General features: G+C 43.7%; 2 protein-coding genes across 8 annotated transcripts; both read left to right on the plus strand.

Annotated features, from left to right (window-relative positions):
• Positions 1-36,561: 36,561 nt before the first annotated feature.
• Positions 36,562-41,141, plus strand: COMMD3 (COMM domain containing 3). Its single transcript, XM_053262571.1, has 8 exons — positions 36,562-36,870; positions 38,609-38,720; positions 38,837-38,900; positions 38,995-39,029; positions 39,291-39,351; positions 39,436-39,492; positions 39,589-39,648; positions 40,714-41,141. The coding sequence occupies exons 1-8, from the start codon at positions 36,741-36,743 to the stop codon at positions 40,771-40,773; spliced, it is 579 nt and encodes a 192-aa protein (XP_053118546.1). The 5' UTR covers positions 36,562-36,740; the 3' UTR covers positions 40,774-41,141.
• On the plus strand, positions 36,735-57,342 carry BMI1 (BMI1 proto-oncogene, polycomb ring finger). 7 transcript variants are annotated; one of them, XM_053262565.1, is made up of 10 exons: positions 36,735-36,870; positions 51,847-51,980; positions 52,329-52,425; positions 53,094-53,149; positions 53,253-53,303; positions 53,575-53,683; positions 53,770-53,815; positions 54,310-54,408; positions 55,007-55,087; positions 55,203-57,342. In XM_053262565.1, the coding sequence occupies exons 2-10, from the start codon at positions 51,869-51,871 to the stop codon at positions 55,539-55,541; spliced, it is 990 nt and encodes a 329-aa protein (XP_053118540.1). In that variant the 5' UTR covers positions 36,735-36,870; positions 51,847-51,868; the 3' UTR covers positions 55,542-57,342. The 7 variants fall into 7 exon arrangements, with proteins under 7 accessions (XP_053118540.1, XP_053118543.1, XP_053118544.1 ...); XM_053262568.1 differs by lacking the exon at positions 36,735-36,870 and adding an exon at positions 44,838-45,048; XM_053262569.1 differs by lacking the exon at positions 36,735-36,870 and adding an exon at positions 45,102-45,277.
• Positions 57,343-71,446: the final 14,104 nt, after the last annotated feature.

Below are 71,446 nucleotides of genomic sequence, written 5' to 3' on the forward strand. Positions count from 1 at the left end.
AAGTCTCACTATGTTCAAGGTAGCCTTCTCCCTAGTAAGTTTGTTCAGGATTGCAACTTTAAACACAAACAAAAAATATATATTTTACACAAGACTATCACAAAGTAACTAATTTATCAGAAACAAACAATTAAATTCTCATCTTGTAGTCCTTAGAATCATTAACTAGGGTTGCATTCAGACATCACATGAAACTGGAGTTTACGGGCAAACTTGTAACTCCAGTTTTGTGTGGTATCTGAATGCATGCAACCATGGTCTCACAACCAAAAGTGGAATTTTGGAGGTGGGGTTACTCCTCACTTTCACTGCTCTAAACCTCTGTTAGAAGGGGTTGTTGTGTTGTCTGCATGCATCTGCTGCTATAACTGTGGTTACAGGTTATGCGACCAGTGAGAGGCCAGCTCGGAGCAGCACAAACAACGGTTACTCTCTAGGGCGTACCCAGCACTCCATGGTGTGTTTCCTGACTGAATACCATGCCCCTCCCTGCACACTTCCTACTTCCTCTGCCTGCCAACAGACACACCAGGCCCTGCTGCTCTTATAATTAAAGGGCCAGCAGCACTACTTGAAGTCTGCGATCCTTGCAGCAACAGCGGTGGTAGGTCTGTGCTGGATGCACTGGACCTGTAGGTAAAAAAACCCTTGTGAGTGATTTCCTGGAGCTGTGAAGCCATGCCCACAGCCTGGCATGGCTGTACAAGTGGGCAGAACCAAGCTTGTAGCACCAGAAAGTGGGAGGGGAAACTCTAACCTGCCTCTGGAGTTTCCCAAACTGGGGATTATCTGCGACGTGATCCCCAGTTCAGAATGCGAACTGCAAACTACAGTTCTAAGCCAGTTCCTGCAATGTCTGATTTATTGTGATTTATTTTGGTGTGATTTATTTTGATTGAAAACAACATGGCAGATTAACAAGCCAAAAACAATATTAAAAAACAAAGCACACTATCAAAACCTATTCAATAGCAAAATTATTGCACATAATTTATTATTAATTTTACTATTTTATTTATTTATTTATATTATTATTATTATTATTATTATTATTATCATCATCATCATCATCATCATCATCATCATCATCTTTAAATCAACCCTATTAAGTTAGGCTAAGAGATGAGGACTTGACACGGGCCATATACTGAGCTGCATGACTGAGCAAGAATTTGAACTCAATAGTCCAAGAGCCCGTGTCAAAAAATTTGCATGATTATTTATTTTATTTTATTTTATTTTATTTTATTTTATTTTATTGTTTACATTTATATCCCGCTCTTCCTCCAAGGAGCCCAGAGTGGTGTACTACATACTTGAGTTTCTCCTCACAACAACCCTGTCAAGCAGTTAGACTGCACATTTTAAGATGCAGGAAGGTCATCTCTACCTAATGGTATCAGTTTCAGCTATGTACCTTATGTAATTCATGGCCCCCATTACTCCTTTTCAGAGCAGTCTGAAAGGGGTTAAGCCCCAACAAAGTCAGTCAGATTGGACCATTTGGAATTATGTACATTCTTGCCCAACAGATACTGTTTGTTTCATTCATGATATAAGTAATAACCCCGAGAAGGTTTGGGGGTGGGGCTTGCACCCCCTAAACTCCCCAACAGCCCCTCCCCAGCAGCCAAGGAGAGCTGGTCTTGTGGTAACAAGCATGACTTGTCCCCTTAGCTAAGCAGGGTACACCCTGGTTGTATTTGAATGGGAGGCCAGATGTGAGCACTGTAACATATTCCCCTCAGAGGATGGAGCTGCTCTGGGAAGGTTTCAGGTTCCTTCCCTGGTTTCTCCAAGATAGGGCTGAGAAAGATTCCTGCCTGCAACCTTGGAGAAGCCGCTGCCAGTCTGTGCAGACAATACTGAGCTAGATAGACCAATGGTCTGACTCGGGAGTAACGAGGCTGGAGTGGGCCCAGAGACAAAATTTTAAAATGGGCCCCTCGCTGATACACACACACTCACTTCACATATGACTTGCCTCTGGGGGGGGCCTCAAGGCGTGGGGGCCCCCAGGCAGCCACCTCCCCTTGCCTAATGGTAGTTACGCCCCTGGTCTGACTCAGTATATGGCAGCTTCCTATGTTCCTATAAGACTGTCACTTTTGGAAATGCCAGAACTAGTTTAACAACTCTATATGGTCAAACCTTTTGTACCTTATCATGCACATTTTTTGACACGGGTTCTTGGGCTACAAGTCTTCCTTCTCTGGCATTCAATCTGCTAGACCACGAGCCAACCTTTGGTACTACAGATATTGCTGAACTACAACTCTCATCATCTCCAGCTACAATTTATTGTGGCTAGGAATGATGAGAGTTGTTCAGAAACGTCTCTGGAGTACCACAGTTTGGGAACCCCTGCGCTAGGCCACAGGCAGTTATTACAGATAGCAATAGTTCTTCCACTCATTTTGACTAAAACCCCCAGATATTTTGCCACCCAAAGGAGCTTTCTGTTCGAACCTATTCATGAGTTTTCAAATATCCACATTCATCTGACTTCTATATGGAAACTGGTAGCTACAAAATTAATGCCACAGATTGAACAAGTCTGTCCAAGTTAATTTCGTATTGACATGGTTCAGAAACACACACAAAGTCCAAGACTCTCTCTCTCTGTGTATGTATGTATATATATATATATATATATATAATTTTTCAGATTGTGGACTATAAGATATCCATACAATTTCCTTAGGTACATATCATTGTATTTTTTGAAATACTGTCATATTGCAGAATACAAGCAGCTTTCTGTAGATCAGTCCTGTATCCTGACACTACCAATGTGCTTGTACCTTAGATGGCAGTTTCAACTTAGGTCTGCTTCTTTCGTAGAAGGGGTATTAAAAAACAAATTAACTGTCCATCAAAACACAGAGCAATCTGTTTCCACTAGTGCACAAAAGGCTGACACATATGATATTGTTTATTTAGTTAGCCTGTGCATATTTTTATATCAGCATGATAATGTCAGGAGCAACCTGAGTTCCATAAACAGATCCTGCTTTGGATAAAAAAAATACAGAGATATTTTATTTGAAATATGAAAAAATAACAGTGCCATTTTAGTGAGACTGAACTGTGCAATAACTCATGAAAATTAATACCATGAACAGATTACCTTCTCTCTCTCTCTCTCTCTCTCTCTCTCTCTCCCCACCACACACACACGCTCCAGTCATCTGTGGGGGGAAACCCACATGCAGTTCAAATGGAAAAAGGAATTAATGCCTAAAGAGTAATTACCATTTTTAAGCTATTCCTTTTGAGTTTGGTGTCAAATGATATGACAGTAGGTACTAAATAAATACAAAATGTCTTTCGTGTTGCCTCCCCCACCTTTTTTTTTTTTAAGTTGAAAAATGCATCAGCTTGGAATGTTTATTCAAACCAGCTGTAAGGTATTACTGCAGAAAGTCAGGAAGTTAATATAGTCTTTGGAAGTACACAGAGCAATCCTGCGGTCCCAGTTACATTGGTGGCCACTTACACGCCGATGCTCTCCCAGAACAAGGTGGGACGAGAAAGGAAGAGCATTATGAAAACCAAGCACAACCCCACCAGCCATGCTGGTTGTGCTGTTGATACCCCTGGGGGAGCCAGGCATGGAAAAAGACAATGAATTCATTCTTTGAGGAGTTGCCCCCATGATACCATGGGGTATGGGGGAGAAATCTTTCTCCCACTCTCATAACACTAGAGCCAAAGGTCATCCTATGAAACTGTTGTCCAGGAAATTTAGGACTAACTAAAATAATTGCTTTTTCACACAGCACATAACTAATCTATGGAATTCTCTGCCACAGGATGTGGGGATTGTTGGAAGTGAAGGACTTTGAGCTGTCTCATGTCTCAATGACAGAGGGGGACAGACTAGTGAGTAAGAGGGCTAGAGAGGTCAAGTCATTGGTCATCCCTTTTCTACTGCTCTGACACTATCCCTTTAGTATGTAGATTGCTACTCTTAGAGACTAACTTCCTGCCTGCCACTTCCTCTTCCTCCTTCCCTTGACTTTCTTCTCCCTTGCAAGTTGCAACATGCAAGCTCCTCTCTCCCTGCACCATGTGTGCAGAGATGCATCCATGTGCATCGAGCTAGATAGATAGATTAGAGATCCTATCTCTCCACTTTGCTATCTAGAATATACTCCTTATATTGATTTGAAACTATGAACTGGCTCCAAGTTATTTTGCTCTCAGCATACACGCATGCCTGGGCAGACTCCACTGTGTTGTACCTCTGTGCACTCTGCTATATTAGAAAGGTATCTCTTACCAGAGAGAATTCCCAACAGTGATGGCCACCAGCCTGAATGGCTTTAAGAGCGGCTTAGAGAAATTCATGGAGGAAAGGTCTTTCAATGGCTAGTAGTCTGAGGGATATACCCTCAGATACACCTCCAGTCTCAGAAGTCTCTGGATACTAGCTGCAGGGGGAACAACAGCAGGAGAGAGGGCATGTGTTCATATCTTGCCTGTGAGTTCTCAGTAGGGATGTGCACAAACCGGCACTCGGCCGGTGTGATGGCAGTGGGGGGTTACTTTTAAGGAGCAGAGAGGGTGCTCATCCCCCCGCCGGAAGTCCTTGCATGCACACCGGCCACTTCCGGTCCGATGCTGACTGGGGTGGCAAGGAGGTACACTGCTGCCCAGTGTCAGAGGTTTTGCAGACAGCACTGGTGGGGAAACATTTTGCGGGGTGGGATAAGCACCCTCCCTGCTCCATAAAGGTAACACACACACACCCCGCCATTGAACCGGCCCAAACTGGACCTCCGGACCAGTTCAACAATCCAGAAAGGCCCGCCAGACCGGTTCATGGACATCCCTATTTCCCAGAGGCATCTGGTGGGCCACTGTGGGAAACAGGAAGCTGGACTAGATGAGCTTAGGCCTGATCCAGCATGGCTGTTCTTATGTACCACCACACCATACTATGTGCATAAAACACACAACCCATTTGACACAAGGAAGCTACAGTGCCTTCTACGGCATGGGCTGCTGTGACAGGCAGCATGAGGCTGCCAACAGAAAGAACCCTCATCAGCCAGGATTTCCAGTCTCCCTATATCATTCTTGTACACACACCACACACATTGCTAAAAAGCCAACTTGTTGTGGGGTGCAGAATGCAAAGGCAAGGAATTTTGCTTCTTTGAGGAGAGTTGAGTTTGAAGAAAAAATACCACTGAAGCTGTGCATGGAAAGAGTTCAAGACAGTCCCCCCCCCCTTGAGAAGGGATGTGCACAAGCAGGTTTGGTGCCTCCTCTGGGACATGCCAAACTAGCTCGGATACGGGCACTCAAACCGGTTCGGTGGGGCAGTGAGTGGTTCCCTTAAAAAGCAGGCAAGCATCTCCTTACCTGCTCACCTGCCACTTTTCCACCGGCAATGCCCACTCTCAAAAAGGCCGCAGCGCTGTTCCCTGCAGCCTCCACATGGCATCGGCTTGCACAAGGTCGGCGCGCATTCCAACACCTCATGGAGGCTGCAGGAAACAGTGGCACAGTCATGCGTGGCCTTTTGGAGAACAGCTGCCACTGGGAAAGCAGCAGGGTGGGAGGCGAGCAGGTAAGGAGGAGATAAGTTCCCAAACTGGTTTTCATAGATATAAATAAACAAATAAAATGGCTCGCAGATCCCAAATGGCTCACAGTCTAAAGAAGACACATAAAATAGACACCAGTCACAGCCACAGCCACAGGAGGGATGCTGTGCTGGGGATGGATAGAGCCAGTTTCTCTTTCCCTGCTAAATAAACAGAATCACCACTGCCAACCTGAGGTTCTCCAGCGGTTCTGGCCATCATAATATCCAGTAGGAATTGATTGGAGCTGGAGAGCCTCAGGAGGGCCACTCCTGTCCTAAATCCCTTTGTGACAGAGCAGGCAGGATGCATGAAGAGGCAACGATAGAGGGGCAGGAATGTTTTGCTCTCCAGTGATTGCAAAAACTCTACAAAGGGAGTCTGGCACTCTTCCCTGAACTGAGCCTATAACTCTGCCTGGAAACTTCTGACCTTTGTGGCTCAGAGTATGTGTCTGGGACAGACCAAGGCTCCCAGCTGCTAGACCCCATCATTTTACCTCTTGTGCCACCAAGGCTGTATTTCTGATACAAGCCTTGTAGATTAAGAGCCAAACAGCATAAAAACATGCTTGGTCTTAATGTGTATAATTGTTCTTTACTTCAATAGAGGTTGCTGGGGGAGGGAATTCAGATCAAGACCATGGCATAGTGGGAGGAGTTTATAATATTTTGTTCCCACGGTGCTCCATCTTCCCATGATTGTCCTGGGAGAAATGCTCCCATTGATGCTGTAGCGGATTACAGCCTTTGTCTCAGAGCAAGCTCAGGTGAGGGAAAGAAATGCTGAATCATCTCTGCTTGAGCTGCCTGGCTAGGCTTCTTCTAAAACTATTCTATATTCCTGGTAGGTTTAAAATGCTGCCACCACAACCCCTTTTATCAACAGAGCTTGAACCTCCCTGGGCTTGGAGTGGAATCCCAGGGAAAACTTTATTTATTTTGCTCTCAGGCAAGTGCAAAAATCTTCCATGTGCAAGCCTGCACATGGTGGGAAAACTGATAGCTTCTGACCATTTGAGGACATGATTGCACCAAAGAAAAATCTCCCTTCACCCCTCCCCCCTTGTCCTGAGTTAAAAACCAAGTGGGAGAGACTTGTAAAAAGAAAAGAACTTTAAAAACCAGTTTTATTCAGTTACTACAGACTCCTTCCGTCTGAGGCTTCAAGCTTTTAAATACAGTTAACTTAGTAGATTACAAAAATAAGTTGTCTTGGGCACATTTAAATGTTTATCCAGTCTTTTGCAATGCCCTAGGTAGGATGGGCATAGGCTAGTGCTTCTTATTTTGGTTACGTTACAGGTAAACAATAATAGACCAGTATCAGGAATATACAAAAGCACACATACCAGAGAAATATAAGTTTCTAACGTGCAATCTGACTAACTAACTGTTCCCTATGCTGAATTCCCTTTTCCTTGAACTCACCCAATTCCTGAGGAGAATCAAGCTTCCTGCAATACTTTCTTTTAAGGATCTACAGAGTTATTCTATGAGAGAAAGCTCAATACTGGCTTCGACCATGAGGGGGCAAACTCCATTTGCCCCTCACTAAGCCTTTCTGCACTCTCTTCTCTCCAACAAAGACTGCCCTTCTTGTTCCCAGAATTCCCAGCAACCACTCCCTACCCACCTGGTGTACTGATTGGCTGCCCTGGAGTTCCCCAGCGTGTCAGTCAAGACAACGGTTCACTCTCTATTAACAATTTAATGGAGAGGGGAGTCTGATCACTACAGATGCTACAGGAGCTTTCCTCCTGGGACAATTAGCAACTACAGGGATGATCCACTCAGGGGCATATCTAGGGTGGGGCAGGCAGGGCACGTGCCCCGGGCGCCACTTGAAGGGGGCGCCATTTTGTTAAATTAAAAATTTTTTTAAAAATGGCTGCCAAAAACAAAATGGCCACCGTGAATGCTCAAATGACCTCTGTGAGGCCCTAGGTCATGTCAGGCCTTGCAGAGGCCATTTGAGCATGCGCGGTGGCCATTTTGTTTTCAGTGGCCTTTTAAAAAAAAAAATATTATTTTTAAAATTGGCCACTGCACATGTTCAAATGGTACCTGTGAGGCCCTAGAGGCCAGCAGGGTGAGGGGGAACCTTTGAAAAAAACCGCACAGACTTTAGGAAGCCCCCCAAAGGGGCTACAGGTTAAATTTTTTTAAAAAAATTAATATAATATAAGACACTGTACACATATTTAGATTGGCACTATGTACAGAGAATCGGGGCTTGTGAATACTGAGCTGACGCTTATGAGCTAGGATTGTATTCATTTGCTTTTACTTTGCTTCTTGTGATAAGTGAGTTAAATGTGATGTCTTGCTAATATGGCTATTAATGGTGAGTTTGTCTTTGAATCAGTGTGAAATCCTTAATATTAAGGCCCACTGAGAGTTTCTTGCTCTCTTTCTCTCCTTTTAACTGTCTTTCTGAAAAACTAGAATATATTCCAAGCAGTGACACAGTTTATTCTGCATCTCCTTTAATTATTTTCAGAGTATCTGGGAAAAGTCAAATTCTCCATTGATTTTTAAAACGTATGTAATAGTGATGCTACAATGCATAGTAGAGAATTAGACAGGCACTTCTAGTTTTCCAAGTACACCTCCACATAGTATTTGGGTATTTCATGAGCCCCAGCATACTGAAATTTGTAGTTTTCCAGCATTTTTTGATCTGGCTAAGTCCACTGCTAAATAGTTTTTGAAATATTAAAAGATTAACGAGCCTGACTTGTATTTTTGAGCTGATATTATGGTAAAGTTATCTGAAAGATGGGTGTCAGATGCTTGGACAGGGGGCACAATTTCAGTGCTTGCCCTAGGCGCTATTTTCCCTAGATACGCCTCTGGATCCACTTTCCTTTATTATTAAGAAGGTGGGGGTGGAGATCCAGATTAGAGCCCTGATAGGGGCAAAGAGTTAAAGCCCCCATCTCCCTACATTGCAATCCCAATCCAGTCTGGGATTCTTGCATGGCTTCTGTGTACAGGAAACATCTAAGCACGCCAGAGCACAGCAAGTTATTAACATGATGATGTGCCATTTGGCCCTGAATTACATTCTTCAAAAGGTGCCATATAGCCTGCAACTCAAGCTGACTTGGCACTGAATCAGCTGACTGCATAGACAATCTAGTTCCACAAAACTTCAGAGCATGATCTTCAGTTTGAGCAATTTGTATCAATGGAGAAGCTCCTACCCAGGACCGACTCTAGAAAAACTAGTCTAGGGGAGAAGAGGGATAGCACAGAACATTATTAGGAGAGTGATGCTTTTGCTATACATTGAGGCTATTCTCACCACCTCCCAAAAGCAGGCTAAGGGAGCCTAGCCCAGTTTTGGGAGGTCGTGTGCTGCAACAGGAGCCACACGGCTCCCGGCAGCAAACCTCCTTAAATGCCCACACCCTTAAAAGAGGTTAGTGGAGTGAGTGCTCTGCTACCCATTTTTTCAATTGTGAGTTGCCATGGCACAGCTCTGCACCGTGGTGACTCATGAGGAAACCCCCGACTGGGAGGCTCCATCAAGCTTTCTGGAGACAGGGGTTTCCCCAGCATGCCCCACACACTCGCTCGGGGCATTATGTTACAGTCCAGGCCTGATTTATATACTAAATATGCTCATTAGCTAGCATACAAAATTAGGTCTGTCTCATAGTGTCACCAAGTGACCAAGTTCTTTTATATAGTGACCATGTAGGATCTGGGCGCAAGGAAGAAAGGAGATCAAGCCAATCCTAAATGATTCAATAGGCTTTATTGAGTATAAAAGAATAACAACATCAATCTAGCTGAGCAGAAAGCAGAACATTCTATAACAGTATTTCAACCCTAGCCAGCAACAATATTCACCCAGTGTTCCTAACTAACATATGTGTGTGTGTTAAATCTTCCTAAAGCCTAATATAATTCAGATATAGACAGAAAAGGGGGGGTTAAGGAAGGTTGAGGACTAGCATGGTTTGGGGAGATCAGGAATTAGTAGAGGAAAAGGGGGGGAAGGAGAAGGAGGGGAAAAGATGGAGGGATCCAAGGCTTGTAGGGGCAGCATATTACCAGGATCAGAGACTTGAGAGCGGTGGATCTCTTCAGCTGAAGGAGCGAGGCTTTTGGCTGGAGACAGGAGCCTTTGGATCAAGCATGCAGTTTGCTCAGAGCACGGCTGAGAGTCAGAGCACCATGGCTGGGGGAGTCTTGACTTCTCACTGCGCAGTAGAAGTCACAGACAGCTCCTGTCCATGGACAGACTTCCTGCTTGTTGCCCCACGGCTTAGCAGCAAACTCTGGGATTGCTCGTGAGCAGATCTTGCATGTAGGCACAAGATTGCTAGCTCTCTGTCCAATAAGCCTGTTCTTTATAGCTATATTTTCCTTTGATCTCTCATAGAATCTATTCAAATCTCATCTTTTCCTGGGTCCCAAAAAGGGGTGACAATGCTGTTACCTTCTGGACAATGTCTTTTAATTATTCAGGATACTGGCCAGTCCAGAGAGATCTGAATCTCATCTTCTGTAAACTGTGCACTTAGAAGGGGGGGGCATTGCCCAAAGCAAATTTGCATCTCTGAGCTGTAAATGGGCATGTTCCCAGATTTGCCAGCCTGACCCCAAAAAGGTGTTAAAGTGTTAGTAAGGTAAGAATTAAAGTCTATAGGTGTTTTCTTTGTATGCATCTACCTATGTTGAATTTCTATAGAGAGCAATTGAGTCAATCATTGACAAGGATTAGCATGGACTTCTTGCAACAGGAGAGGGGAGATCAGCCTCTGGCCTCTTCCACTGACATTATTTGATAGTGAGTCACATTTAGCATTTGGATTGTTCAGGCCTGGCTTTTGTGCTTCCTTAAGTACCCATTTCACAATACAATGCTGGATATCCTCTTGCCTCGCAGACCAGTTGAGATCTGGGGTGTCAATTCACCCTGAGCCCAGGCATTAATTGAACTCTTAATATAAAATGAAATCAGACACAGGCCTGAATTCCATATCCTTCTGGGTTGGTACCTCTGAGTCTAATATGTTGTGGTGCCCATAACAATTATGGGACTTCTGGGGTCCAGGTGGCCCCCAATCACTGCAGCCCAAACCAGCACCCAGGGCAGGCTAGCCACTCATGTGTGGGGAGAACGGGATTCACCCACTCTCCCCACCAAATCCCCCCTGATTCTACACGCCGATCATGTGTAGAGCCTCATTAAATACTTACAGAGGTAGGGTAATTAATGTAATTAATAAGTCTCCTACTTACCTGTCTGCACTGACTTCTGGGGTAGAGGAGTCAGTGAATGAGGCTTGTTTAAACATCTGAGGCCTCTGAAAATGGAGAGGAGAGCTGGTCAGGGTAGCAAGAATGACTTGTCCCCATAGCTAAGCAGGGTCTGCCCTGGTTGCATATGAATGGGAGATTTGATGTGTGAGCACTGTAAAATATTCCCCTCAGGGAATGAAGCTGCTCTGGGAAGAGCAGAAGGTTTAAAGTTCCCTCCCTGGCTTCTCCAAGATAGGGCTGAGAGAGATTCCTGCCTGCAACCTTGGAGAAGCTGCTGCCAGTCTGTGGAGACAATACTGAGCTTGATAGACCAATGGTCTGACTCAGTATATGGCAGTTTCCTATGTTCCTAAAATAATTAATTCAAGCTGTAGGACCATATTATACTATGATTAGATTGTCTGACACTTTGTTGTAAAGTTCCAGTTTGGTGGATGGGGGGTTGGGAAGTATTTTTGGAAGAGTGGCCACTACCCTTTGGAGATATCTCTGGTCCTACCTGCTAAGTTCCTCTACTCTCCCAGGCCCTCTTGCTGCTGGCGGAACTCAACCTTCTGTCTGCTTTAGGCAACTTTACTTGTTTCTGGCCCTTCTTAAGTTTTGGTTGTTGTGTATGGAACTTGATCCTTGCTTGCCTTTGATTGTTCTACTCACTCTGACCCCATCAGACTGACAACTCGCCCTAGACCCACAAATCTGGCTGCTGGTCTTTGACACGATTGCTTCGTGGACTGGGGAGCACAATTCGTGTCTGAAACTTCAAGAATGTTAAAAAAAGGCATAATGGTTGTATGAGTGGTTTCCACATCTAGTTGCAATTACAGAGATTCTAATAAAGAACATCGTCACTGTGAAATCTGCTTATATTCTTGGCTCAGGCTTTAAAATGGTTGATGATGAAGTAGTTTAGAGGACCATAATCAATCTCTCCAGAGCTATTTAATAGCGATGCAGAAGCAAAGTATAACCTGTGGTAAAATATTCCCCAAAAGGAATACGTTGCATCATCTATCAAATATGAAGCCAGTGCAAATATGTGATCCTAATGCCCACAAATAACTTGATGTGTTATTATAATATCAGATTTGAAGTGGAAGCTTTAATGCCTTGGGTAGGTATGTAAACATGCAATGTAAACAATGAACCATTACAAACAGCTCAGCACAACAAGATGAATAACGCATGCTGAGAGAAGCTGTAAGGAAACTACATTCTGTGATGGGGTTCTTTCATGCTGGGAAAGCAGGCAATGCAGACCCACAGTGAATGCTATGATTTCTCTGGCTTGGCACCAAAGAAGAAGCTGGAAAGGAGAAATACAGTGTTATTTATTTATAAAATATAAATAAATATTTTATATTATTATTTAAAAACCTTTGATTTAAGATTAGAGTTAAGTTGCTTACTTTCCCCCGCCCTCTTACCAGAACTGCTCCAGAGGGCTGGATAAATGCTCTAACTGTGCTTTTTGGCTTAAAGTTGGGAAATTGAGTAGGCTGGGGGAACAGTTGGTTCCAGTATTAATTTAAGCAGGTTTTGTAGGAGGTAGGAGTACAGGAGGCAGGAGTACAGTTTAAAGATTTATTTGGGGGCAAGGGGTACAGGGACTGAAAAACTGGTTAGGCAAAGCAATAAAATCTTAACTAATAATCTTAACAGGAATCTTACGAAGAGGAATTTTAGCTTAAGGTCCAAACTGTAGATCAGTCAGCTTAAGGCTTGATGTAGAAAGGGGCTTGGATGCTGAAATGGAGAGGAAAGAGATGGGGGCAAGGAGATTTAGAGGGGCAGAATATTAGTATTACCTATCCTTATCCGGTGGTACATCTGGTGCACTTGTAGATGGGCACATGAGCAGATTTCCTCACGGGGGAAGGCAGCAGAAAAGCTGGAAGAAGAAAGGGCAAGTGGCGTAGAGCTATCACTCACAAGCTTGAGAACCAGTATAGCAAGAGTCCTGTTGGTACTTCCATGCAGATTTGAATTCTGAATCCTATTCTGATTCCGAAGCCATGTGGCTGGGCCAAGGTCAGAATCCTTGTAGTCAAAATAATGTCCTGAGGCAAAGCATAAGTCACATTCTCTTGCTAGAGGGGCTGAAACCCGCACTGAACAAATTTATGGTTGCATGAACTGGTCAATTTGGATGTACAACCAAGGAACAAAAGGGCTGGAATGGTTTGGAGAAATGTACAGGGAAGGTTGAATGGTGAACTTGAAGCTTACCTGGGAAAGGAGATGTTCCTCCAGGTGCAAAGATAAATTTCCTAAGTTTTAAGGAGTTCTCCTCCTTCTAGTCATTGCCAGCTCATTAGCTGTTGATGGTGGGGTGGGTTGTTGCTTCACTTATCTGAGTTACTGGGGAGAAAATTAGCCCATGCTATCTCTCTTGCAAAAAGGGAGTTTGTTACTCTCCTCTGAGTGAATGCTTTTGACCTGCGGTTTACTTTGCTAGCTTCCTTCTCTTTGACAGAGAGAGACAAAGAAAGGATCTTTTTTTATGGGGATGACTCCCTTTCATCTTTTTTGTTATGACCTCAGGGTAGCATTGTCCCATGTCTTGCTTATGCTAAGTGACCATTTGCAAGTCTTTCCACATATGAGCATTTGCAGAATTCAGGATCCCGTGAGCTCGGGTATCAAAAATGGAAGCTTTAGTCCCACAGTTCCAAGAATATGATGGGGTGCTGTGTGCTACCCCAAAATAAAGCTGTTTTGGCAAAATATGCCAGAAAGTATGGAAACTGCAAGTTAAGGTGACCTTAACTTAACTTTCATGCCATGTAAGCTGTAAAGACTTCTTACAGTCTTGAATATTCTGCTGGCTTTACAAATAAAGCTCCATGTACCCACACATTCCCTCATTATTTAAGCTTGACATCGTGCTGGGGAGGGATGTGTCTAGGCAGAAACAATAGCTGCAGCTTCTCCAATCACTTGCTACTGATGCATCTGATGAATTCCTGCTAGATGCATCTCTACAAGGCACAATGCTTCCCCAAAATGCCACCTCTTATTTATTTTATTTTATGTATTTATTTGATATCTATACCACCCTTCCAAAAATGGCTCAGGGTAGTTTACATTAAAATAAAAACAATTAAAATCAATTAACAGTTAAAATCAAAAACTATAAAAACAATATACAACTAATTAACAATCAAAGCATGTAAAACAGTTTTAAAACCCTGAAAAACAAGGCCAAATATTTACAGTTTAAAAACAGCAGCCCCAAACAGCAGCAGTGGTTGACAGCCTCAGGCTGCTGACAGGCTGAGGCCCGTCCCTTGCCCTTCGTTCTGTCTCTCTTCCCCCTCCCTTCTTTTTCTCTCTCTCTCCTCCACTCTTTCTTCCCTCTCCCTTCATGTTTTTTCTCTCCCTCCCTCCCTCCCTCCCTCCTTCCCTAACAGATTTTGTTCATCTTGTTTCCTCATTTAATTCACACAATGGCATCCTCCTTCTCCTGAAGGGGCTCTTTCCTCCCTCATGACCCCTCTTTTTGCAGACACCTGCCTGCTATCCTTTTATATATATAGATTCCTCTCCTCTACAATCAAGAACATGTTCCAACCAGTAACAGTTGCATTCCAACTGACCTTAACCATCACAGGCTCCTCCTCCTTATCTGCATAGGGAATCCCCACTGCCCAATCACCACAGTGCCACAGGCTTCTCCTCCCTATCTGCATAGGGAATCCCTACTGCCCAATCACCATGGTGTTTCTGCTCTCACAGGCTCCTTCTCCCTATCTGCATATGGAATCCCCACTGCCCAATCAGGTGCTTCTGCTTGCAAACTCTGTCAGCCAATCGCCTCCTTTCTACCACATCCCCACATGTGGCCCATCCTGGATAATTAATGATAGATAGATAGATAGATAGATAGATAGATAGATAGATAGATAGATAGATAGATACTGTAAACTTTAACTTTGTATGTCACTTTGGTTCTCAAACAGAATAATAATAATTATTTTAATTCAATGACAGTTCCTTCTAATTAAAAAAAGAAAGAAACTTCAGGATATAATTCACTGGCAAACATAGAGGCAAGCAGGATTTATAGAGCAGAGTCTCTCAGACTTGCCCTTGGGTCCCCAGATGTTGATGAACCACAGCTCTCATCATTCCCAGTCATAATCCAACAACATCTGGGGGCCTAAGTTTGAGAACCTTGGTCATAGAGGGTTGTTTTCATGTATTTATTTGTAAATTTTTACCCTAGGTTCTTAATTGATCAGCAACTAAAATTACAAGTCTGTCTAAATATTTCCCATCTACATCTGTTTGAAATAAAGGATTTGACCCACATTGCTCAACGGTGGTGCAAAAACTGCCCTTTCTTTAGTATCCCCTTATATCTGACAATGAATATTTATATGTTCGTATATATTTTTCTTATGTTCTGCATTCATGTCTTCAGACTCTCTGCTGAACCTCCTCTGAAAACAAACAGAATAATGACTCTCCGTAAAAATGCTAAGAGAGGGCTGGATGCATTCAGCAATACACAAAGCAATCCTATAAAATGCACTGTGATCAACAGAGCTTGCTCCCAGGTAAGTGTGCATAGAGTTGCAGTCATAGACTGTTAAAGGCTCTTCTCATTTGTTCTTTCTGAAACAGGAAAACTGTATATCTAGAAAGAGAGAAAAGGTTTTGTATGTGTGTGGGAAGACAAACAGTGGAAGCACAAAGAAGGAACAAAGAGATGGGCGATAAAGAACACCAGGATCTATCCAAAACAGCCCCTTCCCTGACTCTGCAATTAAGGATAAGCTCAGCCTCACTAGCTTGAATAAATCTATGTATGTCTAATAAATATTGCCTTTTTCTAATGCAAAATGTGCGTAGCAAGCTTTCTTTGACTAGTCTCTCCCTTACGGTGTTTGTGTCTCCTTGCTTGTCTATCACCTTTTCTCTTCCCCTCCATCTCCGGTATAGCCTGCTCCCATTTTTCCTGCTTCTTTGTCTCTGGCTTCTGCATTCCTCCTTTCTTTGTTCTTTGCTCTTGCTCACTCTTTCCCACCTGCCTGCCCACCTATTCCTTTTCTAGCCCAGCTGTCTCTTTCTCATTTATTCCTGCTTCTGTCATTGTGCACTGCTTCTCTGGGTGCTGCATTCACTGGTTATATTTGGAGGGAGGCTGAGCATTTGTCTCATGTTCTTTCCCCATCTCTAGGGAGCTTTAAGCTGCTACAGGCTTGTGCTGCTTCAAACCTTGCACTTGTTCTCTCATAATAGCATGGGACAATTAAATATGAACACATAAAACAGCCATTCTGAGAATAACTGCTGGGGCAGCATCAGTCGCAACTCTGTTGCTGGAGATTTGTGTTTATTCTGCACCCGGAGTTCTGATAGAATCCCTTCAGACAGTCCCCTTGCCAGCACATTTCTGTGGTCTAATGCTGCAGCAAATGTTTGTCAACTGCTAGCTTATTTTGAGCCTTTCTCAGCTACTGTTCCCATGTGTCTATTCCAACAAGGACTTGGACCACAAGCAAAAGGGGGAAATATCACTAATCTAAGTCTGCATGTATGTGTGAGCCCAAATGCAAGCTATGCACTCTTAGATTCTGCATGCAAAACCAATGCAGCTAGATTTTTGTAGGGAAAGTAGGGAATATAGTATAGGCCTTAGAATTCAGTCTTCTAAGAACCTCACTTTGAGAGAAAAAGCTAGCCCTTGTGAAGTTAGGCTTGAAAATCCATGCAAGGTTGGCCCCATCATTGGGTGGAGTGAGGTAGCCTACCTCGGACAGTAGGTTTTGCAGGACTGTAGAGCAGTTAATTGTCAGTTTTTTTCATTTCTGTGCTGGTTTTAACCTTTAAAGCCCTAAATGGCTTGAGACCAGATTACCTGTGAGATTGTCTTGCCCCATATATCCCTACCCGTACCTTAAGATCTTCTTCAGAGGCCCTTCTCTGGGTGCCCCTGCCAAACAAGGTGAGGCGGGTGGCTACCAGGGAGAGGGACTTTTCGGTGGTTGCACCGTTCATGGAATAGCCTCCCCAGTGAGGTTTGCCTAGCTTCGTCACTTTGTTCTTTTATACACCAGTTAAAGACCTTTTTGTTCACACAGGCCTTTTAAATTCGGCTTTTCAGATTTGTTCTGATTTTTAACTAATTTTAAAATGAGTTTTTAAGCTGCTTTGTATTCTATTTTGTATTTTCTTTTTTACCTTTTTTGTCTGTTACAATTTAATTTATGTGTTTTTATTGTATGTTTTAATCCTCTGTTGCCAGCTGCCCAGAGAACAATTTGTTATGGGACGGCTAGCAAATAAAGGGTATTATATTATTATAGGTTTATTATTCATTTATAATTCGTTACTATCACTAAAGCCACCATTTGGATTGCCTGCCTGCCTCAGGGAGCAAAATGTCTTGAACCCCTTCTGAGCAGCCAGCATGGCCAAGGTCTTATGAATTTCACAAGGCAGCAGGCTGACTGAAAAAGATATCATCTGATGGTGGGAGAGGCAGGCGGGTGAAGCCTCAGGATAAAGGTGGCCAACCTGAATCTCTCCAGCTTTTGTTGGACTACAGCTCCCATCATCCCAACTGCTGCAGCTAGAATGATGGGAGTTGCACTCCAACACTTGGAGAGCTTCAGGTTGGTGGCTGCTGCCGTCTCAAAAGCTTTCAGTTTTTGCCACCCCCAGCAACCCCCTTGACTAGCAAGACTATGCAAACATAAATACATCTGCTCAACCCTTCATGATTTATACAAGCTGCAGAATGATATGTTTTATGGGGCAGAATTTTGGTGTTATGTACACAGAGGATAACAGCCCTGTTTTCCTTATATAAGGTTGTTGTGCAAGATACATGTGCAATAAAAATTGTGACTAAGAGGTTGCTCAGATTGCAGTCATAGTCTATTTGTTCCAGTGTTTATTTCAGTCTGTTATGAGTAGTCTGGTTTGTTGTGGTTTTTTTGGTTTTTTTTAAAGTGTTCCAAATAGTGCTCTGGGTCATTTTCTGAAATTCAGCAACACTTATAGCTCATATACTAGGACAAACACATTCTTGTGCGGTGGGGGGGGTGGTCTATCCGTCTGCTAACTGCAATGAATATTGATTATTTACCTGTTAGCTCACACCAAGTCCATAATTATTGCTAGCAAAACGGTGACACTGTTGCAAAGAATTATCTTCTCATCGTTGGCTAACTGAGTTTCTGTTAGAAATATTAAGGAAGAAGAAATGCAGCATATATTTGGGACAGCATCAGTAAAAAAACAAATGTGGCCTGTAAGAAATGCCCTGTTAGAGATATCTGGTGGTCCAGCATTCTGCCTCTTGTACTGACCAATCAGATGCCTCTGGGAAGCTCATAAAGAAGGCATGAACTCAATAACCCTCCCACATGACTTGTCTCACATGAAGGTTTCTGAACTTATGAATATGGAGGTTTCATTTAAGCTATTATGGTGAAGGGCCATTGATAGACCTAACCTCCATGCATTTGTCTAATATTTTGTCAAGCTGCTAAGCTAGTGATCATCACTTTTTGTTGAAAAGCAGTATATAAATTTTCATTGTATTTGTATCAAGAGAAGCACTCCCAAAGAGACTTTCACCTCATGGTGGAGGTATATGCTGCAGGGGCATAGCAAGGTTGGAGTGGGCCCAGAGATGAGATTTTAAAATGCCCCCCCCCCGTCACTGCCTTCCTCTCCTAATACAAGAGGGGTGGGGAGGAAGGGGGGGGGGGAGAGAGAGAGAAAAATCATCCAAGATATGATGGAGGAAAAGAAGAAAGTCCGTGGGATGGAGTGGGGCCCCTGGAACTCTTTAGAGCAGAGTCATGATAATGTTCAGCACAGTCCAATGCAACGACCAGCCTACAGAGACCCTTTTTCATTTAAGCAACACAACAGCCACGTTCATCTTCATAATTACCACTTCATAATTACCACCCCGCCCACTTTTCTTACTTTAGTTTTCTTACTTTGGACACTCATCAAGCAGCACTTGGTGGAGGGGGCAGCAGCAGCACTTGGGGGGGGGGAGCTAACCCTGTCTCTAGGCTGAAGCCCACCAGGAGAGCTGGTCTTGTAGTCACAAACATTAATTGTCCTCTTTGCTAAGAAGTGCCTGGTATGTGTTTGGATGAGAGACCATGTGAGTACTGTAAGATATACCATTCAGGGGGTGAGCCTGCTCTGAGAAGAGCTGTTGTTCCCAGGTTTGTTTTGAGGAAAGCAACCCAGGAATGAAGGATTGAATAGGAAGAGGTAAAAAAAAGAACCAATTTAATTAATAATGAATGAAGCCCGGGCAGGCAGGTGGGGGAGTCATGTGACTTGTCTCTGGGGGAGGCCCTTGAGGCAGCAGGCCCCCAGACAACTGTCTCCCCTTGCCCTATTATAGTTACGCCCCTGATATGCTGCAGACAAAGGGTGGCTTCCTTTTGTAATTCATCAGATAGTAAACCACATTAGCTTAAACTTGCCACTTGCAGTTACAACACATGTTGTTTATGCTATTTAATTCCCATGCAACAAAATCAAGTTAGGGAATACTAACTGGAAGGTTAAGAGATGAATTAATGAACATTTCAGTAATATCTCAATTAAAAGAAAAGAAAATGCTACTCCTGAGATGGATTTCTTGGTGAGGAACAAAAATAGTTCTAGATTTCTATTTGGAGCATGTTTATGTGATGCATTTTGCAGTTAGAGAGAATAGATGAATTATTGATTTTAAAATAATACCATCTATAAAGCAATTTTGAGTGTTTGAAGCACTTCAGGTGTGTTATCTTTTGTAATCCTTACAGTAACCCTCCAGGTTACTGTTCGGATTACAATAACTTCCATGGCCCTCCGCGTGGCATCTCAGCGCTTGCTCATGGCCCTGCCACTAACCAAGGTTTGGTTGGCAGGGACTAGAGACAGGGCCTTTTCGGTTGTGGCCTCTTGGCTTTGGAACGCCATCCCTGAAGAGCTTCGTGATGCTCCCTCCCTCAGTGTTTTAAAAAAACCAATTAAAAACACATCTTTTAAAAAGAGGCTTTTAAATGTTTTGTCTGCTTCGTATATCTGGTAGAGTTTTTTTAGGTTTTTTGTTTTCAGTTTTTGGCTTTCTATTAACTTTTAATTCAAAACTTTTAAGATTTGTAATTCTAAATGTGGTTTTACCCTGGTCTTTTAACTTGTTTAACTTTATTAATGTTTTACTTTACATTGTATCTATTTTGTTGATGTTGTGAGCTGCCCCAAGCAGTAGTGTATTGGAGGGGTGGGATATAAATGTTTTAAATAAAATAAACTGGCTGGCCCAGGCGGAGAACATCTGCACCTCTAGTTCTCTCTCCTCGGCCCCCCTCCCTCATTCTCAGCCCCTCGTTCTCAGCCCCCCTCCGCCACCCCAATGTTTTTTCTTTCTGGCTGGCTGCCTGGCCAGCCACTTTTTCTGGCCACCCGCTGTTTCTTCTCCCCCGGCCACTGCCACTTTCTCTTTCCCCTTACTGCCACCACCACTGCTTTCTCTCCCCCCACTGCTACCACCGCCACTGATTTCTCTCCCCACCCATCCACCTGTTCACTGGCCTGTCCATTGACCTTATGTTCCCTGCCACCATTGCTTTCCTCTCCCCCTCCCCTCGCTCGCAAACTCTTGCGAGAGCTGCCACACATGGAATTAGTGATGGGTACGTCTAAGAGAATTATATTGATACATAGATAAACCCTGTAAGGAAGTGTTATCATCTTAATATTGCAGCTGAGAGGGAGAAGCTTGCCTAAGTCCAATAAATGCATTAATGAGAGAGGCAAGAGTTGAATCCATAAGGCTTGATTTGGAGCTCAGGCTCTTAGCTGCCATACCATATCAGCTTCCTAGACTTCCTGAGGAAACTGAACAGCTCCACCTTGTTGTAAATTAACTTCTGCCATTTAGGACCTGGTGGTTCCCCATAGAAACTGAAGAATAATAATGTATATTTAAGCTGTGCTTGAAACATGTTCATTATGTCACTCCAAGACCTGCCACTGATATCTTCTTCAGTTAATGCATGAGAGTGATATCATAAGGCTGCAAACCTAAACACAATATATGTGATGAGCCTTACTGCACAGTTAAAAGGCATACAACTGTATTGTAAGTAAGCTTTTCTCCTTTTGGAAAAAATGTGTAGCATAATTCAGTAGATGCATGTCTCCTCCCAAGAACCACACCACTGGTTCTGCGTGGTTAAGAGACTGTAGCAACTGATCCCAACAGCCCAGGAAAGCACCAAAGGAGGCACAGCTGCCTCTGGTTCCGGGAAGCGTGGGCTCCTCCTCTCTCTCTTCCTGCCCATGCTTCCTGCAGGCTGGCAATTTGTCAGGCAGAGCTGTATGGTTAACTGTGTAGCTCTCAAGCATGGCGGGGTGTGTGTGAGAGAGAGAGTGTGAGTAGCAATCCAAGCTTCCGGGAACCAGAGGCAGCTGTGCCTCTTTTGGTACCCCCCCCCCAGCTCATTAGGACCAGCTGCTACTGCCTCTTAGCCATGCAGGATCAGTGGTCTGGTTCTCAGAGAGACATACATCTACAGTATTATGCTACACATTCTTTCCAAAGGAGAAAAGATAAATGGCTTGTGATGGGGCATGAGGTCAAGACCTTTCATGAGACAAGGTGACGTGGTTGCCTCAGGCAGCAGATCATTGGGGCAACACAATCCTATGCATATTTAACTCAACCCAACTAGTCATAAACAAGGCTACAGTCCTATGCACACTTCCCCGGGAATAAACCCACTGAACTCAGTGGGATTTACTGCCAAGCATACATAAGATTGGATTTGTATGTTCTACTGCAACCAAGGAAATAAATGACTATGGTCCCATTGGTTTCAGTACCATTGTTTTACAGTACTAGGTTTAAATGGATCACAGGTCCCCCCACCCACCCAATGACTGATCTTTATTTATTACAAATGGCTTTTATATGTTCTGTTTAATATCATAATAAAATTTGTGGAGGATACTTTGATATGTGAATCCATTTTCAATTTATTTATTTATTTAACCTGTGGAACAGTCAGTATAGATCAAGGATTCTCAACATTGGGTCCCCAGATGTTATTAAACTTCAACTTCCATAATCCCCAGCCCCAGTGCCCTTTGGCTGGGGATGATGGGAGTTGAAGTCCAATAACATCTTTAGGATTTTTCTAACTCTCCTGATGTATTCACTTCCAATTTTTCTTTTAACTTCAGTGTGTGCAATGTTATCAGCCTGGAGAATGCCCAAGTATTTGTAATGTTCTTTCTCTTCCAGGTTCTTGATGTTGCTTCCATTGGGCAGTTCGATTCCTTCTGTTTTTCTTATTTTTCCTCTGTTCATTATTAATGCAGCACACTTGTCTAGTCCAAACTCCATTGCAATATCGCTACTGAATATACGGACAGTGTTTAGCAGTGATTCGATTTCTGACTGGGACTTTCCATACAACTTCAGATCACCCATGTTATATTATATTATAATTTATTTACACAGTCAGACAGGTGTTATCGACTGGTTTGTTTTATCCATACATTGAGTCCTTCCCAAGGAGCTGGGATGGCTGAATTTTATTGTCAATGTTGTTGCTGTTGTTATAGGTATCGTCGCAGAATATAGGCTGTTCCCAGTAAAGCTGCTTTTTGTAATTGGCTGATGGTGAGTTCTGTGGCCCCTATGGTATTGAGGTGCTCTTCAAGGTCTTTTGGAACTGCACTGCAATTACCACTGGGATTATTTTGGTCTTTTTCTGCCACAGCCTTTTAATTTCAGTTTGTAGATCTTTGTATTTGGTGATTTTTTCTATTTCTTTTTCTTCTATTCTGCTATCCCCTGGTATTGCTATGTCGATTATTTTGACTTGTTTTTCTTTCTTCTCGACTACAGTTATATCTGGTGTATTGTGTGGCAGATGTTTGTCTGTTTGTAGTCGGAAGTCCCATAATATTTTTGCATCTTCATTTTCTTCAACTTTTTCAGTTTTATGGTCCCACCAATTTTTGGCTACAGGTAGCTTGTATTTTTTGCAGATGTTCCAGTGTATCATCCCTGCTACTTTGTCATGCCTTTGTTTGTAGTCAGTCTGTGCGTTCTTTTTACAACAGCTGATTAGGTGGTCCACGGTTTCATCTGCTTCATTTATTATTTATTATTATTATTATTATTATTATTATATTTATTTATTTATTTATTGGTAAACAGACCAACATGGATACCTCTCTCTGTTTGTATCAGTGGTTCCCAACCAGGGTTCCTCCAGATGTTGCTGAACTACAACTCCCATCATCCCCAGCCACAATACATTGTAGCTGGGGAGAATAAGAGTTATAGTACAGCAACATCTGGAGGAACCCTGGTTGGAAATCACTGATCTCTCTCTCTCTCTCTCTCTCTCTCTCTCTCTCTCTCTCTCACACACACACACACACACACCACATTTGGTTTTTTGAACAATAGGCTGTCCATAGTGCTTGCAGCATTTACTTTATATGGAACATATGTGACACTGAGAACAGGTTTTGCAACTTAAAATGACATTGTCTGGGAAGGCTTATTTCAATATTCTAAGTTAGTTGCTAATCCAACACACTACTGTGCTATTTTGGGTCTGAATTAGGATTGTAAAGCAGTTAATGATTTTTATACTTCACTCATAAAAGCACTATGAAGCTCTAAATTCCATTACACTCAAGAAGATTTTATGGAATGAAGTGTAATGCATTTCAGACTGAGGTGCTACCCAATTAATTGCTTGCTTTGAATTACAACTGATTCAAGTAAATGTTATAGGCTTGGATCCAGATAAATACTTTAGATATGCCCCAGAGCCTGGGGATAGCCAGGACCCCCCTCCCACCCCCAATGCAAAAAGTTTCAAAGTGGGACTGGGCCCTGAAGAATACAAGCCCAAAACTGCCTTGGGCACACAGTATTAGTTGAATGATTCCTTGGGTCCCAGCTATATTTCAACGCAAATGATTTTGTAAGAATTTCTTGAAGATAATAGTTATCTGGGGTGAGAACACAGAATTTTTCTTTTAAAAATTATTTTAAATTCATTATATTAAGATGAATGCACACAATGCTTATAATAATTCTGTCAGCACTGATAAGCATATTGCAGAGTACAGGTCTGATTAAAATATGTTTAAAAGTTCACAGTTTTAATCAGCTGCAAATCAATTACCCTGCACAACAATCAGCATAAATACAAAATGTTAAGCAATATGAAATATAATGGAATATTAGTTTACATGATCAAAATGATCAGTATTGCTTCTGATCTTATTTGCAGCTCCAACAAACTTCACAACTGTTTGAACTGGTTTCCAAATAGTAATTACAGCTGTTCATGAACAGGACACTGAGAGAAGCCAATGTTGTGGGGAGCGGGGCAGGGGGTGGTGGTTTAACCTCAATCTCTCAGTTTAGAATATAATCAACAGCCCTACTAAAAAAAAAAATGCCTCAGAGAGAGATGGGCAAATTAATCTATCATTGCTTATACCTTCTGTATCTCCCAAGGATAATATTTGAATGGAATCATGGGGAACTTACTCTGAAAATGAAGGAGAAATTTTTCAAACAGCAACTTTATGAATAGGAATTAATGTCATAGATAATGAAGCTGGGAGAGGCACTCATATATACTTCGACATATCCTGTAACATTGTATTATACTGGTTGTTAGTTCCAGAATTCAAACATTTTATGTTATTCCTTTTTTTATACTGAGCTTGTAAAAATATAATGGAACACCATAATAAAGGCTGTTCTGGGAGTCAGAGTCAAATTCTTGTGTGTATCATCTTCATCCCTAATGTTAATAAGATGTTCAGCACTGACTTGAAGCAAAATTATCAGATTAAAGCAAAACAATTAACTTGCTTTGATTAATTCAATATGATAGTTCAATAACTGGCTAAAATGAAGCAAGCCAGAATAGTCAGGTATTCTAGAAGCACACACAAAAAAGCTGCTCGTTTATCACTTTTTTCACATTTATGTGCTGAAAAGAAGAGGGGTGGATGAGTGAAATAGAACTAACACAAAGAAGAATGCATTGCTGAAGATGATTCGTTTTGGGAAGCTCCTTTTTGTACAGTATGGAGAACTGTTCTTAGGATATTTCTTCTCAAAACAATTTGACACTGGTAAAAACAACTATTATGGAAACAGGTCCTTCACATTTTTCCTTCTGAAATTGCCTTTCCAAAACTTGTATTTCTGAAAATGCCTGACCACTCAACATCCAGATGGTAAGAACGTTTAGTTTTTAAAATCTGTGTCTGCCCTATTGTTACTTTCTGTCAATTAACAGAAGAAATCAGTGCATTGTTGTTAATGGCTAAATGACATAATTATCTTTTGAAATGCTGCTCTGAAAAATATCTACCCCAAACCAGAATGTAAGGTAACACCCCAGGCACCGATCACTCATTTTTTGTTACAGTGACAAGTTTATGCACCTTTTAATATTCTACACAAAATTAGAAATGTTTTCTCTCTAGTTTATGCTCTTTAGTAACTGCTAATCCATCCTTTCCCCAGTAATAATCTAAGGTGAGGCACACACACTTCATCTAAGACTTAAGACTGAAAATTAAGAATTGGTAAATGACAGCTGTCATATGTTTGCTACCATTTTCACTTGCTGGCAGTATGATCTTTCAATAGATTAGTCTTCTTGCTGGGAAACAGCTAAAATGTGAGCGTTTTCACCAAAATCCTTAGAAGAAACATTTGAAAGTATAAAGGTGATTAGCTAATAGAATTGCTTCCGATCTACTGGAAACAGTATTCCTTAATCTTGCGCCCATACATATATAATGTATTTCACGTACATGTATAATGCCTTTAACTGGTGCTAGGTTTGTTCGGGTTTTTTAAAATAATAGCTGTCCATTTCCCCCCCATTTCAAAACAGCATTTTCTAATTAAATCTTGCCAGTATTACTGTGGCTTGTGCAAGCACCACCGATTTGTTATGTATGAAAAAATAAATATATTGTGAATAGCACTTTCTTTAGCACAGCTAAATCTTTATCTCTGTGATTGCTAGAGAGATTAGGGTATTTACTGAGAAGGGGCATTTTCATTTGCTATTTTTTTCTGAAAGTCTCAAGGAAACCTGAACTCCACAGACATTTTTCTAGATGAGGCCTAACGAACCCTAATGCACTATGTGCACAGCCTGTTTGCACCTCCTTTGTCCTCCGAAGAGAATACCCAGGCTGCTATGCATCAGCCTGGACATGTAACAAAATCTTTTATTGTTGCTCCAATCACCCATGAAAGAAATGGGGTTTCAAGCTCACAATTTTTTTTTTTTTGCTAGTGGGTCCACTAAAAGATATCATTTCATCTCCTCCATGTCCCTTAATGGTTCACAAGGAAGTTTAGTTCACACTGTGCTATTACTAATAACAACTGATTGGCCATATCAAAGGGCATGTTGTCACCAAGGCCCAGTCCAGCTCCCCATGTTATCAGCAGGGAAATGCTTCGTGGTTGCAGGATCCTGCCTGTAAAATCCTGTGCATAAAGCACACATCCCTATGCTTTGGTAATAATTATTTCAAGAAGCAAAAAGTCTGCCATGCGTCTTGAAACAGTATTTTTGTTCATGTCATCAAAGTGGAAGTCAGAAGGGTATTGACCCCTGAAGCCCCAGCCTACACATCATGGTCAGTTTTATTTTTCACTCTGCCAGTAGAGAGTAGCAGAAGAAGATCAGAAGGAGCATCAGAGATATACACTAAAATATCTCTAACCCTACATCTGTCTTAAGTCCTGTCTCCCTAGCATGTGTACACACAGGACAAAGATAATAAGAATTGTGGGAGGGAAAGAAATAACAAAATAGACACAGAACTGTTACATCTATAAAGCAACATGCACAGAATGATGCGGAGGCTATACAGATTCATATAGCATCTTTTCCTCTACATTGTCTTCTCAAGATCCATTTTAAATTTTGTCAAGCTCAACACTTCAGTTTGATATTATCTCTTTTTAATTAAAAGATTACATTCACCTTCTGTCTAATAGATATGTTTACAGATCTGCATCCACTTATTAGATTTTTCCAGTGAAAGCCTACTGGGCATATTAAGGGAGAAACACCCACGAAGGAAATACTGTACAATTTGAGTGCACATTAATCATTTGAACTAATTGCCACAAGCCAATGAGAAGTTTTGGCTTAATAACTAAATGCAGATAGACAGGTTTCATTAAATCTAAATAATGTTCAAAATAGCAGCTTAAACTGTCTAAAGGAAATGGTGACAAAGCATAAAAATTAGAATTAAAATATTTCAGAAGGTCATTTCCCTCTCTCCTCTTTTAATGGGAACAGAATGTAGAATATGGGGAGAAATGTCTTATAGATCTTTTATGCAAATCTCTTGATGTTAAAATTATTTCAGTTTGAATGACATAATGCTTTATTGTCTCTCCTTTGTGGTAGGAACTTACCTCTCAAAAAGGAAAGCATGAGAAATAGGTCCTATTACATGTTATTCTCCTAGTGATTCCAAGCACAGCAGAACAAAACCAAATACCCACAGCCCATAACAGATAGCTCAGAAATTATCTGCCTTCAGTCTCCTTTATAACATATGGACAGTTTAAGAAACAGAAATATTTCTATTACCCTACAATTATTATTTGTTGTTTCATGGCATTTCTCAAGCATATTATATAAAATGCATTGTTCAAAAATAATTGTTCAGCTCTTTCAACTTGGTGCAACTGTAGAAAGAGCCTCTACATTTGAAAATGCTGCCAATATATTTTTTCAACTTGAATAAAATACACCAAATGGCTTAGTTTCCTGTGTATCTCAGAAATATGTTCCATCTATTGAGTAAAACTGGTGAACTACATACTTCATTAAATTCTCAAAATAATTTATTCCCTCATTGTATGTAATCAAATTTATTATAAGATAATTCTTAAGAAATAAGTGGAAATTCAGCGGAGGTAAGCATGCAAGATGCATGGTTTACTAATAGATTTCATTTCAGTGACCTCATGTTATTTCTCTTGGTCAAGTAACTCAAACCTAGAACTATTTGTTCCACACATCCTTCTTTGAAGAAGGCCCATATGCTTGAACAATAGAAACTTGAGCAAAGATATTTAGGAAGGTATGTTGTATGCAATTGAACTAGGGTCTCTTAAATCTGTCATTCAGCTATTTTATTTTTATTCCTTTAATAAATACCCAGCAGAAACCTTCCTGGGAAATGACACACTTTAAAAACATCAAAGGCATTCTCAAAATATAACAATTGCATCAACATGTTCCAAATAATAGAATATTTTTTCTTCATTTAACTTAAAGTATCAGATCAATTTTAAACAGGTTTGTTTAAAAAATTAATTCTAGGCTGCAGCTCTGTATTTAAAGCAGCGGCACAGACAGAGAGCAATACAAGAGAGCTCTTCTAAAGTACGTTAATGTAAAATATATTAGTTGTGCTAGTGGGCATACACAGTATCTACCTATAGAGACATTTGGACCTCAGTCATAGGAATATCAAAATTGTTAAGCTGCTTCCACAATAAAAAGAAATCTGAAAGTGGATCTGCATGTATTCCGAAACTCATTGAAGAGTCTGAAGCACATTATATTAGTCAAAATGCATGATGTTATGTTGAACTCAACACAGCAACCAGCACTTCAAGCTGTGTCTGCTATAATGCAGTAGTGAGAGACTTCTTCTTCCACACATTTTAATAGTCCTTATATAAGCCTGCAAAATTTGAGCAATATTTACTAATAATTTAATGCACTCCACAAAACAACAAATCTAATCCTATGCGAATTTTAAAAAGATTTCTGCTAATCAATATAATTATTTTTATAATGTTGCATGTTCAGTTGTGCTCTTTTTCCTTTACTTCTTTAATTATGTTAATTAGTACTCACATCTAGCATTTATTCAAGGCAAGAATATGTAGCATATCTGAATGTACAGAACATTAGCAGTTAGGCCTATGAATGGCATCTGGTTTTAACTGTCAGGACAGAAGCGCAAAAAGTGGTCATTGTTTTAAGTTCTAAACAGCTTAAAGTTTGCTGTAAACAAATAAGCCAGATTTATAAAAGCCAAAGTTTGCTCTTACATCTTATATTACAGATTTGTTTTTAGCAGCACAATTTGAATTTACATTATTTCCACACATTTCCACAATGCAACAAATATTTAGTAGCCAGCACAGCAAACTGTCATTTGACCATCTTTATTTGCACAATTCACATGCCTATCTGAGGTGTTTATACATCTATAAAGGCTTCTGAATCAGGGTTAAAAATCCTGATGTAATTTAAGATCATCCTCTGCATTTGGGTTTCTGTACATTATACTTTTGTATAACATGTTATCTCTATAAACACAGAGAAAAATATTTATAGTTGCCTGTGTTTCAAAATAGAACATCTTCACTCAAGATCTTACTTTCCCACTCAGAAGTGTAGGCAAACTTATTCTACTCTCTAAGGCTTATGGTGAAGAGCAGTACAGTCTGTTCCCTAAACACCAAAGATACACATATAAGAAGAAAGGACATCATTTTGGAAGATAACATTAAGCAGCCATGAGAGAAAAAGCAGACAAACCTCAAAGGAAACAAAGCAACATGCTTGAGATTTGAGTGTTTGTCATGGTACTAAAACGTGATTTAGCATGAGGCCAAGCTGGTAAAATACTTTGTTTATATAACAAACAGAAACATGTTTTCCTTAACTCTATTTCTAGTTAACTTATGGCACAGAATGAGTGATCTACACTTCAGCCAATGCTGCAATGTTTTTTCCAGTGATTCTCTCTTAGTCAAATATGCTGGCATAACTGAACTATACAGGACATCATATATCTTCATAATATTGGCAATTGCTTATTAAAATAGGTACTGTCAAAAGTTTAGATCCATGTAAACATTACTTGCAGCTCTGGACCCAAATTATATGCATTATCTGAAGGAATATATATATTTCTGTAAACCTATACTTGCCTAATGAAAATCATAGTCTTTGTTGCATATTGACATGTCCCATTAACACTTGCTTTACTTATTTTTTTACAGTTGGTTACATAAGTGTGGGTCCCAATTTTGTTTTTGTTCCAGCTTCACAATCATATTAAGAGTAAAAAAATGATTAGCAATGTTTCCAAAAGAAGAAAAGTAACCCTGCCCAGGTCTCTGGAGCTACACCTCAAAGACATTTGCAGCACACCTAAGTATAAGGTTCAGGAACCTTTCACTGGTAAATGAACTGTGTGATTACTCCATGGCAAATTTCCACTATCAATATACAGGCTTCCTTGTGTACATAAGCTAATCTTTGCAGGATCAGAGATGTTTTAGATTTGTTTTAAAATAATTTAGTGTTTTCCTCTTTAAGAAATGGATAGACTTGTGTTAGGTTTTCTGCCTAATTCTGGTTTTATTCCAGTCACTGAGAAAACATACACATGACAAGAATCTGTGCAAGAGACTATATTCACACCACCCCTTATCCTGTGCAGCAGCAATGGTGCTATTAGTAGCTAGCTCTAGACTGGCGATTTGGATGTGCTTTTCATAATTTACCATGTAAAACAAATATTAATCATTAAATGCCATTTGCAGTTCAGCCTGGTATTAAATGGTAATTATTAAACAAAACGAATAGAGCAAATTAGCCACACCCTTTGAAATATCCATGTCCGTGTACATTCTCTTCTATGTCATACTTGCTTGGAAATGGAGCCTTGATATGTTAAGTCACTAATGATAGAGGGAGATTCCAGTGCTGTTCTAGATTGCCAAAATCCAAGCATCTATTTTAACTAATAGAAATAAATATGGGCAAGCATTAAGAGACATAATTGTGTTATATCAAATAGCATCAAAGCTGTGTAATTAATGAAAAAAGATTGTGGGCATAATCTATCAGGGCATTATTCTGCACAGGCTTCATGACAATGCATGAGAGTTGTGCAAGAGCAGTTTCTAGAGACTTTTCTGGTGGATGGTGGACATCTTCTGGACATTATTTTTTATTAATTGTGAAAAATGATTTTATGGAGTATTTATATGAGAGCCTTATTTACACACAAACTTGATTCTTTCTTTTTCTTAATATGTAGTCTTTCTGGAATTCTGTGTAGTCATTTCCACTCTTCCACAATCATGCAAACACAAAACTGCTTTATTTTATTTTTTAATACATTTTATATCCCGCTCTTTCTCCAAGAGGCCAGAGCGGTATACTACATACTTAAGTTTCTCCTCACAACAACCCTGTGAAGTAGGTTAGACTGAGAGAGAAGTGACTGGCCCAGAGTCACCCAGCAAGTATCATGGCTGAATGGAGGATTTGAACTCCGGTCTCCCCAGTTCTAATCCAGCACTCTAACCACTACACCACACTCTTTACTACCATGAGTATACACTTACTGGAGAAATAAATGTGGGTATATGCCTATCTTGGCAAGGCTAGTACCTTTCTACCTTGTCCTATTTGGGTGTGTCTCCCTGCTCACCCCTGCTCACAGATCATCACAAGGGAAGAGAAAATTATGGACATTACTTGTTATAAACCATTAGAGAATGGAGGAAGAGTACATTGATTATTACAAATGAATTAAACATGCAACCACATTTCAAATTCACAGTGTTCCTGTTTTGCAAAAATATATACTGTTGGATTATATCTAAAACCATTAATACTCAAAATCAAAGAGTTATAGACTGGTTCATGTTTTTTTTTATAGTCCTGGACAGGCATTTTTCATAGGTGTACAATAATTGCATCCTAAAGTAGGGAACAGTATCTGAAAATTAACCAATCGCTATGGCTTAGCTAGAAAAAGACATGTGTAATGAATAGGCCTTAGAACAAAATAGTTAGGATAATCATCTTCAGATATAGTGATACCTTTGGTCATGTTAAATTTAAGTCTATCATGTAATATAAATGGTGTTCAGACAATACCATCTCCCTAGCCTTCAAGGCAACACGTTCTCAATAAAATTATCTATTATATGAAGCACTCAAAATGTTCAAAATGTGTGTGCATAGTATTTCTAATTATTTGTTTAGCCTTATTTTATTTGCTTGTAAAATGACCATGATATTATATTCTGAATAAAAATCTCTTGGTATCAACAGTATCACAGGATACATAATTAAGAACAACGAAGTTTAGAGACTGCATGAAAAAATACAATTAACATTTTTTTTGAATCATTTATTAAGGTTGTTACTAACTTCCCCCCCAAGGAGCTCAGAGTTGTGTGCTAGCCTCAGAACAACCCTGTGTGACAAGCAAGGCTTGGAGAAAATGTCCTACCCAAGGCCACCCACTGAGATCATGACTGAGCAGAGATCTAAATCTGTGATTTCCCCTTTGACGACAACATACTAGCCACTGCACCACACTGCTCAGTTTCTCATGCATTGCACTGGAAATACCCACATCTCACATTTTCACTGTGTTTTAGTTAAAGAAGTTTCACTTTAAATGCTAGAACTGCTTATATCTTAATACTGTTCCTTTAAAAACTGCTTGCAAATACATGTTTTCAGCCAAAGTAGAATGCTCCAGTCATTGATTTGTCCTACAGTTTTAAAGTACAGATTCTCCTCCAAAGTAATTAAATGCTTGGTACTGCTGCTGAAGGTTCTGAGGCAGCTTTGGAGTAAATACCAATTGTGATGGACTTCTACAACACAAGAGTCTAAGCCATAGTGCAGACATTCTGATTCTGATGAATAATATAAATAATTAAGGCCAGGCTCCAAAGACCCATGAAACTAGTTCCACAGCTCAAGAGGACTTTAGGTGGTTTTCCTTACAACAGCACCTCTGACACCCCATACATTTGGGAGCAGGGGACCTTCCAAAGCAGTTTGTGATATGGCGGAGGTGGGGTGGGGTCCACATCCTCCAGACTACCATGAAACTCAGGATCCCAGCCCATTTTATGAGTGTGAGTGTAATGATATACAAATTTTATTAATTCTTCATTACAAAAGAAAATAGACAAGACTGCTTAGATAACTGGAATGACTGAGTCAAAGGAACCTTATTCATTCAAAAGTCTGAATGCTACTGGGGGAAATCTCATAATTACTCACTACTTGTTTCAGAACTTCTTAGAAACCTAAATACTAAAGACAGGACAGGTTTATGGTTTCTAAATAAAGGACCAACCAAAAGCCAATTTCTAGTGTAACAATCTTCTAATGAAACAAAGTTATCAAAAAATGTTCACAGTCTTTCAGCCAATTAATAAATAGATTGATCAGATTTAAACCATGTTACCAAAATCTGTAATAGGTGCCTTTTGGAGAGAAAGGAAGTACAAAATAATTTACAATTTGGTTGATTCATAAAAGTTGCAAATATATAATACTTACTTTTTTCAATCCCTATTAAAATAAGATGCCGTTGCCAAGTCAGGATTTCAACTGCACTGTATGCCTTAACTCTTAACCCCACAAATTAAACAGCTACAGTTTGCAGCTCTCCTAACAGCAAATCATAAACATTCATTAAGGAACTAAAGGGGAAAGAGTGTCTATCTATAACCAATTTTTAATAATGAAGAACAGATTTATTTAATTATTTTTAAAGAGCATATGGTTTAACAATGAATACTATGAACATTAGATATCTTGAGCAGCAGAGTTTTTGTTCTAATTCTACATGATCTCCTAAGCAAGCTGGAAAGACAAGAAGATGGACCACAAGAAGATGGACAGATAATTTATTTAAAATGATATAAACAAATAATCATGTAAGGAGTCAAGGCTGACACTATTCAACAGTTTCAAGTAATTTGATGAAATACAAGTTCACAATACAATAATCAAACTATTCAAACTGCAACACAAAAAGATACTAGTCACAGAAAGTTGCATTGGCTGCACGATAATGAAACTATTATTTTATAGTTATATTTTAATGCTTATTGAAGTTTGACTAAAAGAATGAGAGAATGCTTAGCAATCTCAACTCAAGTTCTAAATTAAACTAATATTATATAATTTTGTTAGGGGGATTTTCATGTGATATTCATCATGTTTGGATCCTTTAAGGTATGTTTGAGGATCTTCCTCTGTGGGGACAGCCCATGACAAGACAGAAAAGATGGAATGCATTTTAGAGGATAACCTTGAACTTATTAAAATTAATGAATGTAAATACAATGATATTTCTTAAGGATCAGGAAAACAGTTACAACTAGGAAATTGAGGGGGAAATAATTTCTTATCTGAGCCTTTAGCAAAGGAACAAGCTTTCTCAAATAGTCTCACAAGGTTTTCAAGGAAAAGGATGCATAGGCAGGCCTAGCCTAGAGAGTTTTTGATCAAGCTGATTTTATATTCATGTGCATGTCACTTTTGTTTCAGTAGTCTGCTGAGGGGAGAAATTCACTGGTGTAGTATTTAGGTTTCTAATAAGACAAAGATGCAGTTGAGGTTTTCTGCACAAACTATTCTCTGGCATGTTTAGCCTGCATTCCCACAGCAACAGTACAAGTTACATATCTATTATTATAATAATTTATCTAGCATTATTCAGGTATATGGCACTTTAGCATGCCTGCCCTAGCATGAGTAAGGCTAGACAGGGAAAAAAAGTTATTGCACCTCTGATGGGAATCACACCAGTAGTGGTTCAATCCATGATCACTTCGGAAAACAATGGGAGAATTGCTACTGAGTTTGGGATAATGTAGCCCAGTTCTAATAGCCCAATCCAATGTATGCTCAATAAATAATAATTCGCATTTGTATAGCACTTTCCAGTATGCACAGTGCTTTCTCAATTGTATAATCTTGTTGTAATCTTTATAAAGTAATATTATCCCCTCACTTGGATAGTTTACTTGCAAGTTAAATGGCATTACTCCCAAGTAGGTGTGCATACCATACCAGCAACTTTAGTACTACGTTGATATAATAATTCTACTGATGGTGTTCCTTGCTTATACACATTTCAAGCATAAATATATAGGGCAGAATTAAATCAAATAATAATATATCAACTTTGTGTAATAGAAAAGCAAATACAGTCAATCAAGTTCACATATGCATATGAGAAAAGACTGACCGTGCTGTGCAGCTTACATCTGATTTTTAAAACAGGCTATTCTACCAATATTCCTCAATAGGTTGCTAGTAAAGTTAGTCAGCTATCAAAACCCTTGAGTTCTACAACAACCAAGTGAGTAACCTTATTGCAATCCAGAAGGAAGTCATAAATCCCTCACAAAATCCAGTTTGGACTTCACAGAATCAAGTTAGCTAGGGTTCAGGTTGTTAACATAGTCCATCACCCACCAAGTCAAATTCTAGCAAGAAACAGAGTTAATGTCTGCATTGTGGACTTAACTCAATGGCTACTTTCTCTGATGAGCTGCACCATCTTAACTTACCTCTCTCAACCTAGCTGTATGTTTCTAGAACCATATGACAAAACTATCTCAAACCAATCAGCAGTTTAGAATGTAGTTAGGGCTGAATTTCTTCACAGATATTATTCAGGCCTGTCTTTAAAATGACCTTGATTTTCAGATTTACCTTCAGATTTCTGTTTCTATTATCTGCATAAACACATTTCAAACTAGTTAAGAAGTCACCCAGAGTTGTCTTAGTCATATGACATGAGACTATGGCAAAACCAGATTGCTTGAAAAGCAGGGCTAACTCAGGGGAAGGAGTGGGGGAGAGGAAATGCATATGAGAAAATCAGTTCAATAAAAATATGTTTCCATCTCATAACCTCTTGTGGTCCAGCTCAAGTAAAAGAAACTTGTCCTGTGGTTTCAATAATCTGTTCTGCAGAAATTACTGAAAATGTAAAAGCTGTGTTTTATTATAAAGCCAATAAAATAAAAGCCAATAGTAGAATAGTATTTTCTACTATTAATACTGAAAATATTACTGAGACATACTTAAATTGTTAGCGGTAACTGTTTTGCACACTGTGGAAAATTTATCAGCATAACAAGGAATAGTACCTAACTATTTGAAATAAACAAAACACCTTTTTTAATGCTACACTGCAGGGGGAAATGAGCAAGATCATCTAATGCCCTTTTTAAGAACAAAAAGTATTTGTAATTTCTCTGCTACTTTCAGATCTTTACAATGTGCTGCCTGCTTTCAGATCTTTCTTTGCTGCCTAACATTTAAAGCCATTTGCCTGCAGTTCAGAGACATTACAGCAGAACCCTAACTATAGCTTGTCCTATAGCATTCGTCTAGAACTATAGCAAGGAGCAGAAAACACATTGGTGTTGTAGCTCTGTAGAGTAGCACACCATGCGCCTGGGAACTCACTGAACGTTTGTAGCCAGCTTACAAACAACTACAGTCTGGGAGTAATTTATGGGCCGTCTTCATGGAATAAATCAAAGATAGTATTCAGAGGAGTTTTTTTATGTTTTGTTTTGTTTTTTAATGGCACGGTTTGATGTGCTACCACAATATAAGGGAAGCTCTAGAACTAAATAAAGGGACTGACTTTGTCTTTGCTGCAAGCAAGCAAGGCAAAGTCACCTTTCAATTAAAATGTTAAAAGGAAGGCGGGCTGGTGAAACGGCAAGGCTTTCTAGATAACCAGCAAAGCGTTCGGCGAAAAGGGAGCGGGTGGTGGCGGTGGACGTTGAACTCGCAGCTGTTCGAGCAACGGCGCTGGTAGCAGCAATGGTAGGCGCAGCAGCAGCAGCAAGCCTCTCCTCTCGCTCGGGGCTGGAATAAAGACGCCTCGGCCGCTCTCTCCTCCTCAAGCGGCAGGATCAGCTGAGCGCGAGGATCACGTGGGCGGCGTGTCGAAGGTCACAGCGCGGCTCACAATGGAGCTGTCGGAGCCTGTGCAAAGTGGCTTGCAGCTCCTGGCTGATCGCGGCTGCTTCTCCCCCAGAGCCTACACGGTTCTGGTGCAGGCGGCCTTCCAGAGCTTGCTTAGCGGCCAGGCCGCGTTAGGTAAGTGCTGCATCTCGAGGGGAAGCCTTAGCTGGCCGGAAAAGACCCGCAGTGCTGCTCTGGAGACTCGAGAGACAAAGCAAGGCGCGCGCCCCCCCCCCCCCGACTCCCTCCCCGCGCAAAAAGGGTCCCTTTTGGGGTTCTCTTTCCCAGGCCCGGCGTTGTGATACCTGCTTTTCTCCGCGGCTGGAGCAGGCACGGCCGCTTCTCTGCCACGCAGGAAGTGTCGCCTGAAGCAAGCCGCGCCACTGTAACCAGCCCCCCGCCCCCCCCATCCGCCTTTGTTGGTTTTCTCTTGTTTTCGTTTCTGTCTCCTCCGTTTCCCCGCGGCTGTCATTTCCTTGCAGAAACAGTCAGAAACGCGTCTCGCTGGCTCTCGGCCTAAAAGGAATGGCGAAGCCTCCCTGTCGAAAGCCGAGCGCTTTTGCCGCTGTTGCGGATTCGGTTTTGCCTTGCTACGGCCCTTATCGGTTCACTTCCACCGCATCCCGCCCTGGCGAGTTATTCTCAGCCATCCGAAGATCAGTGCAGTCATTTTGCAAAGGTCGGGCTTGTAACTGCTGGCTGCATTTGGGGCTCAGGCTCCCCCGCCTGCGTGCGCCTGTGTGTTATTTAATGTAGCTCTCCGAAACGCCGCTTTTCTTCTGGACCGTGTTTCTCCTTCCAGTCCTTGATTCTCGATCGGTAACTGGCAGTTGCACGCTAGCAAAGCGATCTGGTATTGTCGTAGGGCCGGCTGCTTTCTCTTAGCGGCGAAGGAAGGGTTTGTTTTAGCCGTGCGTTCTCCCAGTGTAGCAGCTTGCTTTGGAAATACGCGGCCTCCGGGAGGGACTAGTTCGAACTGCAATTGTCGAACAACAGCTGAGCTCTGTTTACTCAAATGGGAATCGGCAAAAATTCTGGCTTTATTGCCTAGAAGGCTTTGTAGCCGGCTCTGAAGTGACGCGGTGTTCGGCGGAGTTAGAAAAGTGGCCTTAATGCGCGTTGTTTTTAAGTGACCTCGGTGGAGCACTCAAAGCAGCCCTTGCAACTCCGGATTCTTTTGCTAACTAACAAGGAGGAAAGGAATATTTTCCCCCTGTGAGAACATTTTTGTATCCTCATTCAAACACAATCCATATTTCTTTCAACTTATTCTGCAGTTTAATTTGTTACATGGCTCCACCCTTGCCAAACCAGGAATGGCTTGAATATAAAGACGAATGGGAAGGGGGAAAACCAGGCCACGGTTTAGAAAACACACTAGGCAATTTTATTTCGCACACATTCTGTTACAAAAATCTGGCTTTAATGGGGTAAATCCTGACCAACTGATACTAGAAGCAACTGAGGTCAGATATTGAGCCTTGGGGAGAAGTATCCATTGATGGTTTGAAAAGAACCAGATCTTCCCCACATTGTTTGTAACTTGTTATGGAAAGAGCCCTGCAGCCCAGTCTTGCACATATTTACTCAGAAGTAATCCCCACAGTGTGTAATAGAGCTTATTTCTTAGGAAGTATTTATAATGGCAGCCTTGGGGAGTTTAAAAACAACAACCCTGAAGTTACTATTATATTTACAGCAGTAATTTTGAAGCTTGCTAATATGATATGCCTGCTACTTGCCCAACTCCTATATCTGTGCTCTGTTTAGTGTCTTTAAGAAACTTTCCCTCTGAACAGAGGAAAACATTTTAGCAACATATATTTGAAAAATTCCCTGCTAAGTATATCATCATCAACCCATTTATTTTTAGATCATCCAGACTTGGAACATATAGATCCAGCAACATTAAAATATTGCCATGCAGCAGCTGCAACTTGTATAGTCGAAGCTGGAAAGCAAAAAGCTGACGAATCTGCCATAAGGTATCCCCTTTTCAAAGCCCTCCATTATTATTTTTTACAGAACTATTACTTTATGTCCTTCTGCTTGAGTAATATTGGCGTTAAAGCTAACACACTTGTTTTGGTTTTCTTTTTAGCTCCTATCTAGAAGACTGTAAGTTTGACAGAGAAAGAATTGAACAATTTTGCACCGAATATCAGGTTTTCAAGCCAATTTTACCCTCTTTGATCCCCTTATTTATATTCTATTTAATCTGTAGAAGCTGGCAAACCCTTTTTTCCCTGCTTTTTGCAGAAAAATAAAGATACCTTGGAAATCCTACTGGGGAGGTATGTCAAGTGAAGTCATTTGAGTATTCTTAATTTCAAAGGCACTTTTAAAGTAGTAATATAAAGGTTTACTAGAATGCCTACATTAAAGAGAACATCTGCACATCCATACATGGAAGTAATAAGTACCTTGTCATTCTTAAACCATATTTGAAATACAGTATTGATCTGTAGAACAGTAACATTTTTAAGGCCTGAAAGGTGTGTGTGACAGTTGTGCTTTCTGGCATAGCATAACAGATAAATCTCTATGTTCTTTAGTGTAGGCAGAAGTCCACTGCATATAATTGATGTTTGTTGGCGTCTGGAATATCAAATCAAGGTAACTTAGGCCATGTGTATTGCTCTATTTTACTTCATTTTTCTTTAAGAAACTGATTTCTTCCCTGCCTTGTTATCCCTTTAGACCAATCAACTTCATAAAACTTATCAGCCTGCCTATCTGATGACCCTTAATGTAGAGGTACTATATAGTCTTTTCCATTACGCATAGATTAAAAGTTGCTTTAGGTTTTGCCAGATATTAAGTATCTAACATTTGGGGTTTTTGTTCCTTTAGAACAATGACTCAAGATCTCACCCAGACATTAATTTTAGTTGTTCTATGGAGCAATTACAGGTACTTCTTCATATCACTTTTGTATGTGTGTCTCCAGAGTCATAGTGAAACTTTCTACCAGAATCCACCAAAGTAAACCTTGCCAAACTATCAAAACATGTAAGAATGGTAGCAGAATGGTAGCACCATCTTCTTTTTAATATGATTTTATAAAATGATTTTCTTATGTGCCTTACCAATTTGAAGTTTCAAGTTTACTTGCATGGTGGCTGCTGTCTTGTTGATTATCTTTTTGTGAGGGGGAAAAGCTTTTTTGTTTCCAAATATATTTGATGAGAAATTCATTTTCTGCAACTGTATAGTGCGATATACAGAGTACAAACAGTATGAAGTCTAGCTAATCTAGGTTAACTATGTGTCATTAAATTACTAAAGAGTTGTAAACTGAACTTTTACACTGCTGTTAGAATCTTCCATTGTCCATAGCTTGTCCAAAAAAAACCAAAAAACCTAACCTGAGTGCAAAAAATATTAAGTTGCAAATTAAGTAGAACTTGAGAAGCTGTGAAGGGAGAACAGCAGATAAGTAGTTACAATTTAATATTTAAATTGTTTCAAATTACATGTTCGCTTTGTATGTCCATATATTTTGGTGCATTCTATCAGTTTCAAAGGAATATACTTTCAAATATATTTAGGACTGCAACCTTAAAAATGCATTAGATCAATGTAATTGTTTATATTGCATGACCTAGTAAGAAAAATGTCAACATTGTATATAACTTTTAGGTAACTTGGTATCTTTTTAATTTTGCCATTGTTATTGGCCCAACAATCCTTTTAAGAACATTCAACATGTGCCTTCTGATAGAATATGACAGAGAGGCTGTATGTTTCTTGTAGATAATAAACATCGATAATTTAACTATAGGCAGGAAGATAATTTTTTCTTAATGTGTTAGGCTCTGAGTTTTGCCCTTGTCAGTCTGATCTTTCAGGGCAATAGTTTTAGCACTTCTGATATATGTACTAAAACAGAGTTTTTGCACTTCTGATATATGCACTTCTGATGTATCTCAAGCATATTGAAAAATGCTTGTCTAAAGTTGTTACTCCTTATTCTAGGATTTAGTTGGAAAACTAAAAGATGCAGCTAAAAGCCTAGAGAGAACTACTCAGCTCTAATTGCAGTCCTTTGGCAGTCTGCAGAATCCAAGATGAAGACAAATTGCTTGTTATCTAATAATTTTTTCTTTGAATATAAGATTATTACTTTGCTCTGCCTTTATTTGATAGAAGTTTAATCAACTTTTGGTTGATCCTTGGTTTAAGTGGCGGGATGTCTATTCCTTCATTCTAGTCAATGTTTCAAGTTTTGTTGCAGTATTTGTTTATACCAAGAGGTATGCAAATATATGCTGTATTAGTTGTCCAAATTCTGCTTTTTAAATAACTGCCTACAATTCAGTCTTACCTTCTTTTGAAACAAGCCTTTGGCGTGTGTGTGTTCTTGATTTCCCATTTCTAACTTATAATAAAGAAAAAATAGTACATCTGTTTTGTGTGTTATATCTGCTTATAATAATGGGGTTTGTTGTGAGGGAGGAAGGGTGGATTTACAAAAAACACTAGTCAACATTCCAACATTAACCTCCCAACAAAATCTCTTTAAAGGGCTTTGGAGCAGCTGAATCTAATGACCAGCTTCATTGTATTGTACTGAAAGTAGTCAGTCCTCCATCCCTTGTATTTCACTTTGGTGAAGTCACTTTATAGCTTGAGCACCACCACCACCCCCATATTATATGAATGTGGTTTGTTTCTTTCTTTTTAAGTGATTCACACGCAAAGGTTGAGAGAAAGCTGTCATTCATCTGTTTCTACCCGGATTTACTCACTAAATATTCAGCAGTTTATTTAGATGGACAATAGCTGGAATGCCCTTAATTGCACCAGTCGGTCCTTTTTCACTTCAATGCAGATGAATGGCTATCAATGGAATGCGAGCAGCGTTGTCTCCCCAACTTAAAACAAACAAACAAACAAGCATCTTGCAACGTGGGTAGAGGCTGCTTTCCCGGTTAGTAATTATACATGCCGGCTGGGAAAAGGGTAGCGATGCGGCAGACCGATTATCTGAGTTCCCATTTTTCTTTCATCCTCCTCGAGCCATTTCTAACATGTTGGAGAAGGCAAGAGAAATTTCCTACCTTCAGGAAAGAAGAATTACCTTTGGTGGGCAGGAGAATGAGAGAATGGCATCGGTGTTGTCTGAAGGAAGGCTATAAGAATTTGCACTCTTACTCTAGAATACTAAATCCACTATAATATCCATTCTGGAGTTCGGCAACCGCAAAATACTAATTCCGATGTCTACATCCACATAGAAGACACCTTGGAGGGGTGTGGGGGAAACTGTCCCTTTACTCCTGATTTCTGCTACTAGAAATTGAAGACTAAGTAACCATGGGGTGCAGATTCCCCCTCTTAAGCATGCGAAGAGTCCCCACCTCGTTTTACTGAGCTCCCGGCTGCCAAAGCTAATAACCCAGAGATCAACAATCACCAAAATGTTTTCTCCGCCCCAAAAAGTGTCCCCCCTCAGCCCCCAAATAAGTGGAGAATTGCTCCTCAAGCTTTCTTTCTGCCTGCACCTCTGGAATAATCCAGCTTGCCCCCCCCCCAAATTTGTCTCCTTGATTAAAGGAATTATCAGTGGTAGCCGACAGTCCGGGGTTGTAGGTATATCTACAACAACAAATATTTATATACCGCTTTTCAACAAATGTTTCCAAAGCGGTTTACATAGAGAAATAATAAATAAATAAGATACGATGGTTCCCTCTCCCCAAAGGACTCACAGTCTAAAAAGAAACATAGCCACCAGAACAGTCACTGGAGAGGTACTGTGCTGGGGGTGGATAGGGCCAGTTACTCTCCCCATGCTAAATAAAGAGAATCGCCACATGTAAAAGGTGCCTCTTTGCCCAGTTTAGTAATAAAATGGCCCCCAATCTTGTTTTACAATCTCGTAGAGACTTAGGGTGGAGAGGGTCTTAGGGTAAAGATGGTATCTCTTCGTCATTGCTTAGCCTTGTGCTCATTGTTGGCTATTTTCAATTGGGGAAGCGCACTGAAAGAGGCTTCTTCTATTAACCTTCGTTCAGATAGATAACTTGGTGACTGGAGGAAAAGCGAACTTAAAACGCACACGTGCATTCATTTCTTTTGGTTCACATTAGTTATACTATATAGCTTCGGCATACCCCCCACCCCGCACTAATATGAGGAGGAGTCCCTGCTTTGAGGCAAGGCAAGCCTACAGCAACACTTACCCCATTCCATGGCTGATGATGAAGCCCCTTCTTTTCCAGCCTATTCTAAATCCACGACGTGGCCGTGCTCTTGAATTCCACGCGACCGGCTCCCAAACGCTGGGTTTGGCGTTGGGTGGGATTAAACTTGACTGAGTCAAGTCCTTCTGTTGAACAATGCTGTGTAGATGGGGGGCAGGGTTATTTCAAGCTTAGCATCTCCTTCAGGGGTGGAAGCTGACAAGCTAAAGCCTGCAGTGGGGTTGCCTTTCTCCTTCTGGTGGGATCAAGGGGTGGGGGAGAATCCGAGGTCCCGAGGCTTTCAGTTCAGCGACTCCAGGAGGACAACGGGGCGTCTCGAGAGATACACGTGGAGCAAACTGTTGGGAAGAGGGTGTCAATGACTCTCCTCCGTTGGGGTCCTTTTTGGAGGGGGTATGATTAAGGAACGGCTGTGGGATGGCATTTGTGTCTGGCATTTGCAGGACGTCGAAGGCAACCCAAGCCATTCACACCGACTGGGAGTTTTATCAATGGGATGTGGATTGCGCCGGCTCCACTTCCCTAGGTGAAGGAGAATATTCTCTCCTCAGCTCCTCTTGGGGGAAGCTGTTGTTTGTGCTGAGAGATGGCACCACCTCACCCGCTCTCCCTGCAAAACAATAGCCTTCTGAAGAGTTTCCTGAGGTGCGAAAGAGGGTTCAGGAGGAACACACAGTCCCATTCCAGGCCAGCAGCGGCGCCTTGAAGTTTCTGAAGAAGTGCCTGAAATGCAGGGGAAGAGCTGATCCAGCGCCTCTGTGCGGGGGGGGGGATCACAATTGGGGGTGGGGCGGGGAGACAGAGTGGGTCAAGTGCATTTATGAGTGGGCGAGCTGTGTCGCACATATTAGATTTCTGAAACAAAAATGGGGGGAGGTGGGGAGCAAGCTACTTGGGGGGTGCGCTTGCTCGCCCATGCCCCCCCCCCTTGCCTCTGTGTCTCTCAGGAGGGAGGGGGGCACCCAGTATATTGTGCACTCTCAATAAATTATCCATATTGTCAGTCGTAGAATTGCTTCCTGGCCGAAGGAAATGCGAAAAGAAAGGAGTGGTCCGATGGGAAAGTCTGCTTCGAGCTTGTACTGGGCGCCCATGTAGAAAACCCTCACCAAATGCCACCAGGAAAGCGGGTCTGTGACTGTGCCCAGGGTGGGCATCCTTGGGTGGGATCCTGGCAGCGTGCGGGTGTGTTTGTGAAAGCGCGCCAAAATGTGGGGCGGGGAGGCAGTGCGTGTGAGGGTGTCAGGCTTGGGCGAGGTGGAAGTGTCGAGAATTTGTGAGGGGGGGGGGGTCTGGAAGACGTTTGCTCTGAAGGGAACCACATTGGCTCTGGCGCACCGGGAGGTGGCAGAACTCGTGTGGCGAGGTGATCGAATGTATACGCCACAGGAAGGCGGGAAGTGAGAAGGCGTGTCTAAAGCCAGGGAGATCTTCGCCAAAGAAAGAAAATGCCCAAGAAAGAATAACGGGTGTCTTGGTGGAGCTGAGTTTCCATACTAAGGTTGTAATATAATAAACTATACAAGAAACAAAGGGAAATACTTCACGCTTCTGCCTTGACTTAGAGTGAAGGGGCTGTGGGTTGAAGCGTCTAACCATGCAACTGTGGGGGTGAAAGCTCTGGGGTACCAATCCGGCGATATGGGGAGTGCGAAGGGGAAAGAAATACCTGAGGGAAACGGAATGGGGACTGGGCATCTTTGGGTATCACCGACACCGAGACAAGGGGAGGAGGCGACTAGTAGACGAAGACAGGTGTGAAGAAGGGGGTGGACTAGTTCTGAAATCTTCAAACGATGCACATCAAGTGCAGAGCATGGCAAATGGGAAGAATAGGAGACGGGGACAATGGGGCTGAAATACGAAGGAGCATGTGCTGCGGGGGGGGGGCGACTTTTTAACGTGTGGATGAGGAGATCGATGGGAGAGGAGACGTGCAGGGGAACAAGAAGAGATAGAGGATGCGTGAGGCGAATGCCAAGGCGGGAAATTATTAGGAAGGCGAGGAGGAACGAAGGTGGAATCTCAGAGGCGAAGTTCAGGGCTCTTCCAGCTGCGGGCTCATCCTCCTCATCCCCAGTTTCCACGGCACCTGAAATGCTTTGCAAGTATCTCTGAAGTGGCATAGGCTTACTTGTTCGTGATGGTCTGGGGATTGGGGAAGGAAGGTTTCTAGACGAGACTAGATGGGGAAGGGGAAGAGGAAAGCTAGAAAGCCTGAGCAGGGATGGTGAACCAACCAGCAGCGCCTGCTGTGTGTGCAGAAGGAAGGCAACAGACAAGGCGCTCCGGGGAGGAGAAAATATTGGGCACCACCTTCAGCCATTAAAATGGTGGGTTCTAAGAATGGGGCAGCAAGTCCTGCTGCGTGTGGAGGGGCAGGAAAAAGGAGCGGAGTAGGCAGGCAGGAGGAAGCTTGAGAATGGAAGGGTAGGGATGAGGAAGTGGACTAAGCCCAAGGTGTGTCTGTGGTAACTGACAATTTACTGCGCCTGGAGAATAAAGGGGGCGGGTTTTTATCTCGGGCTCCTTACTTTAATTTTTATTTCTTCAGTGGGTCGGCGTCTGTCAGATATGGCATCTATGGGGGAAAAAAGGAAGACTGCAGTAGACAAAAAGAGGGGTGTGTGCGTGTGTGTGTCTGAGAAGAGAGAAATAAAAAGATTGCGCCAGTGAGGTGACAGGGTGTGTATAATGCAGGAAACTAGGGAAAAAACGTGAAGAAGGAGAAGGAATGGGCACAAAGTGTGTGCAGGACGGTGTGTGTGTGTGTGTGTGTGTAGGGGGTGGGAGGAATAATGCATTGTGTGCGAGAGAGCGAGAGAGAGAGCGGGAGGAGGAGGTGGAACAGGCAGCAGCGTGAGTGCGGTGGAGAAAAGGAGGACTAGGCAAAGTGTGTGGTGTGGTGTGTGCGTATATGTGTGTAGCTGCGGGGGGGGGGGAGGACCAGGCGGAGTGCCGAGAGGGGGTGGGGAGGGCGGCGCGCGAAGGGGAGGAGGCGGCGGAGTCGCGGGATTGGGTCACAGGGAGGCTGACGGGCTCCGACTACACCGACACTAATTCCCAGGCCACCCTTAAGGAATGAGGAGCCCCACGTGACGCTGACGGGGCGGGCGAACTCTGAGCCATTTTGGGGACGGTGTCAGTTTCCACTCTGTGCCTTCAGTGTTGCATCCCCCCCCCGTCCACCACTCTCCCTCCTCCCTCCCCAACAACTATGAAATAATTACGATCTCTTCTCTGCCTCTCTCTTTTTGTTAGAAGAGGAAGAAGATACACACACACACACACATCAAGAGCCTCCCCAGAGGCCGAGAAGCACAACGGTGGGGGGGGGAGAGAGAGAGAAAGAGGAGTAAAAAGAGAGAGAGAGGGGGGGGGAGGGAGGAGGGAGGGAGAGACAATGGGCTGTGGAGGAGAAGCAAGCCATCCGGATTAGAAAGATTTTAAGATCCCAGCACTGAAGCCACGCATTAACTGGGGGGGAAAGGAGGAGGAGGAGGAAAACAAAAAACGGAGAGCCAACTCGGGGAGAGGCAGGGCGTCAGAAGAGGTCAGTGGAGGAGAGGACCCCGGGTGTTTTGGAACTAACATGAGCTGAGTGCAGCGGCGGCGGCAGCAGCAGCAACAGCGGCGGCGGCGGCGGCGGCAATACGCTTATTGCAATTGACAGCGTCTGCAGTTCATTTCAAGATGGCCGCTTGGCTCACATTCATTTTCTGCTGAACGACTTTTAACTTTCATTGTCTCTTTTGGCGGCTCCGATCGTCCCCCACCGGCTCCTTTTGGCGGGTATGTATCCACCGAGGTGCCTTCCAGCCAGGGCCGGGGGGTGTTGGGAGCTCGGCGGCGGTTTTCAAGGGCTTTGGAGCTGCAAAGGGGCACCTAGGTGTCCCCAAGCTCTCCGTATGGGGAAAAAAGCGCTGACAGTCTGCTCCAGCAGCAGCCGCCGCCGCCACACACACACGCACTCTCCCCTCGCGCGGAGGCTCACAGCAGCAGCGATCAGCAGAGGCAGCCGCAGCGGCAGCAGCAACCCGGGCACTCGCTTTCGTTACGCACCCACACTTTCAAATTTTAGTTCTGTGCTTTCCCCAGCGGGCTCCCACAGCCTTGCTGGGCACATGGCCCAGGAGGAGAATATTTATATTTTCAGACTCTGCCACCGGTTCGAGCGCAGCCCTCTTTGTTGAAATGCAGATTTTGATTGAACGGAGACAGTTAATGAAATCTGGAGCTGCCTGGATCCTGGGATGGCGATTGCTTCCGAAAGAAACGGATCGGTGGGGGCTTCAAAAGCGAGCGAGCGCGCCCATATTATAGAGATGGGTCCGGCGGGGGGTTGCGATCCCTCCGGGGGGCTCGCTGGACCGAAGGGAGCTCTCCGGGAAATTTTATTAACTTAAGTTCGGCCAACACTCGCGTGCAACTAAGCGACTTGTAAGATGGCGGTGCTCCCTTCACTTTCCATGTGTCCTTTTCATTTGTGCTTAAAATGCTGAAGTCTCTCGCTTTGGGGAGGAAAGGGAAGGGCGAAGTTGGAAGAATAACTTTTGGGGAGAGAACCTCCTGGGTGTGTGTGTTGTGTCTGCGATCCTAGGAGGATTTGTCAGGTGCGGATTTAGGACAGTTTGGGAAGTAGAGGTGATATATGCCTTGTAAAAGCGCCTTGCATGGCTTCATTCTTCTATTTAGCTGGCGTTTCCCCCAATCTTTGTAAGCCGGGCAAAGAGCCGAAACGCTTGGCTATTATTAGGGATAATACAAAACTTGGTGGGTTTTGCATTTGGCTTTCTCCTAGCACTCGGGGTGCGTGGCACAAGAAAGTTGGTGGTGCATGTTTTGAGAATTTCCTTGGCCTTGACAGCACAGTTCTAGCAATGGTTCCGCTCTTGACTGTTTAGTGTTGGGAAGGAAATAACCCGGTGGAACCAAAGCAAACCTTTCCCCCCTACAAGTACATGGTAAGCGGTTCCCACAGAACCTAGACACTTAGGCATTTGGCCACACCAGCTCCTTGGATTTTGTAAAAACTCTGGATTTTTCTTTAGCTCCATGTGTTAAGGAGAGGAAAAACAGTGTTTGTAGATAGTCTGTTTGAAACGACCTTCCCAGGACATGAGAGACTCTGGAAATTTAATCTTGGTGGTGATGGTAAGAATAGGGTTGTTAGTTTGTTTTTAACTAACTCAGTTTCATATGAGAAGATTTATGTTGGAATTGGATGGTGATGCAGACTCCCATAAGATATTGGGCAAATGTTAATGTTTCCCTCCTTTTCCTTCGTGTACTTCTAGGAGACCAGTTGGAGAGTTCAATTCGCTACTTTTCAGAGTTTGGTTACCAAGAAAGATGACTTGTGACATTATGTAAATGAATGGCTGCCTTTGCTGCTATCTGTATTTTGAACAGATTTGTGTGTGGAGGGCGAAGGGGATGTGGGGGAAAGATTTCTTGACAATGCATGCGGACATGAATTCTAAAAGCTATTTCCACACACTTCAAAATGGCACAGATCGCCATCAAGAATGAACTCCCACATTATGTGGCAGGTCCCTTCTTGGTGAACATCTTGCTTGCTTGGCTGTAGGTGTAGAGCATGCGGTGTTGGTCCATTCAAGCTTATATGGGCTTTGAGTTGGATACATTTTCATGCACAGAACTGCAAGTGCAGAATAACACAAACAAATGCACAGAGTATCACTGAGTGTTCCTACCGGTATTTACCTTTCCTTTATTTTGAAGGAACCCTTGTAAGGCCTCCAAGCTAGCTTCGCCTTGACTATCATAGCAAGTTTTGCTATACCTTGTTTACACGATTGAGTGGGTGAGTGGGTAGGAGGCTGAAAAATAAGTATATTATCTCACGGTAAGGATCGGAGTATATTGACTGTGCAGACACCAGATGATGGGGGGGGGGACATCTGAGGGAAAGAAAAGAGAAGGTCAAACTCCTCTCCTAGACGAGTGGGTGTGTTGGTAATGAGATGCTCTTGATGTTTATATGTGCAATGGATACTGTATGTGGATAAAGAGGGCATGAGCACAGGTTCTCTTCTTGGGGTCTTTCAGGGAGGGAGAAGGGGACCGTTGCTTTGATTCAGTTTGCTGTCTGAGATCCTGGGTTTCAGAGATGGCCCCGATCATGTCCTGGAGGAGAGGGCTAACCTGGGTAATAAATAATATGCGGTTAAGGGATAGCTTCGACCAAACAAGCTTCACGGTTGATTTGAGCTTTCTCCCACTCGGAGAGAGGCTCCGTTTCCGTGAAATAAAACATGTGTTGGTATCTTTTGAAGGATTGGGTTGCCCCCGTCTCTCAGGGCTGCAAAAGAGTTCTAAGCTGGCCGATTCCTGGGACCTTCAGTTATGAGGTATTTAGGGTTTCCGGTGCTCTTGGCTTTCACAAATAAAAGAGGAAAGAGAGCGCCGGTTATGCAGGTCAGAATAAAGAAATCTAAGTGATGGCAAGGTGGAAAATGCGGAGAACCAGAACTTGGAAGCCAGGGAGCAAGGCTGACTAGATCCCAAAAGCTGAGGGTTTCCTTTGTTGATCCTGTTGGGCAGACGTTGGGGCAATGAGATTTGGTGCCCAGGAACTGACATGCTTGGACCTAAGGTCAAGTCTACTGTCTCCCTCTCCTTTTTTTCCTTTTCTCCAGACCGAATCTCCCCCTCCCACTAGAAAAGCAACAGTTTTCGCGGCGCAGAGACGTGCAAAGACAGTAGGAACTAGTGGAGCTTGCTGGCACACCCAGCAAAGCGTTACCCCCCTTCTTTTCTGGGGCAAGTCTGGCGAGGGCGGGGAGGGAGCCACGAGGCCTCCGGTCTCGTCTGGACGGGGGCGAGTTCGCCACGGAAGGCGTCTGCAGAGAGCAAGAAGCTTGACCTGTGCTCTGGGCAGATTTCCCGCCCGACTGCGCCGTAAATTGTGCGCCCAGCCCGGGTGGGAGCTTCCTGCCTCGGGTGGGCTTCTTCTGTGGCGGAGATCCTTGCCTGGCTGCGGCTGCGGGCAGAGCCGAGGCGCAACGCCGGGGCTGCGGGAGTTTTTGCAGCGACTGCTGGCCATGCCCTGTGTGGGGTTTGTGGGGCACCAGGGGCTGATCTCGCGGCGGGAGGGGAGGCTTGTCGCTCCCAACCCTCGGGGGGAGAGGCGTTTTTCGCGGCTGCCTGGCCTACTCCAGGGGGCAGCGGCGGGGAACTTACGCTCTCCCCAACCCCGCAGACGCTCCAGCTTTTCCCTCTCTCAGCGAGCCGAGAGGAGCGAGCGCCGTCCGGTGTGCAGCAGCTGGGGGGGGGGGGGCTGGAGGGCTGGCAGAGGGGAGGGAGGGAGCCAGGCAGGCAGTGGAGCGGGCTCAGCTGCTCCTTGCGCCGCCGAGTCGACGTGGATGGAGGCCCCCGAGAGGATCCGAAATGGCCGAGAACAGGCTCGGGAGGAGCCTCCTGCTCTCGGCCTGGCGCAGACCCCGGCGCTGACTCGGGCCGCCCCAGAGGCCTCCCCCCGCCAGCTCCTCTGCCTTTGGCCTCCATTCTCCCTCCCTCCCTCCCTCCCTCCCTCCCTCCCTCCCCACGGAGCCACCCACCCATCCTCTTGGCTCTCAAACTCCGGCTGAATGGCAGAGGGAGAGGTGCGGGGAAGGGGGCGGCTCGGGCCCCACAAGAGCCCTCTTGCCTGGGTCCCTCCCACCCCCACCACGCCCCCAGTGCCTTTCCTGCAGCTGCACCCTCCGGTCTCCCCCCATCCGTAGCCTCTCCTGGCTGGCTCCCTTTCCTAGAGGCACCAACTTCTTCAACCCTCCCCGGGCCTCTGCGCCTTGCCGGGTCCCTCCAACTGCACCCCCAGCTTGGGGCTGCTGCTCGCTCCCGCTCCCAGCCACCTTCTTAGCACTTTCTTTCTTTCTTTCTTTCTTTCTTTCTTTTTCTTTCTTTCTTTCTTTCTTTCTTTCTTTCTTTCTTTCTTTCTTTTTCTCTCTTTCCTTCCTTCCTTCTTTCTTTCTTTCCCTCTTTCTTTCTTATTTCTCCCCTCCCCCCTCCCTCCCTCCCCCCATCTGGGCCCCGCCCCCCTCCTCCCCTCCCCGGTGCGCTCCGGGCGGTGGCAGGATGCCAAGTGTAAGTGTAAGTTGCTATAGCAACCCCCTCGATCGAGCGCTGGTTCCGAAGGCGCCTCCGTCCCGAGCCTGTTGGGCTGGCTGCGGCGAGGCATGCGGGCGCAGCAGCCCAACACGGCCCGCTCGCGGCCGCCGCCCCGATCCTCCCCGACCCTCCTGAGCAGCAGCCTCCCCGATGCCCGCCGCCGGCCCTTGCTCCGAGGTGCCGGCCCCAGTGGAGCCAGCCAGCAGCCCGCCCTCCCTCCCTCCCTCGCCTCTTCCTTCCTCCCCTCCTCCTCCTCCTCCTCCTCCTCCGTCGCGGCCGCCGCTACAGCCGCCGCCGCCGCCCCCTCCTCCTCTCCCGGCCGGAAATGCCCAGGGCAGCCTCCGCCGCTGCACCGGGATCAGGCTTCTCCCTCTGCCACCAGCTCCCCAGCTCTCTGCAGGCGCCACCGGGGGCCCCGGCCGGTCACGGGAGAGGGGCTCCGATGAGCCCCTGGGCCGCCTTCTCTGGTCTGTCGCCGCCTCCGCCGCATTCCTAGCACCCGCTGCGCCAGGGCGGGGGGAGCGGGCAGGTGGGCACTGGGCAGCAGCAGAGCCCTCCCCCGAGCCCTGGCGCAGGAGCGTGTCCCCCCACCCCCGCCGCCGCCGCCGCCGGTGCTGCTCCTTGCTGGGCAGCTTGCCTTTCCCACCAGCAACATTGCCTAGTTGGGGGGCGGGGTTGCCTTGACGGTGGGGGAGGGGTAGAAAAGCTGTGTCGGGGCCCGCCTGGGGCTCTCCCCGCTCAACCCTCCTCCTGTGTGCGTGTCTTTCAGAGCTGCCTCGCCTTGCGCCAAAATGCATCGCACCACCCGCATCAAAATCACCGAGCTCAATCCCCATCTCATGTGCGTGATCTGCGGAGGCTACTTCATCGATGCCACCACCATCATCGAGTGCCTCCACTCCTGTAAGTACTGCCCGGCTTCGCACTGTCTGTCTTCGTCGGCCCAGCAAGCCCAAAGAGAGCGCGCCCGCTACTAGGCTATATCCACCCCCGGAGAGCCGAGAAGGCTTTGCTCCTTTTTCCCGTGCAACTTAGTCTTTGTAAACATGCCCTATATATTTCCAGGCGCCCTTCAGCTCTCCGCAGCTCCTTCGAGTATTTATCTAGTGTCCTATATTGACAAGGGCTGGTTCACTTTGCTTGGTGGGTCCCGCTTTAGAAAAGGTCGCCCTCATCACCTCTTTGAATAGTCGAGGTTCTCTTTTGGATTCTTGCTGTTCTCTAAAAGCTATATATTTCCCCCCTTTATAGTCTGTAAGACATGTATCGTGCACTACTTGGAGACGAGCAAGTATTGTCCTATTTGTGATGTCCAAGTTCACAAAACCAAGCCGCTTTTGAACATAAGGTAGGAGTTCTCTGTTCTGGTTCTCTGAGGTCCACCTCTGAATCACAAGCTCAAATCTTTAAAAAGATATGTCAGTTTACAAACTGAAGTTAGTGTATGAGAATGTGTTTGACATTTCAGTCTTTATAACTAGCTGGTTTGTTTCCTTCATCACTTTTATATGATGGTTTTTAATGTTGCCTATGTGGATTAACTGCAAATTAATGTCAGTTTTCTCCACTCACTTTTGGCCAGCCTGTATATTTAATTCGTAGATTTATTCCAGTGCAAAGTAATGTAGTTAATGAATATAAACTATGGGTGAAAGAAAGGTAAAAGCTAAACCTTTGTACAAGTCCTCTTTATTTATTGTATCCTTAATTGTTGTTTTCTGATGACTTATTAATTGTATCAGTTTTAGACAGTAGAGAAAGCCTGGCCAGGCCAGGCCAGGCCAGATGTGTTTCTGGTAGACCAAAAAAGAAGAAGATAATAATAAAATAAAAGAGTAGACACCAGATGATGTAACACTTCTGCCAAAATGGTATTTAAATTTGGTGAGAGGTCAACTTTTTACTAAGTTCAATTTTTGAAGAAGCTGCCTTTTGACTTTGGGAAGTGTGTATGCAGTTTGGATCTGAATACTGACACCTCTCTAAATCTGAGTATCTTGGAATTTTATATTTCAGGTCAGATAAAACCCTCCAAGACATTGTGTACAAGTTAGTTCCAGGCCTTTTCAAAAGTAAGTAAGCAGACTTCTGTTTTTAGAAGAAGCTTCACAAATACTGCTATGTATGTGTTTACATCCAGACTAAACTAAATTACAAATATGTGTTCTCACTCAGATGAAATGAAAAGAAGAAGAGACTTTTATGCTGCTCATCCATCTGCTGATGGTAAAAGCTTCTAGTTTATTATTGTATAGAAATAAAACTGTCACTTCATTCAAAAGCTGAGGTTGTTTTCAAAAATCATATATAACCCATATAATAATTCAGTGCTGGTACAGCATAATTAATATAAATGTTTTATATATGGGCTATGACCTATTTTAATATTGGCAGAGATAATATTAACAATGAGAGATTCCCCCTGTTACTGAGGTTGATTCTCATTCTTCCTGATTTGAATTTCAAAATGTAAATTACTGTGGAAATTTCTATGCAGCTGCCAATGGCTCTAATGAAGACAGGGGAGAAGTTGCAGATGAAGACAAAAGGATTATAACAGATGATGAGATAATAAGCTTATCCATTGAGTTCTTCGACCAAAATAGGCAAGTTCTGAAGGCAATATTTTACCCTTATCTGTATATTCTTGGCTAGCTATTCTTCATTATAATTGTATAATTCCTCTTCTCAGATTGGAACGGAAAGGAAATAAAGAGAAAGAGAAATCCAAAGAGGAGGTAAATAAATCTCATTTTCCTTAAGACTATCTTCAGAAAATAACATAGTTTAGATTATTTTGGTGGGCCAGTGAGATTAATAGTTATTTTTATCCCCCTGAAGAAATTAACACCACAGGCAGCTATTGTGAAGACTTTTATTGTACTTTCTTGGCAACTAAAATTAAAAGAGCTCTGATTGATGAGTTCTGGTATTATGGGTCTGTCTTCTTCTACTTTACTCTACCTTGGGTGTGGTGGGAGGAACTCAACAATTTTTAAGAAGGAAGTTTTGCCAGTACTGGAAAATAGCCAGTATTTAATAAGTATGAATTGGATTTTTGTTCTCTTTTTTCAGTTTGTATATTTGCTCAGTTCTTCTTAGATGCTTCTCAGCAAGAAGCATCTAATTTTTATCCATATCCAACTGTACTTCAGTATCTCCTAGTGATTGAGGCACTCATGCCACGTTTTCAACTATATGCATTAATTTTCCTATCAAATGCTCATCGTAGGTGAATGACAAAAGATATTTACGCTGCCCAGCAGCAATGACTGTGATGCATCTGAGAAAGTTTCTACGGAGCAAGATGGACATACCTAACACTTTTCAGGTACTTTGACCTAAAGCGGGGAAAAGGTCTCACACAATGTTCACGATAGAGCTATTTAAAATGTTCTTTTGGAAAAACACTTCTCAAAAGCTATCAAGCACAATATTATGCAGTAGTGTACAATACCGCATGTAAATAAGTAGTTTGTTTCAGTTATGAACTTTTCTGTGTCGATGTTGTCATTATTTTCAGAAGCCTACAGGATCAGATAGTATGCAACTGTTTGGTTCTGTACTATCAGATCTTCACGTTTTTGAAGATCATAGTTAAGACGACAGCTTTGGGGTAAAATGTCTGAAGTCTTTCTCATGCGAAGATTACTTAATGGCCTTTGCTAATTAATGGCTTTTGCTTCTGGGCTGTTTTTTTTTTTTTTAACCTGAAATAAACGGCAGTATGGTCTTTTAAACAGCCGACCCACAACACTGGATTTACTTCCAAAGAAAGTATATTTAACATCGGATGTGGGCCGAAGTACTTGGACTGAAAACAGAATCCTTCTAGTTGTGGTCAGCTGGGTTTAGGCGCCCAGTATCTGAGATAATGCTACATATTGCCTTTCTCCTTGATCCCATTAAATGAAGGCGTTCTTTCACAGATCGATGTCATGTATGAAGAGGAGCCTTTGAAGGACTACTACACGCTAATGGATATTGCTTACATCTACACTTGGAGAAGGGTAAATCCGTGAACCGTGGGACCTGGAGTTTTCTTGCTGCCGGGCACTTGAGGGAGTGAGCCCGAAGGCAAAGAGGCGCGGACCAATGTGTTCTTTTGGGTTTCTTCTTTTGCAGAATGGCCCCCTCCCTTTGAAGTACCGGGTCCGAGCTACTTGTAAAAGAATGAAGATCGGCGGTGGCCACCAGCGAGATGGCTTCAACAACAGCGGGGAGCTGGAAAGTGACTCTGGGAGCGAGAAGGCCAGCAGCCCCGTGGGAGGCACCCCCTCCACCTCCTCGTGTTTGCTCAGCCCCAGCACCCCCGTGCAGTCTCCGCACCCTCAGTTCCCCCACATCTCTAGTACTATGAACGGAACCAGCGGCAGTCCCAACAGCAACCACCACCACGCCTCCTTTACCAACCGCGCACGGAAAGCCTCCGTAAATGGGTCCTCTGCGACTTCTTCTGGCTGACACACCGACCCCCTTTGGGACTAAGGGAAGCCCTGCAATTTCTTTAGAGGTTTCTTTCCTGTCTCTTTCTCTCCCTCTTTCTCTCCATGCCATGAACTTTATCGATGCTAATACCACGTGTGACTATCGTCCAAATTGCTTTAAAAAGAGGAATAATGAATGATTACCGCCCCCACCCCGCCAACGTCTTTGGACATAAACAAGGTTGGACTTAAAGGGTGAACAATGAATATGGACCGTGGGTGGGGAAAGAGCTGTTTCTTAAGGACTAGCAACGCAGAAAAGAAGAAGAAGGTATAAATAGCCAGCTAAAGTCGGGAGGAAGAGGAGTGTTTTGTGTTCCACCTGCTTCCTTCAATCTCCTTCCTCTTCTGGGCTCGGGAGACTCCGGAGATGGGTGCATATCAATAACGGGACACAGTGTTGTTGATCCAGATTAACTTCTCACATTTACATTCTCTTGGATTGATAATTGTTATTATGCTGTTTTGTGAACCTGTTGAAAACAAGTGGATTTTTCTTCCATCTTGAAATTCATCAACAACCCGGAAATTAATTTCTCTCTCTCTCTCTCTCTCTCTCTCTCTCCATGCCACTGTGAATAACAATTTCTTGCTTATTACCATTTTGATTTTTATGTCGCATCCTTCAAACTTCTCTGCTGCTGCTGCGCAGAATTGATTTAGAGGCGGGGAAAGGAGGAGAGGAGAAAACCGAAAAAGGCAAAAGTAAACTTTCCATTTTGCGATTTGTATGCCTAAAAGCGGGTATTCCGCTCATTTTACAGACTTGTTTTAAAAGAAAAGAAACGCTTTTTGTAAGAATCAGATGGCATTTTACGCTCGCAGAACAATGCCATGTTGGTATATGGCAAAACAGGAAGCAGTATTGTATCATATATTTATAAATAGTATAAAGAAAATATTGTTTTCGCGCACTCACAAGACGGTGGTTAAACTTGGTTCGACCCTTGGAATCGCCTTATTTATTGGGCCGTTGCTGATGTCAGCAGATGTCAGCGAGAATTTCCCCAAGTGACGCCCAGGGTTGGAGGGCGAGCTCAGACCGTGAACCCGGAAGCAATTGTCACTCTCGCAAGGATTTTACGGGCCTTGTCTTTGTTCCAAGTAGTGTATTACTTTTTACTTTTACACCATGTGATTAACTGTTTTAATGATGCAAAGGGGGAAAGGGAGAGGGACAGAAGAAGGAGAATACGATGGAGGAACATGGGAAAGATTTAACTGTTTCATTAGTTGTATTATTTGGTGTGATGAGTTTCTTTGTTTTTTAAAAAAGCACAGGAAATCAAACAAGAAGCCATAAAATATGGGGAAACCTTTCTTTCTTTCTTTCTTAATCAGCAAATCGCTGGATGAAGGCTTTTAATCTAAATTTGTTTTAATATATGTTTGTATGTATGTATGTATGTATGTATATGGTACAGTACTAACTTGGTTAAAGACTAACAGGTACTTTGATATCTCCAATAAGCTGCGGAAATCCGTTTTGCAAAATAGGCTTCTGAAGGCATCCATTTGAACCAAGATGGGACATCTAAAAAAAAATTAAACGTCCTGAAGAGTCCCATAATTTTCAGTTTGTGGTTTGCTTTGGTCAAACTTCGTGTGTGTTCTTCACCCAGTTACATATTTGTGAGGGTGTTTATCCTATATGACTATTGTTCCATGTTTGTATGGGAAATTGTAGCTAAACATTTCATTGTCTTCAGTCTGCAAAAGAAGCACAATTCTATTGCTTTGTCTTGCTTACAGTCATTAAATCATTACTTTTGCATACATCTTACTGTTACTTCTTGAGACGGCCTAGCTAAGGGGTTCCAGTCATGTAGACTTTTAAGTGCAATTGCACGTAGTGGTACTTACTTCTGAGTAAATATCAGAATGCATGCTTCTTTTTAGGTTTTAAATATATAACAACCTACTTTAGCAAAAATGACACTAGTATAATGACTTGAAATTTAAATTCTATTGAATAAAATGGAACATACTGTCAGGTAAATCCGAAATTCTAAGCATACTTGCCTGAGTGTAAGACCAATTGAAAGCCATGGGACTTACTTTCAGGTAAACATGGTTTGAATCGGGTTGCAGAGAATTGTAAGTCTGCTCCCAGATCTCAACAGATCCCTGGTAATGTGATTTTTCTAATGTAAGGTCTCTTCTGATCAGAATGCTAATATCCTTTTCCTCCTGGTACATAGGTTGAGTTCCTTTTTTAACAACCCGTTTAAAAGTAGGTAGGTAGTTGATTATTTTAAATTTATGCTTGATAAAAACAAATACCCAGGGATTTTTTAATTTTAAAATGTCAGTTGTCAATCGTGGTATAAAATACAGGTTAGGGGGATAATGGAGTTTCTTTATGTATCAGAAGGACTTGTAAGGACAAAACAAAATACCACCCACTTTTGCCTGGTTGTAATACCAAAATAAGCATTAAGTAACTGATTTATATTATATATTCCTAGATCCATGCATAGTTAGTGGGCGTTTCTTATTTTGACTCGAGTACCTCCTATGACTGATACATAGTCATACTACTTAAAAGATACATATCTTTTTAGTAGTATCTGCCGACGTTCCATCTCACTAACAGTGAAAGGAATTAATCCTGTTGTGTCATAATAAATAAGACTCTTTCTTCTGTTTGGTAGGAAATCCTCAATTGACCATTTTTTTAACAGGAGGGAAATGGGTAAAGATAACTTATAGGGTAACTGAACTGAATGTGTTGGCAGTCTTCCTTCTCTATTAAAAAAAGTGAAATAATTCACACAAAGGCCGACATTGAATCCAAAATTAAGGACTACAGAAAAATCAAGCTACGTTTGTTTATTTTTGATCCAATTCAATAATGTCAAACTTTGCTAGTTAAACACACTGAGCTAATATTGGTATTTATAACCCATCCGTGAGAAGAAATATGATGAATTGCGTCCATGTGGTAAACACGTTTACTTTAAAGCAAGTTCTGGTCGATTTGTTTATCGTGGGGGTGCATTTCAATTGAATTTGCTTTCTTTTAGATTGGGATCGCAACGTTAAAGTCTACTCTTTCTGGTTTATTGAACCAGTTTTAAACGCGTCGTCCTCCCTTTAACCGGTGTGTCCATAAAATGAGACAGCCCTTTTAAGCACGCCTCGCCTCGCCAATGTCTTGTCCCAGAAAACGAGCTACCGCTGCACGTCTAGCGCTGTGCCTGTCTTGCGGATCCTAAACACCTTCAAAGATAAATTAACAGAGGACCGGAGTGCTTTCTCCCAAAGCCTTTGATTAAATCTTCCTGACTGTAACATGGTTATCTCTGGCAGTACAAATGTAGATTACCCGAGAGACTAATGAGGTTATTTCTATCAGGTGATGCTGAAATGGAAATGTGATGACTGTTGAGTAACCAACATGTGCTAATTTCAGACTTCTTCAACACAGCATTAAACCTCCAGAGTAATAAAAAATATATATAATGATAGTAATGAAGATGATGACACCCAGAAAGGGGGCCAAATAGATAAATGCAATTACATGCTGCTGTCCAGTCCAGTCGAAATGTGACTTCAGCGTACCGCAGAATTCTGAGTTCTGCACAGAAGGAGGGTTAGTTCGACACAGGGGTGCACATCCTCCCCTAAGCATTTGGGGAGCCCCCCCAATTTACTGAACTCCCCCCATCAAACCTAATTACACATATATTAAATTTTTCTCCCCCCCCCCCGAACAATTTAAGTGAGGAGTTGCTCCTTAAACATTCCGTCTATGTCTCTGGAACATCGACACCGCAAACTTTTGCACTGTCCTAGGATAATTACCGGCCAGTTCAGGGGGGAGCCCGTGGTAGAAAAGTTTAGTCTGGGAAGGAAGGGTTTATTTATTTATTTTAATGGTGGATACAAAAAGAAATAAAAGTTGCTTTTGAACATATGTAGAGTATTGGGATTCGTGATCAAAAGATCTGATTTGCAGGCAGCTGCAGGCAGAGGGAAAGCTTGTGGATCGATCCACTCCAAAAAAAATTGCGGAGGCGGGAGGGGAAAGACATTGTTGGGCGGGAAAGATATTAATTATTAGGTTTGCTGGGGGGGGGTCAGTAAAATGAGGAGCTCCTCAAATACTAAGGAGGCATTGGCAGCCCTGACTGGGACTGTTGACATTAGAGTTGCCCAGCGACTCGTCCCTCGCAGTTTCTCAGCCTTACCTTTCCTTCTAAAAATGGGATCAGCAACAACTTTATTTACAATGTTGCCGTGAGAGCAATTCAGAGGGCAAAGGATTATTGCACATTAGCAGTGTTAGAGAAAACCTCCAGCCAAAATATAGACCTTGCCGAGGAGAGACCATTCGCTTCCTCCGATCTCGGGCTGTACCGCCCCTCACCCCCACCCCCGCCCAGCATTCTTGGGATTGCATTTCAGTAGGCCAACGAGTCCAAGGTGGCAAAGCCAAGAGTTTATCTAACCCGCTATGGAGAGCAAAGAGGTTTTTTTCCTTGGATTGGCAAGAGCGAAGAGAACGCGGGTGATTACAAAGGGACCGGAGGGAGAGAGGAATGCGTAGCTACAGGGAAACGCCGCCAGGAATGGTCGCAGTGGTTCTCCTCCGTTTCACCTTCTCAAGTGTTATCCTCTCACACGCTCCTCTTTCAGGGATCCGTGCAGCCTTTCCAAATCCGAGTTGGACAGGTCTTTCCTCTCCCGGCTTCTTACCCCGCGGTTCCACCGGGAGATTCGGATCTAGGCAAACCTGTCCCATTGCACTAAAGGTTGACCTGTAATGTAGACCCGGTAGCCTGATGTTCTTTCTAGCTCGCCAGTCGGCTCCTGATTTTATCAATTCCCCACCCTACACCAAATCTCTTTGCTCCTCCGGTTCTTTGAACCTTCCCTCCAACCCCCCACGCCCACCCCCGTCTCGTTTCCTGCACTTGAACAACCAGCCTCCTAGCAGTCCCAACCTCGGCCAGCCAACCGAGGCATCAGCTCCTCTTTCTTCTCCTAGGTATCGTCGCACAAGCCTCTGGTCCAGCAAGCGTTGTATCTGGAGCTCGCTCGCCTGGCTGACTACCTGGCCGAAGACTGGAAAGGCTTTTATCCTAAGTTGCGAGCCTCCAGCGTTGATTCCTGTGATATTTTGGAGGCTGTTTACACAGATCTGAGTGTTTCCTGTTTCCGTTATTAATTCGCAGCATTCTTGTTCCTTCTCTGGGTTCTTGAACGGATTTCCTTTATTAGACTTAAAAAAAACAACCCACCCACCCCCGAAAAACAAAAACAAAACCCTTGTCGGGTTTTCACCTGAAAGCACCGAGAAGATGGCTTTAAACCTCCCAGTTCTACCAGGTATCCTGGCCAGCAACACCTCTTTCTGGAGACCCCCGTATCTCAGGAAGCCAGGATATATATTTTGCCTCTTCCGACTGCGGTCCAGCAGAAAAGACTGGAGGAGTTTTATGGCATCATCGCAGTGCTAAGAGAGAGACTACTTCGTGCCTTGATGGGTGTCATTTGCCTTCTGAAGAACGCAGAAGAGGAGGAGAGAAGCCAGTGTGAGGAGAAGGAGGAAAAGGAGGAGAGGAAAAGAAGACGTCAAGAATGCTGGAGAGAAAAAAGGGGGGGATATGGAAGGAAGGAAGGAAGGAAGGAAGGAAGGAAGGAAGGAAGGAAAGAAAGAAAGAGAAAGTTTGTGTCTGTGTTATTTTACTGTAAACCGCTCTGAGCCACCTTAGGAACGGCAGTATATAAATCCAATGATGATGAATTACGAAGGAAATGTAGTCAGTCTTTCTTGCCTTGCTGAAGCAGGGCGACAGTCGGCATTTAAGCATATGAAGCGAACCTCAGCCCTAAATGGAGTGCATACGAAATCAGAGACCGGATTCCTGGTTTTCGTGATTCGATTCTCCATTCTCCGCGTTTCCACTTCTCCATTCGCTGTTTAGGACGGATTACCCTTTGACACGGGAAAGCCTCAAAAGTAGCCCTTGCTGCGCCCCGAAGAAGAGGGCGATGGGTGAGTGCACGATGAATGCTCAGGGCGAGTTCCAGCCGCCCCCCAGGCACCTCGAGGGGCTTCAGTGTCCCCTCTGGCGTGGCAAAAGTCTCCACGGCTTCCTTAGTGTCGAGCAAAGCGGAAGACGAGGCCGTCGTCAGTGGGCAGCGCGCTCTCCTCGACCTGGGTGCCAGCAGCAGCAGAAGCTCGCTCCGCGCCGGGCTCCGAAGCCCCTGCGAGAGCGGCCGTGGCTCGCAGCACCTTCCCTTGCGGCTGTTCCGGCTCGGAGCGAAGGAGAAGCCATCTTGCGCCTGCGCACTCCTCCTCCTGTCTGGCCTGCCCCGCGCTGGGCGCTCGCCCGCCGCCAACTTCGAAAGCGGATTGAGCGGCTGCCAGAGGGGGCTGCAAGGGGGCAGACGCCGGGCATGAGCGGCGAACCCGGAGGAGGATCCTGCTTTCCTGCCCATTGTGGCCCTAAGACTTCTCTTTGCAAGGCTGCTATTGTTACCCACAAACTCGACGTCTTAAATCCGGGTTGGACAAATTTCGCGCAGGTCCTTTCGCGTTTCCACGACCCCATGGGCTGGTTGGGACGCCGAAAAGGCAGGAGTTTAGAGCTTCTCTTTGCTCCCGAGTCTTCTGATTCGTCTTGTTGTTGGCTGGACTGGGCAGATGAGCTATAAACTACTCCTGCCTTTTCGGCGTCCCAACCAGCACATGGGGTCGTGGAAACACAGAGAATGGATCCGGCGAAAGTCCCCCCCCCCCCCCGCAAGCGGAGTCTATTGCCAAAATGTCAGCCGCAGTTTGGGGAGATGGTTTCAACTGGCTGGCAGTGTCCTCTCGAGCCATCTGCAAGCCAGCCCTGCCCCTAAAAGCAGCACCGTTCAGATCGAAGAGAATTTGACCAACGTCATCCGAAAGTTTCCTCAACAATAAAAGGACAACAAGTTACAACTAGAGGCCAAACATGCAGCCATTTAGGTTGTATTTGCAACCGCTGCAAGAGGGATAACCAAACTCCCCACCCCCTATCTGACCATTCTTTCCCCCTTACCCCAGGAGTTTTCAGACTTGGGGATCCAGATGTTGCTGGACCACAACAGCTTAGACCATTGTGACTGGGTATGATGAGAGGTGCATTCCAACAGCATCTCAGGACTACTGGAGAGCTACTACTGCTACAAATACTGATGTATACCACCTGCTTCTAATCAAAGCTCTCAGAGCAGTTTCCACAGAAAAATAAGTGGAGAGATGGTCCCCGGTCCCCAAAAGCTCACAATCTAAAAGGAAAAACAAAGGGGACACCAGCAGGAGTCACTGGAGGGATACTAGTCACCCTCATTCCCCCCAATACAAAAGTATCAAACACCACTCCAAAAGATGCCTCTTTGCTTACTTAGTGGAACCTCAGCCCTACCCTACACTAAAGGTGAATATTATTATTTCATCTTTCAAGAAGCTAGGTCAGACTAGAAGAATAATGACTGTTCTATGGGCATCCATTGAATATCATCGTTGAGTAAAAATGTGGACTTTGACTCTGCTATTCTACCTAGTTGCGTGGTACTTACTTTTGAGTAAAGGCGCATTGGAGCAGTGTGTAAGTATCTATCCTAGTAACGTCTGAGCATTAAACTGGAAGAGAGTTTCAGTCTATCTTCAGTTGCATCCCCCCCACTAGACACAAGCCAATGCATTTTCTTGCTTCTAACTTCTTGGACGTGGAATCTGACATTACGGTTACAATCCTGAACCTGCTCCCCAAACCCTAAAACCACACCTGCTTCCCCGGCAAGGGCAAAAAGAGGGACAGGATACCAAGCCAAAGGCAGTCAGACCCACCTAATGAAGGTCGAACGCGCCATAGATGGATTCTCTTTCCAGAATTACAGTCCAGTCACCCAAGAGTTAGAACACAGTCCTGGTTTCTAAAAGGAAATATGCCGGAGGCAGATGCCTGCTCCTTCATCCTGAGAGTGTAGGGCAACCTGAGGCTACTCAGAGGTGAGAAGCAGGTACTCTGCAAATGCCCAGAAATGCTTTTAAAATGATCTATTCGAAGGCTCAGCCCAGTACATCCGGCCACTCTGGTGGTTGTAAAGGCGGGGGAAAAGATGACATTTGCATCCATGTGCTATTTGCATCGAATTCTAAATGTATCGCCCTGCACCTGAGGAGCTACTTCGAGAACTCACTTCGACGCCAAACTACACTTTACATTAAACCCGTCCTTTCACCTTCCGTTATATGTTTGTAAATATCAGTCAGGGAGGATTTTCCACGCCGAAAAATTTCTCTCTCCCCTGAGGGCGAGGGAAGCCGCCACTAGTGCGTATTTGGCGTGTGTCATCGGAGTCAAAGTGCTCTTAGGCACCCGGGAGGGGACCAGGCAGTAGCCCCATTCACACCTTATATTCAGCCCAGGTAAGGCGGTACACTTCCTGTCTGTAGCATGCATTTGAGGAGTCTTGACCCATCTCACTTTTTAAATGAATGGGTGTAGATCATTCACACGCAAAAATGTAAATGGGTGCAGGCAGTTGCAGCGTCATGTCTGACTCCGCTCTTAGGGGGAAGCCTCAGAGCCCTGGCCATGATGGAGAACTGTGTCTCACCGGGCCTGTCTTCCAACTAATCGTGTTCAGAAAACACGACCTAGATTGCTCTGGTTGTTGACAGTGGGAAGCGAGAAGGGGATATGTAAGATTACAATTTATCTGACTGTATCGGAGTTCCCAACCTTGAGTACCCAGATACTGTTGGACTACAACTCCCATCACCCTCAGCCACAATGGCCTTCTGCTAATCGAAGATGCAGTCCAACAACATCCGGGGACCCAAGGTAGGGGACCCTTGGAATAGCTATAGAGCCTTCCTGCCCCTTACCCTCCCCACATATTTGGAATGGAGGACAAGGCTTCTCGGCATTCCGGTCCCACTCGCGGTCTGCCTCTCTCTGGGTCCCTATACGTTCAGTTGGGCTCACTGGGCTGCGTGAGAGGCAGCAATTAAACAGGACAGGCCCGCCCTGGCTTGGAGATTCCATTATGGGAAATCCTTGACCGGCTATATTTCTGGCTGATATGCTGCTGTTAAAGGCTCAGGGGCTCTGCCAGGAAAACAAAGTTGTGGCAAATCTGGAGTCAAAAAATCTAGGAGGAGGGGAGAAGGAGCAGCACCATGTTAAAATAAAAGGAAAAAGAAGCAGGGGGAAATAGTATCTCCATCAGTCCATCATTTGGAAGTTATTCTTTTCCTCTGGTGACTGAGGCCAGTTACACACTTTCAGCCTAGCCTGAAACCTGCCTTACAAGGTCGATGCAAAAATAAAATAAAATAAAATAAAATAAATGAGAGAGTTACTACGTAGGTCACCCTGGACTCCTTGGAGGAATGGGTGGGGATAAATTTGTAATTAACAGAAAGGCAATGGTAGGGTGTGCTTGCCGATTGCAGCCGAGAGTGCTTCTGCAGCTTTGAAGAATCAGACTAAGAGGAGCGGTTGCAGTCCCAGGATGGGGGAAATGTCCCCCCACCATCGATTTTGACCTTTGCTGACGGGAGACATCGGTGACATTTCCCTGAGCGCTGACATTTCGAACTTTCCGGAGTTGCTTCTCTTTGGGGCTGGCGTAAACATCCGCGGGGCGAGGAGAGGCGCGCTTGTAGCTTACGGGCTCCCAGAGACTTCCAGATTTCCTGGTTTGGCTGCTCAGGGCACGTGACCCAGAGTACGCGTGGCAAAAGCGACATCTCCTTCGCCTTTACTCTCCGCTGCATTTTCTATTGAAGCCTGCATTCCTGTGCACCGTTCTTTGAGAGTGAGCCCCAATTCAATTGAACTCAGTGGAATATGCTTTTTTCCTAAGTAAAGACGCATTGGTTTGCATGCACAAGACTCTCTCAAGTGCCCCAACGATAAGAATTTCGACAACATTTTCTGTTGGGGTGGGGAATTGCTCAAGATTTCCCGCCTCCCTTCAACGACTTAACAGATATACTTTTCAAAGATAGTTAGACCAGTCGACTGCTGGGAAGCAGAAATAATTGAGTAATGCTGTTGTTAGCATTTACATTGTGCCTTTAGAGTCTTCAAAGCAGTCCAGGCTTCATTTTCCCGTCATTCTTACACCAGCCCTGCAAAGCAGGCCAACATGATGAGTCTGAGTGAGGGAAGAGTGGTTTACATACTAAGCGCAGGTGAAATAAAGAACATGCACGCACGCTGCATTTAATGCTACCTCGTCGCTTCTTGACTTCTTCTTGATGCACGAAGGCAGTTCCGGTTAGAATGTATAGGCCGCCGAAACCAGTGGACGACCCTGTCATAGGCAAGTGAGTCGGTTTACATTCCTCTTCACTGCACTTAAGTGTGAGAGAGAAAGCGAGGGAGCAGGGAGAGGATTAGTTGATTGGCTGGCTGAGAAAGAAAGAAATGTATTGATTTTAGAATATCAATATATGTATTCTTTCTATTTCTAGGCCATTTTCCACCAAAGGCCTTCGAAGCAGCGGAATGAAAAAATCACAAGAAAATAAGCAATACACTTTTTATGAACTGTGACTACCAAGAATTCGAGAACGGTATTCAAGAAAGTAAGGAGAAACAAAATCCCACTGGTCTCTTCCTGCAGCTAAGGTAACACAATAATATGCAGGATGGGTAGGTAGGTCTACCAAGTGGCTATTTAACCATTCATGTTCAGTTGAACTTCTGTATTCACGGGCAGCCTAACAACAACAACAACAACAAATCATATACTACTTTTAACAAAAGTTTCCAAAGTGGTTTATACAGAGAAATAATAAATAAATAAGATAAATCTCTGTCCCCAGAGGGCTCACAACCTAAAAAGAAACATAAGATAGACACCAGCAACAGTCACTGGAGGTATTGTGCTGCGGGTGGATAGGGCCAGTTACTCTCCCCCTGCTAAATAAAGAGAATCGCCATGTAAAAAGATTAGTATCAGATGAGATAAGACAACAGGAGGTTGTTCATCTGACAGGCCAACTGTTAGAAAGAGAAGGCTAGATGGACTTTGGTCTAACCCAGCAGGGATCTTCTTGTCGACCATATTGAAGCCCGAGTGAACTTACATACAGAGGACTTCAGGTATACATTAAACTCGAGCCTGGGGGTGCATGTATTAGTTACCCATTAATTAACACACCTTGACCACCGTTTTACCCTCGGAATTCCTGCTTAGGAAGGATACTGAACGGACAGATTTTTCGACCTTTGGAATGAACGTTAAGGGTCGGCCTCTCTGATTCGCTTTAGCTATCGGAAATACAGACTACACGAGTAGTCCTTAATCCAGGCAAGCTGTAGCAGATCGGGGACAAGAGGGAGGCAGACCTGTCAGTGGTGGCACTAGAAACAAAACTGGAGAGGGGCACAGAAGGGGCGAAGTGTGCAATTATGAGTGGGCGAGCTGTGTCCTTCTTACGGTATTACATTTCTAAAACAGAGACCCGGAGGCAGGTGGCGGGAAACTACTTGTCTGAGAGAGTGTATGTGTGTGTGTCCCTCCCACCTCTCTGAAGCCACCCTTGAGAGCTAGGCGTGGAATAAGCAGGCGCGACGGGCAGTCCTGGATTTTGCACTCTCTTCTGTTCGCTGAAAGGGCTTGTCTGGAGCAGAGAACAACGCTCTCCCTTTCCCAGATCGCACAGCCGGGGAGCGAGGTGTGAGAAGCCACAGCAGCCGCCTCCTTCCGGCTCTGCGCCCCGAGAGGCCGGGAATGGGCGCCATCCGATCCACCCCCTCTGCCATCTTGAGTCTCATTGTCTCTCCTCGGCGAAGGAGGCATCCCGGTTCCAGGAGGAGCGAGTGTGGAATCGTAGCCCTCCTAAGGGTGGCGGGGGACTCCTCAGGGGCGATCGAGATCCCCCGCTGCGCCAAGGAGTGCCGCAGAGCCCAGAAAGCGCGGAGGCCTCCTACGCTCCGCTCCACTTTCCTTCCCTGTCTTGCTCTGCTGTGCTCTCTCCATCTCCCTGCTTAGGTGCTCCGGGCCGCTTTGTTGCTAGTGGCAACCACACCAGCGATTTGCAGCCTGAGCTGACGCGGCGGCGGCGGCTTGCTGGCTACCTCTTCCCCTCTGCCCCAGCCCAACGCTTCTCCTGCCGCTGCTGCCTCCTTCATTGTTCCCCGGCCATCGTCAGCTCCAAACGGAGCTGGGAGGAAGGATGGAAGGATGCCTTTTGTTACGGGCTGGGAGAACTGATTCTTGGTTCTGCAGGTCCCAGAGAGAAAGAGTCAGGCAGGCGGGTGAAAGCTCCCTCCCAATAATTGATTGTCTGAATGAAATTGTTTCGAGGTCTCGGGTGCATGACGAGAGAGAGATGCAGGCAAAGGCAAGGAAGGAAAACAAACAAACAAAAACAAATCACGCTTTTGTGTAGCGGTAAAGTACCAGATCCAAAAGATCCTGGATACTAGCTGATCCTCAGAGCAACTGCTTCCCTTGCTCCGCTCCCTTGGGAGGCAAAAATTAATCCCCAAATATCCCCTCCGCCTGCGCAGAAACCCTGGATGCTCCTCAGAATTCAGTGGTTGAGAGTTGCAGCTTTTTGAATACAGCAGGCTTTTTAAAAAAAATACAGCAGGCATCCATTGCGATGTTTTTACTTGCTTAGTCCCTTGTGGAAATCTGTAATAGGTCTAGATTTAGTTGACGGGAATCCTGTCGGTCCAAATCAGAGCTTGGATGTTAAGGAGGATGAAAGAAGGATGTCCATGTCTTGCTTGTTCAGACGCCTGTTCTTTGCCTTCTCATCCACAACCCCAGTTTAAAGCGAATCATTAGGATACTGAATTCAATGTCGAAATGCATTTACTTGGATGCAATCCCCATTGATTTCGAAGGAGTTTACTCCCAGGTAAAACTGCAATCCTAAACACATTTATTAGGAAGGAAGGCTGAGATCCTAAACAACAACAACAAATATTTATATACCGCTTTTTAACAAAAGTGTCCAAAGTGGTTTACATAGAAAAATAATTAAATAATATGGATCCCTGTCTCCCCCACAAAGGGCTCACAATCTAAAAAGAAACACAAGATCGACAACAGCAACAGTCACTAGAGGGATGCTGTGCTGGGGGTGGATATGGCCAGTTGCTCTCCCACTGCTCGATAAAGAGAATCACCACATTTAAAAAGGTGTATCTTTGCCTAGTTAGCAGGGGGCAAACACTACTGGCTCCGTTGAGCCGCCTAGGCTTAAACTGCTCTGCATTGAACCGAGTGCAACCTGAATGGGCTCGCAGGCGAGCTTTCAAATGGGGATACTCTTCGCTTTCAATGTCAGTCTGAGTACAAAGCTGCAGACTTCTATTCACTGAAACTTCGACTGAAGCCAACTCTCAGCCTGATGATGCAATATCCAGTCACTATGGAATGACCCCCAAGTCTGTGTAATATAAATGGGTGATGAATTCTTGCCTGCAATACATCCTGGGGAAAGAAATCCCGCCCCACGCAAAATCGAGGAGCAGCACCATCCGGACTGGATGAGAATTATTCCTCTTCCCTGGAGAATTATTCCTCTTCTCTGTTCAGCGTAACAGCATCCCGGCTTGATCCTGAGTATCCTTACTTGGACATGGAAGAAAAGATACATTGGGCTTCCTTCCAGATACATAGAGTGTACACTGGAGTGTAGAATCTTATGCTCATTGCACCCTAACCCTAAACTCTTGCGCTTGGACACAAGTCCAAGGATTGCAGCCGTCTGCCAGTGGAAACCCCGTGCCTTGGAAATCACGGAAATTCCTTCCAAGCAGAACCCGTGTCAATGGCCTAAACTGACAGTGACAAAGGCCTCTATTTTGGAGGCTGCCCCAAAGCCTAGAAAAGAGAACAAGCCTTCCTGTGATGTCTTGTCTTGTGGGTGCCACTATGACGTATGCCGCTGGAATGGCTTAAGCCAGGGATCCCCAGCCTTGGTTTCCCAGATGTTGTCAGACTACAACTCCCATCATTCCCAGTCACAGTGACCGAAGGGAGTTGTAGTCCAACAACATCTGGCGGACCCAAGGTTGGGAACCCCTGGCTTAACTAGGCTGAATGAGCCTCTCTACTTCAAAAGAATTCTGAGGCCCCCAAAGAATAGCTGGGTCAGAGCACAGGATTTAAACAAAGTGTCAAACAGCAACAACAATCCAGCAACACTTTAGGAAGCAAACATCCACTGAGCTCAACCATTTCCTCGGAAGTTATCCGCACGGATTTCTACATAGATTAATTTGACAGAAGTCAATCAGTATCAGGGCTTCCCCTGGCTAAGTGTGTCTATTTAGTCGACAATCCTAGGGAGATATACTCAGGGGCAGGTCCCATTGAACAGAGTGGAAATTCCTTAGTAAACATGAGCAGGATTGGGCCACATGCTTGCCAGCCTCAGCATGTTTACTCAGCAATAAGTCCCGCTGAGTTGCATTGGACTTGCTCCTTAGTAAATGTGCTCATGATCACTACCTTAAATGATTTCTTGCATCTGACCACAAGTCTCCACCTGGGAAAGTTCGGGCCACTGATATACTCCTGGGATGACACCCAGACTAACTTCCTGAATGGTACTACTGTATTTACCCAATCCAAGACTTGTTCTATCCCACTAAATATGTTCTTTGATGTTAGAAATCAAGGAGTCCTCTTAAATTCAGAGTCCTCCTCCTTTTGGGTAAGTATAGGCATAACCTGTGTTTAACCTCTATATTTTAAGGAGCTCGTCTTAAATTCAGAGTCCTCTTCTATTATGGTAAATATGGTTCTCAGTGAGTAGTCTGAAGGACTATTAATTTCAGTAGGACTACTTAGGAGTGCCTTAGTTTGGATGTCAGCTATTGGGTTTATCAGTTCATTAGGAGACCTTGGGCTGGTCAACAATGCTCAGTCTCACCTACCTCACAGGGCTGTTGTGAGGATAAAATGGTGGTGATAGTGGTGAAAGCATGTACACAAAACAGGACACAAATAAACTCCTAAACAACACATAAACAAGCTAGTCATTCTCTGATGAGTCCCAGCAGTTTCAGTTCTGAGTCTGTGACGTGTCGCCTAGCACAGTCCTCCCTTGTCATCTCCCTAGAAACGTCATCGCTGCAGTAGTGAGTGCCTCACCCTGGAGAACTGATACTTGAGGTCCGCTAATGCTAAGCGCCTGCGCAGCGCGATCCTCAACATGTTTCCAGCAAGCTTCGTTCCGTGGGACTGACTTCATTGCGGTTTGAAGCTCTCTACATTGTTTGAAATGGCAGAGGTTTAAGCACCTGGTCAACACACCCATTCAAATCTATAGGACTTCCAGGGCTTAATTTTAGTTGGATCACGCCCGATATTTTTATGCATACTCATCGTCCTCAAGCGGTCCCTCCGCAACCCACTCAAGGCAAAATATGTGGATTGAAGGTGGTGTGACTTAAGCGGAAACGGACACTAGTGTTTGAATCCAATTTAAAATTCTGCTTAAGTGAAGTAACAGCATCGCCCGTTTTCAGAGCTCCATCTGCAAGCCTGTCCAGCCAAAGGCTTCGCATTTCGGCGTCCGACACCCCTATTTTGATACTACTTATTGGAAGTCCTGTTGAAACAAACTGAACCTACTTCCACGAACTCAGCATATGAGCTTTTTACATTCCTTGGCTTTGCAGAGAGGCAGATCGTAATTATTGCAATTACATTTCCCTCCCTCTTTGCTTCCTTCCTTCTCTCCCATCCCTCCATTTATCCATCTAACAGTTGAGGCCACTGTGATCCCGTGGGTAGAATATTATCTCTAGGAAATGTGAGTCCAGTTCTTTTCAGTCATGGTCTCCTTGAATGCCCCCCTGGAGCTAACGCCTCTCCACATCTGGAAAATGTCCTTCCTCGCAGGGTTGTGGT

This window comes from Hemicordylus capensis, chromosome 6 (assembly GCF_027244095.1).
Source record: "Hemicordylus capensis ecotype Gifberg chromosome 6, rHemCap1.1.pri, whole genome shotgun sequence".
In the NCBI taxonomy this organism is placed as follows: Eukaryota; Metazoa; Chordata; class Lepidosauria; order Squamata; family Cordylidae; genus Hemicordylus; species Hemicordylus capensis.

Bases quoted from the DNA above. Each gene is read 5' to 3' on its own strand.
- COMMD3 (XM_053262571.1), top strand. From the start codon at position 36,741: ATGGAGCTGTCGGAGCCTGTGCAAAGTGGCTTGCAGCTCCTGGCTGAT. The intron at 39,352-39,435 runs GTAACTTAGGCC...TTATCCCTTTAG, and splicing joins GTCTGGAATATCAAATCAAG to ACCAATCAACTTCATAAAAC. The intron at 39,649-40,713 runs GTACTTCTTCAT...TCCTTATTCTAG, and splicing joins GTTCTATGGAGCAATTACAG to GATTTAGTTGGAAAACTAAA.
- BMI1 (XM_053262565.1), top strand. From the start codon at position 51,869: ATGCATCGCACCACCCGCATCAAAATCACCGAGCTCAATCCCCATCTC. The intron at 53,304-53,574 runs GTAAAAGCTTCT...ATTTCTATGCAG, and splicing joins TGCTCATCCATCTGCTGATG to CTGCCAATGGCTCTAATGAA. The intron at 54,409-55,006 runs GTACTTTGACCT...GTTCTTTCACAG, and splicing joins ACATACCTAACACTTTTCAG to ATCGATGTCATGTATGAAGA.